General features: G+C 33.2%; 1 protein-coding gene across 2 annotated transcripts; it reads right to left on the reverse strand.

The window, feature by feature from the left end:
* Positions 1-986: 986 nt before the first annotated feature.
* LOC134246435 (cAMP-dependent protein kinase type II regulatory subunit-like) lies at positions 987-33755 on the reverse strand. Of its 2 annotated transcripts, XM_062728803.1 has the most exons (14): positions 33173-33755; positions 29023-29067; positions 26723-26769; positions 23521-23604; positions 16950-16991; positions 13508-13572; positions 9808-9949; positions 8727-8828; positions 7044-7118; positions 6803-6868; positions 5202-5219; positions 4088-4148; positions 3224-3292; positions 987-2986 (listed from the first exon to the last, which is right to left on the reverse strand). In XM_062728803.1, the coding sequence occupies exons 1-14, from the start codon at positions 33405-33407 to the stop codon at positions 2856-2858; spliced, it is 1182 nt and encodes a 393-aa protein (XP_062584787.1). In that variant the 5' UTR covers positions 33408-33755; the 3' UTR covers positions 987-2855. The 2 variants fall into 2 exon arrangements, with proteins under 2 accessions (XP_062584787.1, XP_062584788.1); XM_062728804.1 differs by lacking the exon at positions 5202-5219 and having other exon boundaries at positions 33173-33753.
* Positions 33756-55486: the final 21731 nt, after the last annotated feature.

The raw sequence follows: 55486 nt of genomic DNA on the forward strand, positions 1-55486 counted from the left end.
TATGAAGTTTGGGAATCCAATATATATAGGGTAGTTCAAATTCATTTTAATCACTATGTTCTCTACTTAACTGACGAACAAAGCTCTATGGTACACTTCAAATCATTAAAATGAATATAAGTAATCAAAATTAGAATTTTTGAAGGTATTATTCTTCTAATATAAGGGTATATCTTTCAAAATTTGATTTTTTGAAGGTGACTATTATTCTTCTATATTTCACACAGTCTGCTCAAAGGCCGAGGTGTAATTGCAGCCCTTATATTAACAATAGGTATACAATCAATCAATCAATCTTAAGCTATAACCAATCCTGAAACACTCACTGCTCTTTTCTGGCACACAGTACTCATTTTACTTGTACAAGATAATCAAGATATCTCAAAATTACATTTTCAAGTCATAGTTAAACAAGGAGCAACATTTAATTTCAAGCGTTTTAGACATTGTTGCATTGCAATTATGCTATAATTAAAAGCCAAAGACCATGTTTACCAGGCAAAAAAGCAGTGAGATACTAGAACCTTCCCTTCTCTATCCCCATATAAGCTAAGCAGATTCACATTTAGCCAGCATCTTGTGGCATTTTTGTGCACATTACTGAAAATGAAACAAATGTAGCTACAAAAAAAACACTATAATTACAATTTAAGTTTACCAGAGGAATAAAGAAATGTTACACATTATTCTGAATGTTATGTGTTAATTCTAGATTGGGTGGTCAAACTAAAAGGTGAGTTGAGCTCCTGAGATATGTGTGCTGTGAGATTAGAATCACTGAAACTTAGGCCACCTTGTCTCGAGATGTTAGGTCTCAAACAAAGTGAAGCAGTGATAGGAAGAAAAACAAGACTTTTACCCAGAAAAAGAGAAATCCAAATTCCTATAAATGTTGCTTTGATATCTACAAGAGAACAAGTGTTTGTGTTATAAATCCAATTCAGATAGAGACAACTATAAAGGAACTAGATGAACTAAAATATGAGTACTAAATAATAAAGTCACTTTTTATTTCAGCAGTTTCACAATGATGAAAACTGAGTTCAAGATATACTATAAGAATACAGTGACAGATATTTTTTTTATTCATAAACTAATAAACAATCAATCAAATGTTAAAACACAAACAAACAAAAAATAAAATTTTTAACAAGACTGAAATTCAATCATAGATATCTGCCTTGTCTGAAATATCAATTAAATTAAACAGACATATATACAGACAGTTCTCATAAGCTTTTCACAATGAAATAAATTACAAGGAAATACCGTTCAAACTTGTTGATAAATAAAGAAACCATCAGTCAATAGTAAAGCACTTGAATGTGTTAATGTGAAGTTGATCTTTTCAAGAGTTAACTTATGAATGTGACTATTGTTATGACTTGCTTTGTACCAGTATTGTTTTTCTAAATGTCTTCTACTAATTTATGTTTTTATTTTAAGACTACAGGGAGGTTTCAGCTTCTGTATTCTAAGTTTTACAAAAAATATTTGGTCAGTCTGATGCTTTTCAAGATTTGTGAATATAAAGCAAATGAAACTTGGATATTCCAATTGTTTTATCTTTCAATGCAAGAGATATACATGTATTTACAAGGAAAATATCATAAAAATATTTGCTACATGTTTTGGTAGTTACTTATTTTGAAAAAAAAAAATATATTACAGTGTTAAAGCTATGGGGAAAAAAATTGAGAGCTTAATAGTTCTATCAAGGATAAGTATTCGTCTCCATTAAAATTTTGTAAATCTTCATATAAACATTTACCTGAATCAACAAACTCTTTGAGTATTCCATTTTGGCAAGATAACCCTACTTCTAAGACAAATATATTTAAATTTTTTCAATCTCAAGATAATTTAATGTCTTTATTTTAATACTTGCTTTAAAAACAAAAATGATAATACTTGAATTTCATTTTTTTATCAGTCAAATAAAATTGTGCTTATTAGCATGATTTAAGAGTTCGCTATTCCAATATAAGTCATATCAATTTTCATTTGTTTGGTGAAGAAATAATTTAATTGGTCAAAAATTCTGATTGTAAGCTGACACTTCTCTAAAACGTTCACGAAAAAATTTTTCAAATTAGAATGCCACTTATAAACAAGAAAAAAATTGAATACAACCATCAACAAACACATGTATACATTTCTGTTTGGTTTGTTCTTGTACAACACATTTATCCAATCATAAAATAACATAAATATAATTACCATAAATTTTTATATATATATATATAAATCATTCAATACTTTAAATACTTCATAGCACAAAAAATGGCAGCCTGATACGGAAAAAAATGAAATGCAATGAATGAATTTATACAGTTATGACTCTCATCAAGTTTAGAGAACTTTTCTGATCTTCACTTTTCAGAAAGTAGAAAATTTTAATATATCTCGCATTAATCAGCAATATAAGTGTATTATTGAGATAAACCAAGAATGTCCTATATTTACATTTCTTCCCTTTAATATCAATATTTTTGTTGTTGTCAAGAATTGAAGATTTAAGATAAGAATTAAATGACTAGACTTATACTTGCACTTCAGAGGTAATTAACGAATTCACAAAAACAAGTGAAAAGTATCCTCCAGAAAAATTCACAGAAGTACAAATGTACTACTTAAATATCTAAGAAAAATAGGTATTCTACATTACATAAATATAAAGTAGAGAGGTTGAAAATAATATATATATATATATATTTTGATGATGAGTAAAAAGATGACTATTGGAAACGTGTGGAGAACAGTGGACCACACACACAGTTAGTTTACTAGAGAGACTTGACAGACTGGTTTGTCTGTCTGTCTGTTAGTGGTCTGTAATGATGAAAGGGGCACACTCAGCGGAGATCTGAAATGCTGGCCTTGTCGCCAAATACCTGAATTAGCTGTTCCTCGTATTCGTCTATGTTTCTTTTCATTATATCCATGCATGGACCTAGTAAACGCTCAAATGCCTGTACATCTAGCACTGCAATAAGAGATAAAACCTCTCCAAAAAACAAAAACAAACTGAAACACACTTCATATGAATCAATTAACTACAGACTTTGTGTTTCTTTCTTTAGAGAAATATTTTTTTTATCAAAATAGCAATGTAAAAGATTTGCTGATAATCAAAAGTCAGCAATTTAAATTGATGACGGGTGTTTTTTTTTTTACATTCTACCCAAATAGCTGATCAAATTATTAGAGAGAGTCATCTCACCTGCACACTTAGTTTTACCCACGGCATACGCGGTGGCAGCTCTTGGTTTATGTGTAACAAGGGCCAGCTCTGAAAAACGACAGAAACATTGTATTTTATCATTTGTTCAATTAAAATTATTAAAGTCTGATTAGTGTCCATGAATTTAACAATGTTTGTTACCCTCAGCATTAACAACACATCTGACAATGGGTAAATCAATGATAAATTGATAATGTACTGTGGGTAAATTATGCATGTATGGTTTGCTGTGGAATTCTCAAACCACCAGTTGTGCACTTGATAGAGGCCAAATAAATTTGACATCAAAGTTTAAAATAACAAATTTTTCTATGAAAAGGGATTCTCTGAGTATCAAACAAACAATAAAAAGTTCAGTGTTTTTCTTAAAAGCCTTCTTATTGAAATTCCCTGTGCATGGGTTGACAATGGTTTTCCTTGGAGAGTTAAGGATAAATAACACAAACAAACTTTTTTCACAAATCAGCATTATTTCTCATCGATTTACATTTAAATTGACAACCTGAATAATGTTTACCAAGTACAGTGGGAGAATTTTATAAGATTTTGTCATAAAGTTAAAAAATTGTGCAAAATTTTGTATGGAATTATATAGAAGGCAAAATAAAATCTCAAATTTAAGCACCAAGGAAAACCTACGATTTCTTTATAGTTCAGGGATTTATTATTTATGTCATTGCAAATCAAAATCAGTCAAAAAATATATATCAACCCGCGCATCCATTTTTTGTTTGTGGTAAGTACCCTTAATTTCAATTGTTACCCTCTAACACAGGCACTATTGTTGTTAGTTCTTTAGGTAAATGCAAAACAGTTCTGAGTTTGTATAACTAATCTGAGTACCTCCAAAGTAGCCTCCCTTTGTGTATCGTTTGACTTCCACTTCTTTACTCTCTGGGTCTCTCTGTTAAAAAAAAAATTAAATTACATTTAAGCTAATGTATTTACCTGCCAAAAACTTAACATTATTTATTCAATGTCCTCTTACTGGACTTAACAAATATAGAAAAATTTCAACCAAAAAACAAAAATTTACTTCTAACCACAACCACAATGCTGGAAAGAGCTGGAAAGATGTGTTTAAGCAATAATATTGCTGCACTTGTTCCACAAGTTAAAAGAATTCATACATATGCTCCAGTCCCTGCCATTTTCATAGCAAGCTTTTTAAAAGTCAAGCTTGAGCAGGACTTAGGAAGCTTGAGTGCTGAACTAATCTAAACAAATGCAGTCAAGATACCTTGTAAAGCAGTTATTTTATCAAAAATAGGATACAACCTTTCAAAGGTATCAGACAAGGTGAAGTGCACTACAACATTGCTACCAACAAACAGTTTTAAAAACATCCATATTTTGACAAAAATGTTTGAAAGCATGTTCTCATGAATACTTATAATTCACCATTTTTTTCTTAATTTGAACAATAAAAATGATATGTAAAAATCATCACCTCATTGTTTATCACATATCTGCATAATAAATACTTAATGACCACAAATTATTAATGATGGTGCAATATAAACTCCTACAGTTAAAATCAACCTGTGTTCGACCAAACCAGCTTTGCATAATATAAGCTTCAATCTGTATTAATTTACAACCCTTGTCCTATGAAAGTGTGATATAAAGGCATTTTGTAAATCAATGATCCACATCATTGCATTTCTTATGTAAAGTCTGATACTTGCATTCAATATTACCACCCCGAAAATGACATACAAATAGGAAAAGTTTTATAATAACTATTTTCTTGATACATGCCTTAAATAAGGCAAATTTATTACTAGAAACAAATAAAACTATTTTTCTAAGTTTTGGTTGTGTGTATTATATGAAATGAAGCAGACAGTCACAATGAAAGGTTAGTTCACAACAGTGGAACATCGTGACTGCCACAACAGCAAGTATCGAGATTATAGGCAAACAACAGAATCTGTGTCCATTGCAATATTCTCACCCCTTCTTCATTTTCATCCTGAAACAACCAGTCATTGTCACATATCAACATTTTGTACATACATTAATCTGGCATCTTTATCAAAGAAACAGTTATTTATACTGCTAACCCCAACATACTTGACCAAATCCTGAATCTTGCTCATTTAGAATATAATCAGTTGATATTCTGGGTTAAAATTGTTATTCAAAGAATAGAAACATTTCCCAACTACCTCAGTTTACATTGACATTCCATTTTCAAAACAAGTTTAATGATGTTATGTTCAACAATAGTCAATACACGGCAAACAGTGTCCTTTCCAAGGCCATAAACACATTTATCTGACATGATTATTAGAATTATATGCAACATTATACCCCCTCTTCTGACACCCATGACAAAATAGGACCAATAAATATGTAAAACACACTAATTTACCTTAGTTTTTTCTCTGAACTTTGAATAAAAAAAATAATAAAACGCGCTTTAAAAATATTGTTGGACTTTGAATTTTTAAAAAGTAGTATAAGAACCATATACCTGTGTATCATGATACAGTTTCAGTGTAAACATATCACAAAATGCTCTACTCATATCATCCCTAGTATCAGGAGTCACATAATAATCAAAGAACCCCTGTTTCATTTATATTCTATATTATAGTGAAACTGTAATATAATTTTATCGTGCAAATTAACACACATTATGCTCAGCAATGTGTCAGTTTGGTATTATTTAGTTCTTTCACTCATCATTTCAAATTTTCTTGCAATTCTCCTTTAATATCTGGTAATCATGAAAAATACAATTTCACTGAAGAAATACACATTTATAGTTTAAAGTTTCAACTGTCTAATGACATCAATTGCACTCCTTGGCAACTGAGTAAACAATACTGTGATTTATTTCCTCCAACTGATATGTATACCAATAAAAATCACTTTAGAAATGGGTAAGTGGTAAACAAAGCAGTTCACAATGTATTTGTAGATGGTGTTGTCTATTCACAGCTTTTCCAAATGGAAGCTTGACACACCACAATGCTGTCTCCTTGGAGACATATAAATCTCCCCCATTTTCCTCACTTCAGAGGCCTGTTCAACACTGCGAGGGCTCGCTAACATTTCTATTAGAGGTAACAGGAATTTTGGCGAGCGCTCACTCTGTTGAACAGGCCTCTGGTTAACATTTAAGGTATTTTTTTTAATCTTAGAATGTTCAATTCTTTGGTTTCTTAATTTCATCCTTTACCATTTTGAAAAAGTTACTGGATATACTTTTTTATTGTGCTATTGTTTTTTAAAAATCAATGTAATATCTGGTGATCTTATACTTAATGCCTTTGTCTCTATATTGCTTAAGTGATGCTTAGAATTGTTTGCAATTAAAAAAAAAACATTTTAAAAAAGTGAATTCGAGCAAATATTCACTACATTTAAAAGACTGCATCAAGAAAAAAAATTGTTCATGCCACAATTCAAAATTTCTGTGAAAGGAAAAAGTAATATGTAGATGGCAAGAATGTGTGTGACATTGAAGGAAGTGAGTACAAGCAATAAGAGACATATACACAGGGGATAACAGGTAGATATAAGTATAGAAATGTTGTAGGTACATACCTGGTTTTTCACGGTCACTCGCACTTCTCCGTCCTCAATAAAGTACATACAGTCAGCTTCATCACCCTGTCAAAGGAAAGGAAGATCAGTTACAGGTCTACCAATCATTGTAAAATCATAGGGAAGAGAGACACACACAATATACAGTTATCACAAGATAAAACGGCTATTAATCTTCTTATAATTACCTCAATATTGACCTGTTTTTTATTACCTTATATACCACATACTTTATGTTTACCTGTTTTATAATTACTTCACCGTCCTCAAATGTCTTGGTGACCAAGGCATCAGCCACATTCATCTTTTCATAAGGCTGAAATCAGAAAAGTTAATGATTAATCATTTTTAATATAAACACCTTCTTTATGACATATAAATAAATGATTTTGCTCTCTTTTTTTGGCATAATTTAAAACAAAATCTGTTGACATTAAAAGTGTCCTTTTTATTTTCATTAAAGATTAACTGGAAGTGATCTTTGATTAATTTATTAAAGAAAACCTTAAAGGTCAAGGTAAATGGGAGTTATTAAAGTTCAGCATAAATAACAGGTTTTTTTCTGTTTTCAAAAAATTAGATTAAAAAGAGGATTTCTCACAAAAACCTGAGAAGGGTGATGGGTGAGGTTGAGAGGCCTAGCTGTTAATAATGCCTTTTGTTCAAAGATTTGAGTTATGCAACTTCTCAAAGAAACTGATCATAATCAAAACACGGTCACAATTTTTATGCTTGGAATCAACTCTGTCTTTTTTTTTTTTAATCCTAACCCATTTATTTCCAAATTTACACTTGTCCTATTTTCAATCATTAGCTAGTTGTTGTTCATTACCACTTCAGGGGTTCAAAATTTTTTTTTGTCATGGTCAAGTCCAGGACTTGAGGAGTAAATTTTAGGCAAGTCCGAGGAAGAAATTTCAGAGTCCATATTTACCTATACATCATTAAATTTATGTAACTTATAATTTATTTTCATTTGTTGCATTGACTGAATAAAGACTATAGGTATTAATATATGTTTTATTTGTCCTCCATAAACTGTCATATACATGAGTATTTCAACACAATACCAGACTGATAGATTACTTGTACATTACAATAACTTTTACAAATACTCACTACTGAATAAACCATCTGTTACAATAAATAGAAATTAGAATGTGCTGTAAGTCACAGCTAAAACCGAAATTTAACAAACTCATTGCCGTTTGTCAAATAGGAGGAAACATGAGGAATTGCGTAAAAGCAAGAGTCTAACCGCAATGGAAAATAAAAAGACGGATTGTATTTTCGAAACGTTCGTAATGTTTTATGGGTATTTTTAATTTAACGCCCACCAACCCACATTTTTACTTAATACATTTGAGAATTTGCTTTATTTTTAGCTTTACGATCATTTTTTTAACTTATAAAAAAAGATAAACAAGAAACATAGCCAAGTCCCAGGACTTTGTCTTTTTTTTTTTAAATGCCTAGTCCATTTATCCAGAATTTGTTAGTCCGGGACGTCGGACTTGAGGATTTTTGAACCCCTGCCACTTTTTCATCTATTGTTTTTAACATAGAAACATTATACATTTATTGACTTGGTTCAAAGGCAGCATGGCTTTTGTCGGACCAAACTTTAACATGCATTTATCTTGTATTGTCTTCCGTGATGTAACCTGAGGTAAACTCGCTCAATTCTCTCTTTGTTGAACACCAACAAATGCAAATGAGATTCAGCCCCACCCATTGTGTGACATAAGCGGTCCAACATCGCGTTGACAGGTCCAACATCTTACTATGAGGTCAAATATCTGGGTATTTTTTTATGACCTCTCATTAAATCATTAAAATTGTTAAACTTGTTTTTGTAAAGATTAGTATATAGACACAAATTGTTAAAGGTATAAGAATGTCTATAAATTAAGTTCTCACTTACATCTAGTGTTTTTAACATGGGAACATTGTCTATTAAGTTCTCGTACATCTTCCTCTTGTTGTAGGCATTCTTTAGAACAATTCTTCTAAAGGTTTCTCTGTCCTAAAGAGTAAACAAAGAATTCATAGTACACAAATAATTCAAGAATTTCAAAGCTTATTTTGAGAATTCAAATGTATTATTTCACAGGACAATGCATTACTCTAGCAATAAATCACAATTTTAACAGAAATGTCCATTTCCTGAGCATAAAACGTGGCACATTAATCATTTTCAAAGTTACAATATATCTGAATTACTTACAATATTTGTAAGAAATTTTATTATTAAGAAAAAGAATCATACATGTATACCTCAAAAGTTGGTAAATGAACTGATAGAGGAATAATAAAGGCTATGCAATGAAGTTTAAATCTAGAAGTTTTTATTCTCTGTATAATTTTAGAGTTCAAATAATTGAAGGACCTTTGTGTGATTTTATAATATCTTGTATGTTATTTAGCTCCTCTGGATTATATCTTTAGAAAATATCTGATTCAAATTAAACTATATTTTTGTTCATTTTTCTTTAACAAAAAAAAAAATGGTTTTTAACACTTAATATCTGTACAAAATTTGTAGTAATTTATGCTAATTTTTTTGTCTCAGCATATCTGAGATTATGAATTAAGAATATGAATATCTTGAAATTTTATCAGTGGTAAAAATACATTGTAGAGTACAGTACATGTATGTTGCGTATGTCCTTTTATAAGCAAACATTTTAGAGTGATAAAAATTACTCATGGTTAAAAATTTCAAGACATGAATTTTGTAGTAATAATGACTTGATAGCTCAAACTACTTCTTTTAACTATATCAACAGGGAATTTTAAGTGGTTTTTAGATTGATGCATAACAAGTGTATATTTTCCCCACATGTAACACAGCACTTTTATTGTAGTGTAAAGATATACATGAATGAGAACAATGAACAATGAGAAATACCTGCTACATCATGCACACTAATTTATAATGATTTATAAACAGTCCTCATGTATCTGACCTAACCATAAGAGGGGCCAGTGGGGTAAAATCTTACCATGGCCCATAGTCTGCCCTCTGTTGTTGCTACAATAGTTGCTGCCCTTGGTTGATTATACATCAGTGCCAGCTCCCCAAAGCTTCCTTTATTTTCATACTTTCCAACAGTTTTTCCATTTACAATGATATCAAAGAGTCCACTGTAAAAAAAAAAAATCAAAATCAAAATTTGTTCTCTTTTTTGGACAATGAATTCTTTACAAATTAAGTAATGTAAATGATTATTCAGAGTATGAATTATTCACTGTGTCTTGTAGATTTTCACATTTTTAAAGTTTCTACGTTTCAAAGTTCTATGTAAATGTATTCTATATCAATATTCCCCTATTCAAATTAATACATGGATGATATAGCGTATTGACCTCTATCAAGTGCATATATATCAACTTACTTAGAAATTTCATAAACTTGTTAAAGAAATGCATTCAATCATTTAATTCACAATTGAAAATACATGTTAATTGATAACATATATTCTATGTAAAATAAACATCATGAAAACTTCATGCCTTCAATTTAGGTATGCCAATGATGAAAATTTTAGGATCAATATATAATAATAAAAAAATAGAGACTTGTATAATTACAATATCACATTTCATAATAGATCAATTATCTATTGATTTTGTACTTTCCTTTGCATGTCAGGAAATCTTGATATATAGTCTTAATATCTTTCATGATGAGACAATTATGTCTAAATAAAGCTGTAAATTTCAGCAATCAAGACGTAACAAACCCCATGGAATAAAATAAATCCACGGAACATGTATTGATATTGCGCTACAGATATACCTTTGCAAGGGTGAAGAGATCTGTATTATAAATCATTGGAGCTAGGGCACACATGTTCAAACAAGATACAATCAGACAATCTGTGAAATTCTATGCAAAACAATTCTAGTTGGCCACTTATTATTTGGTAGTCTCAACAGCTCAAGCAAATGCAGCATATGTCTTTTTAATAAATATAAATTTTCTTTCCAAGATAGTGTCAATATCCCAGTGACCAGCTCTTACTCACTTGAGAGAGAGAGAAAGAGAAATAGAGAGTTGATTCTACATTGAACAGTAATTTGACCATTTTTGAGTTCCTGTATATTTTGACATAAAGGTTATTAAATATTACAATATTTAAAACAGAACTCCTTTTGTAACCTGACCAACCCCTTCCCTCAGAGCCAGAAATCAATCTTCAGTCTATAGTACATGCTGATATATATTGTAAAATTAGCTTCACATGTACAGATGCAGTTCTTAGGGTATTGTACTTGGAGAAGATGTAGAAATATGACAAAATTATGCCGAATGATTAACAAAAACTCTACAAAGAAACTATTCAATCTAAATGTCTATCTAGCTGTCTAATAGCCACCTTGATTTCTGTTAAGAGAGAAATAACCTTTACAAATTAATTCTAGTGTCAGTCAAGTTTACCATCTCAAAGGTTAGCTAATTTATATGGTTGATCTCTACCTTTTCCCAAACAAATATTATGCAAATAAGAATCATTCTAAATGCCTGACTTATCTAAATCCTCTTTATGTTTAAAGACCTTATTTTGAAAATGTATATATTTTTTCCCCCGTTACAATGTAAAGTACTTATGTGAATAACCTCAATGAAAATTCACCTGGAATAAGCTTCTTACTTTGGAGGGGACAGGATACAGAAATCTCGTACTGTTACCAACCAAGTTTTATAGCTTGATCTAAAGTTTTAATCAGCATTTTATGGGCCATTCAGAAACATAATTTGCATGAATATCTGCGTAACTTAAGAGCTTTACCCTGTTTATATTTCCCATCAACACATTCATCATAATTTGATGCAAAATGAAATATTCCATGTAATACTATTATCCATCTCATTAATTTTTTTCAGAGAATTTCTGAATTATACATTGATATCTAAATGCTTATCATAAATTTCTTTTTTTTCCTATTCAAACAGTGAAAGAAACCATAAAAGTTTAAGTCTTATGTAAACATCATCGGTTTGCACTGTAAAAATTTAGTTCTGAATCAACCTCAGCCCTAAGCACTATATGGATGAGTCTCCACGTTCTTTATGTTTGTTGGGACTGACCTCTCTATGACATGAAGCAGTCTCCATGTCCATTACTTTACTTAGACTGACCTCTGTATGACATGAAGCAGTCTCCATGTCCATTACTTTACTTGGGACTGACCTCTGTATGACATGAAGCAGTCTCCATGTCCATTACTTTACTTGGGACTGACCTCTCTATGACATGAAGCAGTCTCCATGTCCATTACTTTACTTGGGACTGACCTCTGTATGACATGAAGCAGTCTCCATGTCCATTACTTTACTTGGGACTGACCTCTCTATGACATGAAGTAGTCTCCACGTCCATTACTTTACTTGGGACTGATCTCTCTATGACATGAAGCAGTCTCCATGTCCATTACTTTACTTTGAACTGACCTCTCTATGACATGAAGCAGTCTCTACATCCATTACTTTACTTGGGACTGACCTCTCTATGACATGAAGCAGTCTCCATGTCCATTACTTTACTTGGGACTGATCTCTCTATGACATGAAGCAGTCTCTACGTCCATTACTTTACTTGGGACTGACCTCTCTATGACATGAAGCAGTCTCCATGTCCATTACTTTACTTGGGACTGATCTCTATATGACATGAAGCAGTCTCTACGTCCATTACTTTACTTGGAACTGACCTCTCTATGACATGAAGCAGTCTCTACATCTATTACTTTACTTGGGACTGACCTCTCTATGACATGAAGCAGTCTCCATGTCCATTACTTTACTTGGGACTGACCTCTCTATGACATGAAGCAGTCTCTACATCCATTACTTTACTTGGACTGACCTCTCTATGACATGAAGCAGTCTCCATGTCCATTACTTTACTTGGGACTGACCTCTCTATGACATGAAGCAGTCTCTACATCCATTACTTTACTTGGGACTGACCTCTCTATGACATGAAGCAGTCTCCATGTCCATTACTTTACTTGGACTGACCTCTCTATGACATGAAGTAGTCTCCACGTCCATTACTTTACTTGGGACTGACCTCTCTATGACATGAAGCAGTCTCCATGTCCATTACTTTACTTGGGACTGACCTCTCTATGACATGAAGCAGTCTCTACATCCATTACTTTACTTGGACTGACCTCTCTATGACATGAAGCAGTCTCCATGTCCATTACTTTACTTGGGACTGACCTCTCTATGACATGAAGCAGTCTCTACATCCATTACTTTACTTGGGACTGACCTCTCTATGACATGAAGCAGTCTCCATGTCCATTACTTTACTTGGGACTGACCTCTCTATGACATGAAGCAGTCTCTACATCCATTACTTTACTTGGACTGACCTCTCTATGACATGAAGCAGTCTCCATGTCCATTACTTTACTTGGACTGACCTCTCTCTGACATGAAGTAGTCTCCACGTCCATTACTTTACTTGGGACTGACCTCTCTATGACATGAAGCAGTCTCCATGTCCATTACTTTACTTGGGACTGACCTCTCTATGACATGAAGCAGTCTCTACGTCCATTACTTTACTTGGGACTGACCTCTCTATGACATGAAGCAGTCTCCACGTCCTTTACTTTACTAGAGACTGACCTCTCTATGACATGAAGTGGTCTCCACATCTCTCTGTGATGTTTGTTTGCACTCACCTCTCTATGACGTAGAAATTGTCTCCATCATCGCCCTGATCAATGACATGGTCTCCATCCACAACCTAACAATCAAAGAAAAAAAATTGATGTCAATATTTCAAGAATTAAATCAAGGTGAAAACAGTCCAATCCAACACCTGTGCTATTCTGATGATAAATTTCTTTCCCATTCTAATGCAATTGTTTTGTAAAACACGTTTTGATTGGCTAATGCACTGATGTTTGAAGCAGTAAAACAAGCATTAACGAGTGTGAAAGCTTTTTCATTGTGACGTCATAATAGAGCGACGCAAAAACACAATGCTCCATGACGTATTTCATGTAACAAAATTCAACAAAATAAGATGTAAACAACAAACAAAATGCATGGATTGCATTAGAATGGGAATAACTAATCTTCTAATTTGGTATTTGCGACCGTTAATGCTGATTCAACGGTCGCAAACATCCGTTTTACCGGCTCCGCTTATGCGTTGCCGGTAAAACTCAGTTTGCGACCGTTAAATCAGCATTAACGGTCACAAATACCAAATTAGAAGATAGTTATTCCCTAATTTTACTACTGTAAATCACTTTTTATTCGCGTGAACTTTATTTTCGCGTAATTACGCGAGACAATGTGCTCGCGAAAATTTAATTCTCGCGTATAATAGTATTCCTTAAGATCAAATAGAGCAGTAACCACAATTCGTGAAAATTTTGTGTCGCTAATCAATTATCAATGACTATCTCGCGAAAATAAGGTGTCGCGAAAATTAAGTGATCTACAGTATTTTCCATGTTTTACACACTGTGCAATCTGACACCCTGCCTATTCCAACATGAAATTCATCTCCTAATGCATGTCAGAATAAACAGGTTTCACAGTATTTCTAACCTTACTCCTTACCCCCAATTGTAAATTTTATAATTGCATAATGAAACCAATGTGCTGACTAAATGATTGTAAGAAATTTTCAATTTTGTTTATTACACATCTGAAACCTAAAGCAGAGGTTCAAAAAAAAACCTAGATTAATTAGACAGGTTACTAAATGAAAGGTTCACAACATCAATAAATTAACACTTATCTATTGATAATCAAATTAACATTTCCATAAAGAACAATTTAGGAGTAAAAACCAAAGATCATGTTACAACAAGTAAAAATCTTGTTCTGTAATAAATAAAATTTTCTTTTTCCACCCACTGCATTTCACACAAAGATCATAAATCTTGGGTGCTCAGGGATTTAGGTTTGGATTATTGAACATAACTGGTATGTTTTCTCACTTTGGAGGATATTCATCAAGGTTTGAACTAAGCAAGTAATCTCCTAAAAATCTTTGATAAAAAAATTTATATCTCTTCTCTGAGCAATCCATGTTAGAAATCACATGCTCCAGTCTGACAGATCAGCAATAATTTCCTAAACCGAGTCTACACAATTCTTGTCCTTACATTTTAAAATTTGCTAAAATGTATATTTTTAAAAAAAAAAATTGCTCTTAAAAAAATTCCTATAGCTGTGATATTTTCATCATGTTGATTTATCCTACTTGGAGACAATCCCTTAAATTCAGGCCTACAGAGGATGGTTGTTCTGTTTGTATAGTTGGACAGGTGTAAATGGTATGACCCTCATTCAACCAGGTGAATTTGACCATTTATCTTCATTACATTCACATCACAACAAAGGACTCAAAAATCCATCCATCTGGTCTACAGGCCAACCAGGAAAATCATAAATAATAAAGACTTGACTCACACACTTTTACAATGTAGCAACCAATTCTGAACTCTATTTACAAGAAATGACTATCTAGTATGAAACACAATTAACCTTAAATTTCTGTAATATATTTAAAATATGTTTAAACTGCTACTAAAATTAGAAATATGCTGCCGAAGGTACAATACAAATGCAACATAAAAATTTGTGTTAGTGTATGATTAGTTTCATATTCAGAATATCTTGAATACCTTAGTAACAATCAATATGTTTCAGAGCATGGAGTTTGATAAAAAATATCATGTCTAAATGTCTATAGCTTTTTAAGACTGAGCTTTGATCTGAGCTAAATGCAAAGTGATGATGGTAGGATAGGATGCAAGGACAGAACAGGGTCATGACAAACTCTATATGCCCCGGCCATATTCATGGTGGGGCATAAAAACAACAGGATTAATCCTAAAATGACTAAAGGTCATGGAGCAAAGTCAAACAGAGCAGAGGTATGCACAGAAGACTTTAATGCTTTTAGCATTTGCTTTCCTTTTTCTTTGTCACCTTCTATGGAGTTTTCCTTTCTCATTTTTCTTTTGATATAGCCTCTACATCGTGTATCTGCTAATTAATCAGAGAGTGTACTGGCTAAAGTTTGAAATAAATGCATAAAATAAGGGTTTCTTCACCCCTCAATTTCATGGCCAGTGGGGGAGTGGGTTAGTTGGGAACTAGAGATCTATAAAATTACAAGAAGGCAGAAGTTTTATAAATTCTAACAACTGATACAAATATTTTTTCTTTTTACAATCAATTCCTAATATATGAAATTTTCACCTTAAGCCCAGTACAAGGGGTCAAAATCTATATTAAGGCCATTAAAAGCTGTGGAAGTGAAAAAGACATTTAAAATATTTTCTCATCATTACTGTCCTACATGAGTTGATATTAATACTGTTTTGATCCCGAGAAATATAGAAAATTTACAGACATTAATAACTACATGTAGATAAACACCCGAGAATAATGAACCATTAAACAAAGGGCTTATCATCAAGAATCATCTAGTATTATGATAACACTAGCATAGTGATTGAACGAAATCTTTTTCTTCCATGGCACTCCAACTTAATGAGCTTCAAAAGACCTATGCCTATTGATTTTGGTTCTGTCCACAGCTTTCAGATAACAGAGGAAAAAGTGGCAAAAACTATGCCTAATCATCGGTGTAATGCCTCTAAATGATGGATAATCACAGACTGATTCAAGCAGGGGGTGGTGGTAGCCATGTTTTAAGTAGGCACTAAAGCTAGCTCCCATATCCTCCAGCCATAGTTTTTAAAAAACACACACTGAACTGCTTGATAGCATCAGATAACTCTGTCATCACATCATTAAAAGATTTTCCACCATCAATTTCTGACATTTCACAAAACATTGATCTAGTACAACATTAATCAATCAAGTTATTTACACTTAAAATAATTGTTTTCCTCTCAGCCATTCCATTCAAAAAATATGAAGCCCATGGGCCACAATGCTGACCTGTGTAACTAAGGCCCTTCTTGCACATCATCAGTAGATTCTTCTTCCGATATATTCCCATGTTTTAAAATTGATCATATGTTGTAGCTCCACCCAACCCCTTGGTCATGATTTAACAAACCTAATATTTTTAAAGCCAGAAAGGCACTTAACCCTCTTCAACAGTTGCTGTTACACATATTTACTTACCTTTTTCTCAAACATGGCATCCAGGACCTCTTGCATTTGTTCCTGAAATATTAAAAAAAGAAAGATGAAAATGATCCTATGACAGAAAATACTTATAAAGTAATCAAATCAAATAATATTTGAACTGAGGTTGTAAATAAAAATGAAAAAGGTGAATATAATGAACAGTGATTGATCTAAGAAAAATCTACAAGCAATTCAATTTTGTGAAGAAGACATACAACATGGACTCTCAGAAATTCTAGAGGTGGGATCATGTGCCTCGGAGGAGTAAGTAACCCCTGTTGACTAAGCTCTATGTATTGATCAAGAAGATGGAACACTCCATAGTCAAGTGTAGTTAAAAAAACAATGAAAAAGTTGGATTGAAAAATGTGAGCCAAAATAAAACCCAGTGATATATGTTAACAAGGTCATCACAGGGACAAAAGAATAAATGAAATGCTGACTATAAATAAGGTTGTAAATCGATGTTGATATCAATTAAATGTGAAGGTTGTATACCAACAAGCTAAGTTGACCTAAATTGTAATAATGTCGCTGTCATTTACAATATATCAATATCTGTACGTAAAAGTCAACTTTCAAATTGAATGTTCTAGTGAAAGTATCTCATACTTCGAGCGACTTAAAATCTTATTATCATTTAGGCATTAAGTTTGTATCTTTGAGATGCCATGGAAGCCATCAGCAACACTGGCCCTTATAAATAGGTTACTAAGAGTAACTTTGCTTTTCTATCAAGTATATTCTTTATACTTTTGAGCCCCCTCTCTAGATAACAAAATGAATTTTTGAGGTTGCTAAGTTCAGAAACAAGAAAGCAAGACATTTTTATGTAGCCCAAGTAGCTTTATCAGCACCATGAAGAAAAAAAACTTAAATGTTGAAAAATAAACTCAAACAAAAAAGGGAATGATAAAAGAAAGTAGATGGAAAAGTACCTAGCGAACTGTAGTTGCAAGAAAGAGGATGTCAGCTGACAAAAAATCCACTAAACCCTGAACACTATAACATGCTTACAACAAAGTGCAAAAGATGAAGAAATTCAATCACTTTAACTATAATCTGTTTTACCCAACAAGCTTATAAAACATGTCAATTTGTAAGAACTGGAAGTAAAAATTCATTCTATATAAGAGTGCATTTATTTTAAGCACGTATTATGAAGCAGTGGTACAACTAAATCCATTCCTATTATGTAACTTAATTTTTACATTGTTACATTAACTAAAGTACAGTAAAACTTGATTATAACGAAGTCACTGGGACCTGGAAAATTACTTTGCTATATCCATAATTCGCTGTATCCGTAAAAGGAATTCATTAAATTTTGTGTAGCTGATGGGGGTCCAAGATAACTTCGCTATATCCATGAATTCGCTATATCCGTGTTTATACTAAAGAGTTTTACTGTACAGGGTAACCTAGGTCCAGATGACAATTATAAAGAGTGAGTAGATGAAATATATATCCCGGCCACTAGTGTTGTAAAATCGGACATATTTTACTATCGATTATCAAATTGAATCGGAAGAACACAATCGATTATATAATCGATAATTTGAACTATTATAAAGGTTAAATTTATTAATTCAGCACGAGTAGAATTCCATGACATTTGACCGCGAACTTCAACTTATCTTTATTGGCATACGACATTTTACACAATTTACAAATAACCGTGTCCATCTGTATATTATTTTTGCATGGAGGTCCATCGCCCTTTTACAGAAAGCCAAAATATTTTAAACTTTAGATCGTGTTGCACCAGGATACTGATATAATAAGGCGTCAACCTCTTCACCATGCACGTTCGCCATTTTGTTTACCGCCGATTAGAGTGACGTCCCTTTGGTGAATATAAAAGTTAAACCTGATCGGCTTAAAAAATACGGCATGAAAAATATAGCGATCTATCGATGATAATATTTACAATCGATTGTAGCCGATCTGGGCCTTTAAACGACGATTTTTCGATAGTCGGCGACTATCGTAACAACACTACCGGCCACCATAACTCTCTATTCAATACAAGTAATCTGGTTCTGGTTAAGTTTTTAAATATTATCTTGGCATTATATCCAGTTTAACTCTGTTATTTATAGTAACATCTAATACAATGATATTAAACACTACAACAATTTAAAACAATGATATGTGCTCCTTTTTGCGTGTGTTAGTGTATTACTAGGAATCCCTGTATCATTACTAGGAATGGTATGGCCTTTAATTGATCAACAATACCCAAGGATCATTAAACATCAGATTAAGACAGATCTGCTGACACAATAAAAGAGGATCCAACCTGGCCCTCTCTTAATTACAAAATAGGAACAGCTCTGATGAGGGATGACTCTCAGGAGGGGGCATCAGGCCTGAAAACCTGACATTTCTCAGAACTGACTCACATGTTCTAATTGCACTTCAAAGTCAGAGCAAACCTTGCCAAGTTATAGACTGATTAGACTCTAGTCAATTATTCTACCTAACCATCTTATTAAAAAAACATTAAGAGCTGTCGGGCTGGCCATTTTCACAGTTTGAATATGCATTTGGCTGAATGGTGGACAACTCGCCCCCAAGACAGGTCGCCCCCAAGACAACTCACCCCCTACTCAGGACAACTCGCCCCCAATTTAGGACAACTCGCCCCCATTCAAGACAACTCGCCCCCAGTTTAAGAAACAAGCAAAAAAAAAACCTATATTATTTAGATATTTTAATTCAAATTGTTTCTAGAAAGTTAAAACAAACTTCTGAAAATAAATTTTCTCATTGTGTTGAAAAAAAGAACAGAAATATTTAATATTTAAACACTATCGTTATTGTCGCCACTGGCACTTTTTATTTATATCTTCGCTAAATTTACATATTTATTTTAAACTTTCATTACAAAACCTAAATAAATGTAATTCTCAGAGCTTGCATGCTAAAATTCTCCATCATGTTGAAACTGCTTCGGAGCTTGGAAACGACATGCCAATTTTAAAAAACCAAATACATCGTTATTTCGGAGCTTGCATGTACTAATTTAAATTAGTTATCACTTTGAAGTATCAAAATTAGTTGTAAGCTTGGGTATGTCATTAAATTTTCTGTCTGATGTTTTCATTTAAAATTAAGTAATTATTATTATCATCAGTTTCCTAACGCCGTCGGTTTACGTTATTTCGTCATTCAATAAAATTTAAGAAGGCATAGGTTTTATGATAAATCTTTGATGCATACACAGTGTTTTAACAAAGATTAGACGTCAATGCATTATGAAAAAATAAATAACCTAGCTATTACAACGGTAAGTATTGATTATAATTTAATTTTGCATATAAAATAAACATTTTTGAATATCATTTGGGTTTTTTTCCTTGCATTTAATAAGAAAATAAATAGTGGGGGTGACTTGTCTTGAGTGGGGGCGAGTTGTCCTAATTGGGGGCGAGTTGTCTTGATTCCATTTGGCTAGCCAAGTGTAAAATGGAATGTAAATATACGTACATGTCTGGTGTGAAATGTTTTGCTAATTATCTATCACATGAACCAGAAGTGTACTAAGTAGAATTAAAGATCAAAGTCACACATCTGCATATACAATATATTGTCACTTTTACTAAAATGTCAAATTATTTATTCTGTTGGCTGAAGTCAAATGAAATGTTTCCAGAGAAATGGAAAGACACATATTAAAATATGAATTTGTTGTCTTTATCAAAATCTGATTTAGGCTACCAGTATTTGAAGTCCTTTAAATATTTTTATCAAATTAATCTATGGTTTCACCTTTCAATGCATTTACATCAGCATCTTTTTCCTTCAACTGATGGCCTTTGTAATAATTTGTCTACAAAATTTGCCTTCAGTTGAAAGCAGGAATAAGATATATTTTGTTATTTTCTATTAACATGATAAAATACACTACCATACTTTTTTTTTTATAAAGAGACGAATAAGTAACACCAGATGCCTGTGAGAGCAATATAAAGTAAGGATATCATAGTGACAGCCACCAGTAGTTGTTCATTCTACTGAAACATAACAACACCCCCAGGAAAATTATAAGATGCCTAAATCTCCCACAGATTTTAAATTTATGCATATTTGGATAACCAGAAGTCTCTGTCGAGACTGAAGCTCTACTGGTTTGTACTTATAGCAAAGGAAGAGGAAAGTACTTAAGCAGTTGGGAATTGAAAATTTACACAGGCAAAAAAGAGAATAATGATCCTTGAATAAGTCTCTTTATGAAGAGAGTGTAGTCTACTTGCAAGCCACATTATATTATAATCAGACTAAAACTGTATTTGAAGTAGCAAATTTGAGTGTAACAGAAATTGCTATCTTTATTAACCAAGGTAATAATGTTTATTGAAGTCAAAAACGGATATAAAGAATTATGTACCTTAGTGTAGTCTACTTGAGTGCCAAGTTATATTGAAATCATACCAAAACTGTAGGAGGAATAGCATTTTGAAAGAATTTCACAGAAATTTTTATTTTTGGTAACAACGCCAACACCGTTCGTCGAAATCAATTTAAACCGATATACAGAATTATGTATCTTAGTGTAATCTACTTGTGTGCCAAGTTATATTGAAATCAGACTAAATTTGTAGGAGGAGTAGCATTTTGAAAGAATTTCACAGAAATTTCTATTTTTAGTAACAATGCCAACACCGTTCGTTGAAATCAAAAACCGATACACAGAATATTATGTATCTTAGTGTAGTCTACTTGTGTGCCAAGTTATATTGAAGTCAGACCAAAACTGTAGGAGGAGTAGCATTTTGAAAGAATTTCACAGAAATTTCTATTTTTAGTAACAACGCCAACATCGTTCGTCGAAATCAAAAACCAATATACAGAATTATGTATCTTAGTGTAGTCTACTTGTTTGCAAAGTTATATTGAAGTCAGATCAAAAATGTAGGAGGAGTAGCATTTTGAAAGAATTTCACAGAAATTTCTATTTTTAGTAACAACGCCAACACCGTTCGTTGAAATCAAAAACCAATACACAGAATTATGTATCTTAGTGTAGTCTACTTGTGTGCCAAGTTATATTGAAGTCAGATCAAAAATGTAGGAAGAGTAGCATTTTGAAAGAATTTCACAGAAATTTCTATTTTTGGTAACAACGCCAACACCGTTCGTCGAAATCAAAAACCGATACACAGAATTATGTATCTTAGTGTAGTCTACTTGTGTGCCAAGTTATATTGAAATCAGACTAAATTTGTAGGAGGAGTAGCATTTTGAAAGAATTTCACAGAAATTTCTATTTTTAGTAACAATGCCAACACCGTTCGTTGAAATCAAAAACCAATACACAGAATTATGTATCTTAGTGTAGTCTACTTGTGTGCCAAGTTATATTGAAGTCAGACCAAAACTGTAGGAGGAGTAGCATTTTGAAAGAATTTCACAGAAATTTCTATTTTTAGTAACAACGCCAACACCGTTCGTCGAAATCAAAAACCGATACACAGAATAATGTATCTTAGTGTAGTCTACTTATATGCCAAGTTATATTGAAATCAGATCAAAACTGTAGGAGGAGTAGCATTTTGAAAAATTGTTTACAGACAGACAAACAGACAGACGGACAGACGGACCTGCCTAACGCATTATTCGCATAAGCTCTTCTGGTCTCTGACCAGTAGAGCTAAAAAAAAATTAAAATCTATTCAAACTGTAATTGGGTAAATCTGTGATGTCATATAAAACACCATAACTCAATCTGTCTCTAAATTATAGGTCTCTAAGGTGGATAAAATATGTCTCCTCCAATCCATTTTACATCACTCTGTACTGGATTAGGCCTCAATTTAGAGACCAGTTTGGTCTCACTGTACCCTAGAACTTTGGAACCTAGTACATAGTCCTGCTGAGTGAAATCTGATGTTCAAATGTCAAACAAATGCAGCTGAATTTGAAATTATAATACACTTTATGTCATGCTTCAAGTTAAAACTAGAGGTAAAGGTTTTACATATAGAGCCATATTAGACCTAAACAAACAAAGACCCAGCTCTGCACATCCAGATCTGATAATATTAATGAAGAGAGACACTGTGTTGTGGGATAAAATCTCACAGGATCTTTAGTAAGAGGATGACAAATTGACTGCCTTCTATAAGACTAAATAGATTGGGATCTCATCAAGTTAAAAATGTTGTGTATCCTAGCTACTTCCTTCTGTACAGTGAGTGTAAGCAGAACACTAGTAGAAACTCCAGCCTGTAGGAAATACTGCTTCAGATGAACCCACAACTGCAGATTTTTAAGATTGGGTTATTATTGCAGAAAGTTCTGACAATGGTCTTTATGGAGAGTCATTGTACAGGATCAAACCACAGCCATTAATTTAAAATCACACACTTTAGCTTCCGTCTGTTTTATGCATGCACTAATTACAAAATGTAGTCACATGTAAATCAGGTTGAAAAAACATGAAGGAAGAGATCAGAATGATTAATATTCACTCAGTGTCACCATAGGATTTTCACAAGAAAAAACAAAACATTGCAATACCAAGAACTAAGAGTAATAATTTCCCACTGGTTGGGCTTACCGGTTCTAATGAACGGAACAGGAGGATATGATTAACTGCTTCAGCCAATCTCTGTCTTTGTTCATCTGACTTTGGGTGGACGATCTACAACCATACAAAGAAACATATAAGGCAATGCAACAGTTAATTTAGTTTTGTGTAAGTGTACAGAATTAGTGACTTTAGATTGCTGTGAAGAAATTAGAACACGTGTGAAATGCCATGCTCTAGCAGTGGCTAGTTTGTATGTGACAATGCAGTAGACTTAATCTTAAGACAAAACACTGACCCTGCCTAAAACCAAATTCCATTTGGTTCTGGCCAAGTTAACTAATAAGGGTTCAAGTAATGGACAGACCAGAAATCAATGTTCATGTCTCGACCCTTTAACTTTAACCTCAAGACAAGGAGTTCCAATTTCTTTAAAATTTATTTCTTGCTGTCTGAAAACTTATGCAAGATAAATATATGTTTGAGAATGTGATAAAGTCAAAGCTCAGCAAAGTCTGCTATCTAACTTTCGGCAGATCACAGATGTCAATTCACTGATCTTAACTAAGGAAGTCGTGCAGAGTGTGTGGTTTCCTGTTACTGAGGATCACACAACCCAACTGTCAGTCAAACAGACAAAGTCATTTTTACAGTACACGATATATTCTATGTAAAACTTGTTTCATGCCTGTACGGGGGTCAAGTTCAAACTTAATGAACACAAATCAATACTGGCCCAGCGGTTCTGGAGAAGAAGATTTTTTAAAAATCTCATACCCATTTTTTTTTAACAAATTCAAAATATATTTCCTTAGAAATCCCCTTGGAAAAGTCAAAAAAAAACTTTGGCATTCATCTGGACAGTGTATGTCACATCTAGCATCAGAAGCAAATCTTGTAGTGAACAACCTTAGATGCATCATCTTTGTGTCCAGTTATGGTTTATTGTTACTTAGGAATTGAACTTAGACCTGTCCAGTCATCTGAGAAGAAGAAAAATGTGAAAAGTTAAGACGACAACGACGCACAGGGCTAATAATCATTAATATGGAAAATGTAGGTGAGATCCAGCATCCAAAGCCAAATATTTCCATTTCTAAAATTTTTTTCTGCTGTGATAACTCTTTAAATAGTTTTGAGAATGTGATAAAGTCAAAGCTCAGCAAAGTTTGTCCCATTTACTGCTATCTAACTTTCGGCAGATCACAGATGTCAATTCACTGATCTTAAATGAAGGAAGTCGTGCAGAGTGTGTGGTTTCCTGTTACTGAGGATCACACAACCCAACTGTCAGTCAAACAGACAAAGTCATTGTACTACAGTACACATTACATTCTTGTACTGTTTCATGCCTGTACTGTATCAAGTTCACTTAATGAACACAAATCAATACTTGGTCAGGATTTCAAAATCTCATACCCATTTTTTTTAAAGTCTAAAGTTTCTACAATATTTATTTCACAATGAAATGGAAAATAAAAAAAAACTTTAATCTGATCACTCAGAGATAGTGTATGTCACATCTAGCATCAGAAGCAAATCTTGTAGTGAACAACCTTAGATGCATCATCTCTACATGTTTGGTCCAGTTATGGTTTATTGTTACTTAGGAATTGAACTTAGACCTGTCCACTCATCTGAAAAATGTAGTTAAGATCCCGCACAGGGCTAATAATCATTAATATGGAAAATGTAGGTGAGATCCAGCATCCAAAGCCAAATCATGTATGTTCCTAGATGCATCATGCAAATGCAGGTTAATTTAGGTAAGACAGTTACATGACAACAAACCTACTTCAAAACTTTAACCAGTTCACTAATCTCTGGAGAAAATAGTGAACGTCATGTAAAGCATCTGAAGAAAAACCTGGTAGTGTATATTTCAAAACGATTATTTATTTAATTATATCTGAAGCTGATGTGTACTGTATTTTTATTAATAATTAGATATGTAATAAACATAATAAAACATCTCCTTTTTCACATCACATCCTGTATCAGCCCTCGTGCCTTCGTCCTTTGGGCTGATATTTTCTGTCTTGGGCTGATACAGGATGTGATATGGAAAAAGGTTGTTTGTATTATTCTCTTAATAGATGCATCATACATCTTATGAAGGGAGGTTAATAACAAAACATCCCTATTGTCATCCTTGCAAGTTTGGTCTACATTCTGAAATGATGTCACATGAACAATGGCTTTCCCATCTAGGTTGAATTTTCCAGTTCTTGGGAATATTCACCCAGGATTGTCCCAAAGACCTGGGGACCAGGAAGGCCACAGGAATTTTCCCCTTATATAAAACATCATGGCTGATTTTAATCCTTATAATGACATTTACTTGACCCCCCTCCTCTCCCCCGTGCTGAACAGACCATAAAGTTTGTTAATTTAACATAATCTGGCATGTCTGATGCCCTTTTGACGTTTGTTTTTGAATTCTGTATCACCAAGACGTTTGCACTTAATTTCTGTTTGTTTAAACGTCTTGATGATACCGACTAAAGGACTAAAAATTTCGAATGTTAAAGCCCCGACATTTTTGGAAATTTAAAAAAAAAAGTGCAATCAGGTATCGTGATACTAAATTAGATGAATCGATCTGTACATCGTCAAAGTTAACACTGTTATGCATCATAGCACCGGTGGATCGTCCCACTACTACCTTATAAAGTATACCTGCACCAGTAAGGTCATTTGTATGTTACATCTAAGGTTGACCTTAAGACCTGGGGCCAGGGAACTTCCCCACAAACATGTATTATTCATACACATTATCCTCCGTTATTCTGGTTTTCCCCCTTGGATGGAACTTCAGACCGGACCCTTTTACTTTTTAATGCCCCCTTCTATTTGGATTCTTATGAACATGCAGTCCTTCATGGTATTATAGCAAATTATTCAAACAGGTATATATATTTTTTTTAACTTGCGTAGTTTGTAATCATTCTCTTTAGTGCTGTCTTGAATATTGTTGTCATGTATATAACTGATAAATGAACAATTTAATCCCCATTAAATCCCACAACATTAAACACTTTAGGTATTTCATTGTGGACATTTAAAGCTAGTTTTATACAGATTAGCTAGAGACATAAAAATTCAATATCTTGGGGAGTTTAAAGTATTATCAAGGCCATAATACATTCAAACTCTGCATTGTAAATTAAACAAAACTATGACAAGAGCACTTAACCTTCTATGATGGGTTTTACCCCTTTAGTTCACTAACCTTTTCATACTCGTCATCGCTCTCAGGGTTATATGGGGCAGCAAATACTGAAATTAAAGAAAAGACAAGACATTACAAACCTATTAACAAGAATGTATCATTTTTTTTCTATTATTATTTTTTTTTTTGAAATTAGGTCAAAGTGTAAGGTAATGGGGTCAAAAATCAAAGTACAGAACATGCACATATTATTTGGAAAGATATTGTCAATTTTAATGTACAATTTGAAATATGAAAGCCCTTAATATATACAGACCTGCCTACCCTTTTCCTTTCAATGGTGTAATTTCAGTACATTTTTGTTGTAATTTCAGAGGTAAAAACGTAATCAATCATGTTTTCCTATTTTTTTTTGTGTTACGACAATAATTTATTTTCTTTCAAAACAACCAAAAATTGTACATTAATTACTAAACAAAGCTGGCATAAAATTGTTCTTAATTTTTCGAATCATCTATTGGCAAAGAAAGTGTTGTAAAATACCAGTATCCTATATCAAATTTAATTCAACCGTACACCATTAATGAAGCATTTGGTCAATTTGTATCAAATCCCTTAATTGAAGGCTGGCGTTTGAATGTTAAAATAAATCGTACATTATAACATTGTTTTGGTTTCTTTTTAATCTTTTTAACACCCACATTTCTCTATCTTGTTCTAAGCAATGTTAAAATAAACTTAATTGAGCATAGAAATGGCTGTATACGTTTCGCAATATCGTTTAATAGTTAACGTAAGTAGTGCCTTCTCGTCTTCTTCCGAATCTTCGCCATTCCAGTTTACATGTAACTACTAGATAGAATACTTACATTATCGAACTGGTCTTTGAATTACTTTTATAAGAACTTTTCATTTCATTTCAGCATGTCATACTTTAACTCTAAATTTAGACGTTCGTAATGGAATTTTATCCAAAATATAAAAAGCGTAAAATTAATATAAGTGGCGTATTAGCGTAATTTTGTGGTAAAAAGCGGAAGAATTACGCCAAAAGCAGAAGGGTAGGCAGGTCTGTATATATTTTAGAAGAACAGAAGAGAGTTATAAAAAAAACATTTTAAATAGATCTATGTTCTCTTTGTTGACAAAAATTCTGCTGTGTAAAACTTTGGACTCCTCATCATTTTATTTGACATTCCTCAACTCCAGAGAAAGGCTAATGTTCGATATAGAATCTCAAAGGACTTCTGCTCTCTGTAATTTGGTTTGGAGAACCTCATTGATTTTTTGCACCATTGACCAGAATATTCATCAAATTCTGTATGACAGTCCACGCTGGAAGATCTACCTGCATCACCAGCTCTCTAGCCAGTGGCATGGAAAGCCAAACTGTGTGGAGAACAACAAAGTCCTCTGTAAGGCTTCTCAGAAAATTACAAGAATAAAAAGGTTTCCTACATGATTATGTTTTAGTTTGGATTTCCCTCTACTCCTGGGGACACTAATAAAGCTGATCGATATATGTCATATACAGTGGTCAGTGTTTGCCAGGTCATATACAAGACTTATCACCCTCCTATTCATGCTGATGTTATGTAAAAGACATCCACTGTGATACAGTCACTGTAACATATTGTATGTTAAATCATGAATGCTTCTTAATATGTTTTTAATCACTTTTATGCGAGTTAAATTATAGGGCACTCCAGGTTGTAAAAAGTTCTGCTATGTTCATTTATCTAAAAAATTACTGCATGTATTATGGTTTCCCTGAGCCTTTTGCCAATTATTGAAGAAGACCTTGTTTTCTTTGTTGAAAGCTGTTGGAAACCTCAAGAGTTCATTGTTTCCTTATCGCCCACATTTTACATAAGTATGACAAAAGCAAGGCATTATCATTTATTATGTTTGTCCTCATTTGCATGCCTTGACAGTTTGAATTGGTGAATATTCCTTGCATTTTAACGAGACACCAATTTCAGTAATCAGCTGATAATATTGTCTGTATAAGCTTGACCTTCACCGGTACATTGTACAAAATGTTTATGTTTCATCAAGCTCTGTCAATGATGAATAAAGGTTCTGGTTAAAAAGAAGCAATGAACATAACATCAATATCAACTGTATACATATGTACACTGGATTCACATGAACAACTGATAAACAGATTTGAAGACCTTGTAAAATTTATATATCTCCTCAGTCTTCCATCTTTATTACAATGATAAAACTTGGGATAATGTCAAAATGGTTAGTCTTTGTTCAAAGTTCAACAGAGGGTTGGTAAGAATCAATTGACGCTGATAGATTACTTTTCCCTTGGTCCGTTCAGTAAAACATATGCACTAGATTGTACTTACCAGAACCTCTTCTAGTCCCACGTGCGTTTAGGTTAGGAGGGGGCTCTACAAAACACAAAATTAACATCTTAAACGTACTTGTTAGGTAAAATCTTGATGGCCTCATAAAACATTGAAGAATTATGTATGAGAAATGATCTTTAAAATTAAGCTTTGTTGAAACTTACAACATACAATTGGGGAAAAACCACATATGAAAGAAAAAAGGAATTCTCCTTTTTCATATATATGCATTTCAATGATTTTTATAAATAAATTGCAAATGCTTGAAAACTTTAACCTAACCAATTGGGCTATAGGACATCTTGATGTACACTGCACAAACCCAGTTCAATTTTTACTCTAGTAAATCAGTAATCAGGTTAGTCATTATACTGTGATTTCATTAATATTCATTGAGCATCAATTTTCGAAGATTTCACTGTTGAGCACTCAGCAGATCCAAAAAATTTAATGTTCACTGAACTTAAGAAATATGTTATTATTTTTTAGACACACAATCACTTTTATATCAAGTACACATTACGATCCTCACAAAGAGATGAAAACCCAGAGATAGTCCTCAGTGAGAATCTTGTGAATTTGTGACACAGAGAAAACTAAAGACAACCATTGCTACAGGACACTGTGTACCTTCCATTAGAGTTTTGTTGACGGTAGAGTTCGTAAGTCGCTGCTCTCTGTATTTAGGCTCCATTTTACTCCACAGATTCCCCTGTAACTGTTCCCAGCCCTTTGTGACTGTTCATTATGAAATGAAACAGACACAAAAACTATCACTTCCAGCAAAAGTCTCTTGAACAAAAGCTAGGTACCAACAATATCTTCTATCGGAACATGCTAAAATATTGGATAATGATGAGATTGAACAGCGATTATACTGTGGGGCAAAACATCAGTACAAAACATTTCCCACATCAAGGATAAACTCTCCTTGATCACAGACCCACATCTAACATGTACCACGTTTGTTTAGGCCCATTTACATCTTGTATCAGACTTAGCCTTCAGAAACCTGAAGAAGTTTGACTCCCAGTAAAGTCACAGTCACCCACACAGCATCCGCACAATTAAACTGCGTCCAAGTAGCCAAGTTCCCCAAAATATAAAATCCATACAATTAAACTGTGTCCAAGAAGTTCCAAAAAAAGTCAAAATCCACACAATGAAACCGCATCCAAGTAGCCAAGTTCCCAAAATAAATCAAACCAAAATGCCTCACAATTCTGCCATATCTAATGAATTCGATATTATGACATAGACCCAAAGACATGAAAGAAGGCCTAGTTTGGCATCTTTGATACAAGTTACCATCCTTCTATGAATATGTCATTATGTTGGTTGAGCTCTGGTGATTTGTTTGGAATAGCTGACTATAGGATGGTCTCCTTGTCTGCTTAAGCCAGGCTAATCATGAATGACATAATCTCTAGACAACTTCAAACTTGATTTCCTCATTGTAATTAATGGGAAATCAATGTAACAAACCTGGTTCTTAGTACTGAAATTTGAACTGAAACATGACATACATATATATACAGATGCACAAATATTGTTCATAAACATGGATAAAGGCTATATATGTGTAACCTTTTAAAATAAGTGGAATCCTATATAAAAACAATGTAAAACATTGATTGTGGTGTATGCAACAAAATGTTAAAACATGGGATAAAAAGAATCTCACATGATTTGTAATTGGATATGATTTTTATCCAACTCGTGTGTTTTTATCCTCTCGCCAAGGCTCGGGGATATAAAACACACAACTCATTGGATAAAAATCATATCCAACTACGAATCATGTGAGATCCTATATTTATTGTGGATTTTTGTACGACTTAATCAGTAGTACTAGACATGTTTGTTTGCTCAGGTTAATTCTGAAAAGTGTCCCAGTATTGCCCGTACTGTTCTATAGTACTGTTCTATATTGTACTATTAAGAGCGAAAATAAGGACAATCATAACAATTATATAGAATTTTGCCAGTCTTGCCTTACAATGTTTCTTTTATTTTTTATTTTCATTACACAAGTCAATAAAAAATAAATTGTGAGGCATCACAATGACAACTTCTCAGACGAGTAAATTATAAGAAGAAATTTACATAAATCGAATAGTAGCAAGACTATTAATTTTAGTTTGTTTAAAACATGCATGATCATTTTCTGCCTCAGAAATGCGTTATTCTCATTCTGAATCAATAGCACCGTGCACGCACATCTTTATAACTGAGTTGTGACACTCACACAGCTTAAAGGGGAGGTAAAGAGGAGGGGGGGGGGGGCTCTTTAATATTCAAGTTTTAATTCTTTGTACATGATAATCATATTTTTGGGTGAGTCTGACTTTAAAATTTTCTTGGATGTAAAGTGAATATAGTTGTTCAAATTACTGCATGCAAATGTTAATTGACACCACTGAGGGCTAGCTCATAATGAAATTTTGATCCATCTATAAATATCTTGATAGACTGAAGTACAGACAAATCTTATAATCTTGAATCCATGTAACCATGAAAAGAAATGGAGAGAATTCAGAGTTGATAATTAATTATAATTAATAATAATATTGAGGTTGTAATGTTTATCAAAAAACATGACTGGGACTTCATACTTGCTTTGAGATATCACCATGGTATTTGAGAAAGTATAGAAATACATTGATATCACCCCCCCCCCCTCCAAAGCATCAAAAGCTAAATTACATGATTCTGGAGTACAGGTATACTGCATGTATATTACAATGAGAGTGACTTCACTAAATTGCCCTTTAGTTTTAACACATTTATATGCATGCATCTATTAAACTTTCTAAGCATCTTTAATTTTTTTTTACTCCACCATTTGTTTATAATCCATAATCTTCATATTAAATTTTAAATTTTATGCATTTGTAACATTATTTACAATGAATCATTTCAGACACAGTTGATAATCAACATTTAAAAAACTTATATTTTATGAGTACAGCTGTAAATATTTCGGTTTGAAAAATATGCTAGTTCAGATATATTTTTTAATCGAATAGATCTTTGCTCTACACACTCTTGTTCTATGAGTTCAATGCTTCAAAACAAATGCTTATAAAAACTTTTAAAAATACATTAAATACCCATAAGAATTCTCAGATTAACTCTAATCAAACTAACAATAAGTATAAGTAGCTGAAACTAAATAAACTTTATAGCTAGCTACTTATTGTTCATACAAATTTAATAGCTAGTTCACTGGGAACATAATGAAGATGTATGATTTTTGTCAATTCAGTATATTGTATATTCAGTTTACATAATAACATTTCACTGCATGTTGACATTGACCCATGCAATTGCCAGTGTATATCATGAACAAAATTAATGTTTACTTCTGTAATATAAACTAGAATAGTAAGGACACAATTTCAGATTAATAAATACACATGTAATATTTACTCGAGTTTCTTTTTAGATACCGTATAGCGGGTTATTTTAGCGGGGTGCTAATTTTGGCTTATTTTGGCGTCTTGATGGTAACACACTAAAATTTTAATCGCTAAAATATTCAGTACTCTTCTTTATAGTGTTCGTACATGCAAAGACCTAAAACCCCGTGTCTGCTAAAATAAATTAAATGCTAAAGATTATTAATATACCTTTGAGCAGACAAAACCCCAAATTTTACACCCGCCAAGAAAACCCGCTGTATACCGTAATAATGGTATAAATTTTGTAATAAATAATATTAATCATGCTAATAGAACTGTATTAATATCTCCATTATTTTCAAGCTAGAAATTTTAGTTTGGTGAATTGTCTATTGATTAATGAACTTTTTTCTTATCTACCAGGTAAATTTCATTAGAACCAATTTACATGTATTCCTTGAAATCCTGCATAAATCCTTTAAGCTATCAGAAGTTGATTTAAAATCAAATACAAGTGTTAAACGCAAGAGTAAGAGAGTTGGATAAAACAGTGTGCTCTTTATCTATATACTTCGCAGTCGTTAATGACAAATTTATTACAATGCTTTATGACTTTAATATATCACAAAATGCTATCCACTCTGGATTCTCCATATTAGCCTAGTTTTAAATAAAGATAATGTTGAAGAAGCATAGCAACTATCACTTAAATTATTAGGGGCTTTCTCAAAATCCGTTCATACCTGGCTCTTCATCGTCGCTGTCGGTCTGCATTGGTTCCTCGGGAGGTGGACTTGCTGCGAATCGTACGCCCCCCGCACGCACATTTTTAACTGAACTATCATTGTTTTTATTTTCATTTAACTTCACAAAGTAATCAGCTGCAAACTGAGTTAAATCACTTGGTCTTTCTTTAAGCACCGCAACTGTAAAATCCTGCAGAAGGTCTGTTAAACCGGTAGGAATCTCAAAACTCATGATTAAATAACAAAGTTTGATACGATAGAAGTACAACAGTACGTTTAAATTAGTCACATTAATCCAAAGAGTGAAAGTATGCAGAAATGATAGCTAAATTATCTACAAAAAGTTTTCCTCTTTGCCGTTTACCTATCCATAGCGAAAGTCTCCGAACAGCATAGGTTACTACACTATTGACGTCATTACCGGTTTTTCTCGCATTCTAAAGGGGTCGCGACTAAAGATAATTAAAAACATTTATTTCAAATTCATGCACTGAAGATCATGAAAATACAATACCAAATCAGGCACATCTACACTATTTCACGATAGACGACACAATCACCAAAACAAACTATAGGACTACTTTTTATGTTTAGAGCGCATGAATATTTATATTTGAAAGAGGCAAGGCTGTCGTACGTATGTAAATTCGATGCGCCTGTCCTGTTCAATAGAGATCTTTCTTTTTTAAAAGTACAAACGAATTTGATATGCGCAAATTCAAGTCTTAAAGAATTACTTTTTATTTGTTATACATGTAGTTATTTTTGTTTATAAGAGAAAAAACACAATTTGACCTCATCTCGAAATTACAATAAAGCACACTTTGCTTTGAGTTCATATAAAGTTCTGCCTCACATAGTTATAAATGTCAAGGTTTCTCGAACTCAAGAACTGCAAGGCAGGTGTAGCTAGGGTTTACGGACATGTCTTCTAACCTTCTACTCGTTAACATTTCCATGGTGAATTAATTCATCATACATGGAATACTTAATCAAATGTTAAATACACACCGTGACAAATTGTCGTTTTGATGTTCTGCCTTGAATTCTGAAAAGGAATTTTCTACGAACAAAAACTTTATTTAAAAAATATTCGCCACTCAGAAAGAACGATAATTAATGCAATAGTTTTCCTTATTTTTGTTTTTTAATTTCAGACTGGAAATATATGTAATGTTGACTGGAGAAAGTAATAATTAATTAAAATGACAATTCTAAGATGTGGGAAAAATGTAATTGTATCTCTAATAAGGAAGCTGGACACAAAATGCACCATCATCCTTTTTGGGGAGGGGGGAGAGGAATTATTAATTATATTGGACTTTATGCATCTCAGGTCACGTGAACGATTCAGGTGTTCTAGGCAGTAGTCATGGTAGTATATTACTAGCTGTTATCTCCCTTGTGAGTCATATATTCTTCAGCCATTTGCCAAACATTTTCAGCTTTTTTTCTGGAAACACGTAACCAAACTTTATCAGTTTTGGGATAGAACATCTTAGGATGAAAGGGAACAATGCAATCTTTAAAAATCTTTTCCTTTATTCCTGGACACCAAGCAATAAAATTGTTGGTTTCATTGAAAGCATCGAAACCTCTATATACCAAAGCAAAAGCCATGTCCTCAGGTAAAAAAGTTCTGCAGTTAGGATGTAACTGTATTGAACCTAAACTGAAATTACACATACTAATTTTTCTCCTTTTCTATACATCCCTCTATGTTAAGCAGACAAACTAAGTAAATGGATATGATGAGCAAGTGTGCCTCATCCAATAATGTGAAATTAATATGCATGGGACTTGGTATTGGAATCTGAACGCGTGGCTCTTTTAAAGTGAAGTTTATGAATTCTTTGAAATTCCTCTCTGCTCCTAGGTGTTATATTATTAAGCAGATTAACTAAATGCAAGGGTACTTCTTTTCAGAATTGTGAAATTTTTGGTCCCAGGGGTCAAACTTCCCACTTTCTCTTATGATACTAAAGAAGATGGGGGATAAGGCGGGCAAAGTGTCTATAATGCTACAGATAAGAAGTGAAAAATTAAATCTCAATTATATCCAAATCTTATTTGATATTTTATCTAATAATAAAGTATATTTAATGTAAATTCTCTACAATTTACAAAAATCTCATAAAGACTGAAAATATTTGCCTACGAAAGAGCATACACACACTAAAAAGAACAAAAAACGATCATTTTCTCATACTTAAACAAATTTTTTCAATATAAGTGGGTCTTCGCTCCATTTTTTGAAAGATAATCCTAAAAGTTTGCAATAGAATATACAATTTTTGGCTTACAAAAACATGGAGCAAAGACCCACTATACCTTAAAAGTACACTTTTATGACAAAATATTCGCATCTTTCCGAGAAATACTTTAAGTCCATTAAGTCAAGGGTTATATCACAAACATGATTTAAATGCCCCAGATCATCATGAGCCATGTAGCATAGTGGTTAGCGCGGTAGGCTCAATCTCAAAGCAGTATAATTCCTCGGATTTTTTTTGCTAGGGGTTTGAATCTCACGAACATCATCTAATATTTTTATAAAAGAATTTTTTTTTATGAGATTATTTTTTCTCCCATGAAAGGGTATTTTTCTAATAATTTCATAAATTTAAATAATGAGAAGTTAATCTACATACTCAATTCACATATCAAATATTATTTCTTAATAACTGACGCTGTAGGCATTCTGCCCGTCTTGTTCCCCCATCTTCTTTGACAACATATATACCCGGTAGTTTTCCTCTCTTGTATAGTAATATGCAATAAACTCAGGCGGCCGTTACTTAAGGCCATTTGGGCAATAGCGAAATCCCTAACACCAACTGTTCAAAAGTTATGGCCAAGGATAAATTTTTGAAAGACAGGTCAAACTCAAAGGTAGTTGTTGGTTTCTTAAGAAAGGTCTTGTCACAAGTAATACATATGTGTAGGATTAAAACCCTAACTCTTACCGATCAAAAGTTATAGCCAAGGTTAAAGTTTTTTGAAAGTAGGTCAACCTCTAAGGTCAAGGTCATTCTTGATATCAAATCAAAGGTCCTGTTACAAGGATTAAATATGTGAAATATGAAATCCTTATCCGTGACCCTTCAAAAGTTATGGGCAAGGTTTGTTTTTTAAAGTAGGTTAAACTCCAAGGTCAAAGGGTAAAAGTTCTTGATATGCAATGAAAGGTCTTCTCACAAGGATTACATATCTGAAGAATGAAAGCCCTAGCCCTCACCGTTCTAAAGTTATGATCAAGGTAAACGTTTTTTATAAGTAAAAATCTCCAAGGTCAAAATGTGAAAGTTGTTGGTATCAAATGAAAGATCTTGCTACAAAAAATACGTATATGAAATACGAAAGTGCTAGTATTTATCGTTCAAAAGTTGTGGTCATGGTTAAATTTTTTAAAAAGTAGGTCAAACTGCAAGGTCAAGATCGAAGGGTCAAAGTTCTTGGTATCCAATGAAAGGTCCTGCCACAAGGAATAAATATGTGAAGTATGAAAGCCTTAGCTTTAACCCTTCAACAGTTATGTCAAGGTTTGTTTTAAAGTAGGTCAAACTCCAAGGTCAAGGTCAAAGGGTAAAAGTTTTTGGTACCTAATGAAAGGTCTTCTCACAAGGATTACATATGTGAAGTATGAAAGCCCTAGCCCTTATCGTTCAAAAGTTATGGCCAAGATTAAAAAATTTTCATAAGTACGAAATCTCTAAGGTCGAAGTCAAAAGAACATATATGTGAAATATGAAAGTCCTAGTCTATACCATTCAAAAGTTATGGCCAAAGTAAAAGTTTGGAATTTTTGTGTAAAAGTGTCAAACCCCAAGGTCAAAAGGTCAAATTTGGTGATTTTCCAAAAAAAGGTCTTGTCGCAAGGAATATACCTGTGATATAAGAAAGTCAAAGCTCCAGTTAATCAAAAGTTATGGACAAGATTAAAGTTTTTGTGACGGACGGACAGACTGACAGACTGACGGACAGACGAATGAGATTTAATGTCCCCTCGCTTTCGAGAAAGTAGGGGAAAGTGAATCCAAATGAATATGTTTATATTAAATATAGATATAGATTTTCGGCTGAGGTAAACAAGTAAGATGATATGGATTGCTTCTTTAATAATAAGTTTATGTCATTCAAACATGGAATAGTAAAATATTATTTATTTTATTTTTGGTTAATAGGAAAAAATTGCCACCTCTGAAGTATAATATTCACCTCGTCCTTCGGGCTCGGTGAATTTCATACTCCTCAATCAGATATCTAAATCTGATATATAATGCATGGATTTTTTTTTTCCAAATTGTTAACATACTACTGATGTACATTTGTGATTGGGTGATTTTTAACCTCTTCACTGTGTTTTCTATCTCCGAGATTATGAATTTTCATCACTGATTTTTTTGTACAATGTACGCCGTGAATCATCCAGAATATTTACAAACAATAAAAAAAATTCGTATTTTGACCTATTGATGACAGCTTTATCTCTGCTTTACTGTAATAATCGTGTTACCTCACTGTTTAACGCATGGAATACAGATCTAGAATGTTTTTATAAAAATACATATGAAAATTACGTTAGTGAAGCAAAACTGCATGACACCAAACTTTTTCCTGAATTAATGTTGGAGTAAAACCTTTTGTATGACCTTGAAATAGATAAACGGTTTCAAAGAATGTTTGTTGGGACTATTAGGTTATTACTTTATATTAGTCAAATTTTAAATTTTTCTGCAAATTGCCCATCAAGCTAATTCTTTCGGAAAATCATAAGCATCGACAAAGCGACATTTTGTACAATTAAGCAGAAAAATATTTGGTTTGCTATTTTTGTTTTTATTTATTTATTACTTAATCAATGACAGGTCAATGGAACCTAGTTGTATTATGTTCACTCACTTCGAGATCGAAATGTCCTGGCTTTGATTCTCGTTCCAGGCGCCGGATCAAACCTTAGCTGTATATATATAATTTTTAACCAAGCGCTCAGCATTAGAAGTGAAAGTCACGGTTTTTCGTCGGAGATCTCAAAAATACAAAAAGATGAAGATATCTGACAGAATTTTTTTTACCGATCCCAGAAATATACAGGCAATACAAATCAGCAGACAGGGCATTAAACACGGACCATCGTAAACTCCACAGGTGGGATCAGGTGCCTCAGGGGAGTGAGCATCCCCTTGTCTAATCCGTTCGTGTTATGGTAACCGATGACACAAAAAAGATCTTACACTGCTATGACCGAACGAATAATGCTTCAAAATTGAAGCCGTTCACCGTTATAAGGTTACGTCGCAATAAGAGTTAAAAATTCTAGATTCAGATTATCAGCCATCATATAATTAATCAATTTATCTCATATAGAAGTTCTACTTAAAATAATGTATATTCTGGTACAGATTGATGATATATGTACCTCTATAACTATTTGATATCTGAATTAACATATGATGTTGCAAATGTACTATTATGTTTAATTTGACTGAATTAATTCAACTTGTCAGCAACGTTTTTTTTTTTTTTTTGATAAATTTATAACTAGAAACTGAGAACACTTCTGTCATGTTATAAAAGTCGTGTGTAGAACATTTACATATACTTATATTTACATATGTTTTGTCTGTGAATATATTTGTCTTATTAAATCGTAAATGATTCCTTCATTACCCAATATTGTTAAAGAAAATTTTAATTCGAGGAATTTTTTTTTAACAAACGTATCACGCTGTAAATGTAAAATCCAGCATCGGTTACTTTTCAAGGCCTGGTTTCAAATTATATTTTATAGTTATTGTTTTTTAATCCTAATTTAATTGCGTGAAATAATGATACTTTTAACAATCACAGAGAGATTGTCTAGTTCAATTCATATTTCCTTTGTGGCTTTTAACAGTCAAGATTTGATAAAATAATTATACCACTATGTCGAACTCTTGATATTTTGATACGTTGTATTTTGGTTTTCTGCTAAGAGTACTGCACTTTTAAATTAAAAATTTCTGCATAAAATACACATTAAAATCCATATTAACCTTTTCAAACAATTTGAAGTAATATATAAAAATCTTATTGACATTTTACATTCTTTTGTTAAAGTGGAACGAAACTTTTAGCAATGCCAACAATCTGAGAAAAATACATTATTTAAATTGTCATTTGATGCAGCCTAATGTCACCTTCGCCATTACACTTTGTAAAAACTTATGCATTACGACGATATATATATACTGAATTGTAATATAAATTAAAATAAGTGTCTAATGAATATTACTGAGTGTTATTTATGTATGCTAATGCTTGGACAAAGAAGTAGTACATGATATAAATTGTAAAATATTATAGAGTCTAAAAGGCTTATAACCCCCCCCCCCCCCTCCCCCAAAAAAAAGAAAAGAAAGAAAAAAAAACATTCAATGCTGAAATAAGATAACGAAATACACCTTCATAAAAGGTTTGATAAACGAAATATGGAGATTAATACAGTAACAACAAGATGTGTTTGTGAAACACTGATGCCCCCGTATGGCAACATAGCAAAGATTAAGCTTTTCTTAAATGCAAAAATTAAATAGTACCAAAAGTAGGGTATTCTCACTGGAAAACAATTGTGAAATTTAAAAGTAACCAAATGTTAAAGTTTTTTTAATAAGTACAAAAATCTCCAAGGTCAAGGTCAAAAGGTCAATGTAATTAAAATGAAATGAAAGGTCTTGCCACATAAAATACTTATGTTGAGCATGAAAGCCCTAGCTCTAACCATTCAGAAGTTATGACCAACGTTCATTTTTTTTAAAAGGTCAAACTCCAAGGTCAAGGTCAAAGGGACAAAGTTCTTGTTATCAAATGAAAGATCTTGTCATAAGAATCAAATATGTAAAGTATGAAAGCACTAGCCCTAACTCTTTAAAAGTCATGGTCAAGGTTTGCTTTTTTAAAGTAGATGAATCTCAAAGGTCAAGGTCAGAGGGTCAAAGTTCTTTGTAACCAATGAAGGGTTTTCTCACAAGGATTATATATACGAAGTATGAAAGCCCTATTACTTACCATTCAAAAGTTATGGCCAAGGTTAAAGATTTTTCACAAGTACGGAAATCTACAAGGTCAAGGTCAAAGGGTCAAGGTTGTTGGTATCCAATGAAAGGTCTGTCAACAAACATTACATATGTGAAGTATAAATGTCCTGGTATCTACTGTTCAAAAGATATGGCCAAAGTAAAAGTTTAAAATTTTTATGTAAAAGTGGGTCAAACTCCAAGGTCAAGGTCAAAAGGTCAAATTTGGTGGTACCCAAAGATAGGCCTTGTCACAAGAAATATACATATGAAATATGAAAGTCATAGCTCCACTAAATCAAAAGTTATGGGCAAGGTTAAAGTTTTTGCGGACAAACAGACAAACAGAGAGACAGACAGACAGACAGACAGACACGACAAAAACTATATACCCCCGAAACTTCGTTTACGGGGGCATAAAAAGCCCATTGAAACAATACAAAATGGGAGCAAAGCAAAACGGACCCCTGAACATCAATCTAATTAAAACTAGTGCTAATTGTAACGGTGACCGTTACAGATGTTCCCCAAACGCTCCCCAACACCCTTTTGGTGCCATATTCCCTGCAACAGCTTCATTAAGTAGGACAAAATCTATGCATTTGAGACTTAAACAACGCCAATTCATTCAAATTTTAGCATTGCAAGCGTGCGCATGTGAATGCATGTGCGTAATGCCCATATCATCTTGTCTACACAATCTATATATTTTTTATATACTAAATATTAAAGTATTTAATCCAAAAGTATTAAAAAATACGCTCATTCAAGTGTATTTTTGATTTATCTCACGCACGTGCATACATGAGCATGGTGACCATATCTTCTTGTAGAAGTCCTTTACATCTATCTATGTTCTCAATCCCACCCCGTTTGGTTGAAAACCAAGGGAAATATAGCTGTTTAAAGTTTCAGCCAATCCGATTACAGCGAACGTACACGCATGTGTATGCATGTGCATTATACTTGTAGAAGTTCATTATTTCTATCTATGTTCCAAAGTCCATCCTGTTTGCTTGAAAACCAAAGGAGTTATAGCTATATAAAATTTAAGCCAATCAGATTGCAGCACACGTGCATGCACGTGTTTTCATGATAATTGCTATAAATCATATTGTAGGATATCTTAATGCATGGCTATGTTCAAAATTTCATAGGATTTCGTCAAAAAACAAGAAAGATATAGAGACTTTAGTTTCAGCCAATCAGAGCGTAGCGCACGTGCATGCGCGTGAGATCTTGCTTTTTTGATCACGTTATCTTATTAACGCTACTAATATATCCTTACATTATAAATTTCAAAAGATTTCATCAAAAAATAGAAAAGTTACGGCTATATCCATTATATTGGTCATTTCACGTGTTGCACGTGCGCGCTCTTGCAAGCACGTGCGTGCAAAATGGCATGTTGACAATGTCATCTTATCTACATTTAAATTATGTCTATATATTCTAAATATCAAAGCATTACATCAAAAAATGTAAAAGTTACGGCAATTTCAAGTATATTGGTCATTTCACGTGTTGCACGTGCGCGCTCTTGCAAGCACGTGCGCACAAAATGACCCTCGTTCCGCAAATCTACATAACATGCCTAATTATCCTAAAAAGGTTTCCCCTTAATCGGATGTGTACTTTACAAGATCATTCGCGGACAAAATTTTCCCAAGAAGAAAAATAATAATAACTAGTGCTAATTGTAACGGGGACCGTTACAGATGTTCCCCAAACGCCCCGCAACTCCCTTTTCGTGCCATATTCCCTGTAAGTTTCATTAAAGAAGGCAAAATCTATGCATTTAAGACGTAAACAACGTTTTCCCAAAAGTATACCAAGTATTTCAAATTTAAGCAATGCAGGCGTGCGCATTTGATTGCATGAGCGTAATGACGATATCATCTTGTCTACACTATTTTACCCATTTGCACGTGCACGCACGTGCATGATGACCATACCTTCTTGTAGGAGTCCATTATATCTGTCTATGTTCTCAATCCCATCCTGTTTTGTTGAAAAACAAGGGAGTTATAGCCATTTAAAGTTTCAGCCAATCAGATTGCAGCGCACGTGCATGCGCGCGTTTTCATGACAATTATTATATATCATATTGAAGGACATCTTAAAGTATGCCTATGATTTAAATTTCAAAGCATTTTGTTAAAAAAACAGAAAAGATATTGAGATTTTTGTTTCAGCCAATCAGAGCAAAGTGCACGTGCACGCATGTGCATGCATGTAAATGGTGACCATACCATCTTGTAGAAATCCTTTATGTCTATCTATGTTCTAAATCCCATGCTGTTTGGTTGAAAACCAAGGGTGTAATAGTCATTTAAAGTTTTAGCCAATCAGATTACAGCGCACGTGCATGCGCGTGATTTCATGAAAAATTTTATATATCGTATTGTAGTACATCCTAATACATGTCTATGTTATAAATTTCAAAGCATTTCATCATTAAACAAAAAAGATATTAAGATTTCTGTTTCAGCCAATCAGAGCAAAGCGCACGTGCATGCGCGTGAGTTCATGCAAATTTGACCATGTCATCTTATCTACACAACTTATATATCTTTATATAATGAGTTTCAAAACATTTTATCAAAAAATATAAAAGTTACAACCATATTAAATATATCAGTCAGTTTACTCATTGCACGCGCCCGCACGTGAATGCGAATGCGCGCAAAATGACCTTCGTTCGGCACATCTACACAACATGCCTACTAACCCTAAAAAGGTTTTAACTTAGTTTGGTGAACAGTTTCTGAGAACACTTCCGGACAAAAAAGTACCGGAGAAGAAATAAGAAGAAAAAAGAATAATAATAATAATAATAATAATAATAATAACTAGATACGATCTCGTTGCGAGCAACGAGAGGTCTTCCGTCCGTTTTAGAAAAAGAAACCCACATAAAATCGAGCTGAAAAGAGATTCAAAATTTTGGTCACAAGGAGGATTGAAACCATGTCGCCATCGTGAATGCGCTTTTTTTTTTTTTACTTTTATATCCCCAACGCGCTAACCATTAAGCTATTGGGAGTACTGCTCTAAATATACTTGTGTATACCACGGTACTTTTGCAACAGTTCACCTGTCTAAGAATTATAAAAAGCATTCATAATTTCGCGCCAAACGCCACGAGTAAATATTCGCGCCTTTTCTTTGGACTGATCTATTAGATAGGTATGATAGCATCAATTAAATTTTAAAAATAAAACATTCTTAGCGCCTTTATTTCATTTTGACGTTAAGAAAGTATATGTAACACATTATACACATTACATATCGTATCTAGCCCAGTTACACTAAAGCAGTGAAACGGAAATTAAGTTTTAAGATTGACACTCAATTGCAACGTACTACTGTAACGTGTCGGATCTGAGCGGTCAGTAGGTCCGTGCTCGGATTACCGAGTTTTACTGGGGATATGATTGAATGCAATATATACAGATAATAATATGACACCTGGCTGGTGTCTTTAAATCAAATGACCTAAGTGCTTTGTATAATTATATATCTTCGGTTAATACCGGCACCTGCCTGGTGCCATATGATAATTGCCTCACTATACTCGTAAAACTGACTATATAAGTCAACATCTGTCTGCCTGGTGCCTCTTGATTTAGCCTTTAACATCTGCCTGGTGTATAACTGCTTACCAAGTTACCTATATAACTCTAGCCAAGTGGCTACAATATACTTACACAGTATGGTTTAACTTTGTAAGAGCTTCTCTGTCCTAATGACAAACCTATAGCTAATGTCACACAGCTACATTTTAACTAGTCACTGACTACGGCAACTTTGCACAATCCTATTTGATCGATAAACCAATTGGTTTCTGTACCAAAGTGAAGACACAAGCCAGTTGGCTGTACTGCCCCCGTGTACCTCAACTTAATCAATGATCATAAGTTATCAGATATCATATTGATAAAATAAAACAGACTGTCTTTCTTTTGGCAACACCATTATTATTTTCTAACAGAACATCATTTATCAATAATACTTGTTTAATTCTTTAGTCAATTGACCAATTAATTACAATATTTACATTGATTATCTATTATAATATAAACAAGTAACGGGAGGTAACTCCTCTAACCATTTAATACTACGTGAGAGTCGAAGTAGTTTTTTACATTTCATGTATCCTTATGTCAGAATGGTTTAATCAAACGCTCAGCTGCCTCCATAAACCCCTACTCGCGAAATGGCGGAGTTGACAGAGACAGCCGCCATTTTGGACCCGCTTCAGATTTTTGAATGCAAATATCTAGACTTTAGATTTATCAACATTCAAACAAATTAAATAGTGAGCATTATAAGGAGGGCTTCTATTACCATACCAAATAAAAATGAAAAATACTGAAAAACCAAAAAAGTTTGAAAATACGATTTTTTTAAATTTGCATCTCGTAACGACCGGAAGTACTGACGACGCACGAAAAGGCGATTCTGCAATCCACAAAGTCATGATCTATCATCTCCAATAAGTCTCCAGTTCATATCCTTAGCCATTTTCGATAAAAGTGCGCGACAAAATCGCATTTTAAAATCAGGAAATTGTCCATAACTTGGCACCAGAAGCGAATTTTCCAAAATACTCTTCGGATGTAACAACTTCATATAATGACGCATATTTTGTGAAAGTTTCATGAAATACCACTGAAAAGTTTTCGAGAAATCGCCTGCACAAAATTTTGTCAAAAAAAAGAATAATAAGAATAATAATAATAAGAAACAATAGAATCACTATAAGGTCTTCCGTGAAGACGGAAGACCTTAATAATAAGAAACAGAGTAAAAACAATATGTTCCCCAACTTCGTTTGGGGAACATAATAAGAAACAGAGTAAAAACAATATGTTCCCCAACTTCGTTTTAAAATCAGATGTTAGTTAGATCCGCTCGCATACTCGCTACACAGTGTAACGAGTATGCGAGCGGATCTAACATCTAATTTTAATTAGATTGTCTGCACATCAGACGTTGGATGATGTGTCATGGAGGAGTATGTATTACATAACTTGAATTTCTGAAGGAGATCCAGTAATATAATGCATTTGATTCTACAAATAAAAACTATGAAGTTGATTGTAAAGGACGGTGGAGTTCTTTATTGATACATGTAACATTTATGCAGTTTTTAAGAGACCAGGCCCCAAGACCATAAACTGAGGACAGACTTAAGTCAAAATTTCAAATCAGTGTAACTTTAAAAATACATTTCAAAATGAAACAATAATTTCAAGCTATGGTTGTATTAAGATATTTAACCAACTTGCAAGGTTTTAAGCATGTTCGTTAAATGATAATAAAAATATCAAAAATCTCAATTTTGAATTAAGTCTATTTCCAGTTTATGATCTTGGAACCAGGTCTTATAACAAACTGTTGGAATTGTGATGGACACTAATTGTGCTCCATTTTTCATACATTTCTTTTTTTTCCTATTAAGCAGAATTTATTCAAAAACTTCTATTTGGGAAGAGGAAACCACTTGGTTTGGACTTAAACTTTTTAGATATATACATCGACGATGTATTATTATTTGACAATACATGTAGTTACTTTCATTCATTAAATTTATGGAAATAACGATCAGTATTTAAGCTCAAAATTCCTTTAAACAATACAAAATAAGAGCAGAGCAAACACAGACCCCCGAAATATCAGAGGTGGGATCAGGTGCCATGGAGGAGTGAGATCCCCTGTCGACCGGTCACTCCCGCCGTGTGCTTCTTGTCATGATCGGGAAATAACGGGAAAATCTGTCGACGTTTCAGTCTGTAAATAATTGACTAATGTCAGTCATCATTTGACTCAATGATAAAATGTATTTGTCATTGTATAAGTATAGACCATGGAATTTACGAAATGATGACTTTAAACGAGATTGCTGATATTTCTGTTTCATTGTTTTTTTAATTAATTAAATTCGATTTAGAAATTGTTCATACGCAGAGCATACTCTTGAGTATATAACACAACGATAAATCTGCAAAATACAGAGGACAAAACAAACCCCAAAACAGGTCCCATGTACACAAGTCTTGGTGTGTTAGGTGTGTTTGAGGAGTACCCTTGTCGACTGGTCAGATGTGCTATGAACACATTGTACATGTATATTAATCAGGTAATCTGAAAAATTTGTAGTCATATTTAGAATAAAAAGCAACTACCCTAATACAAATTGTATGTAGTATATGTAACATGTCAGACAAAAAATAATAGGTTGATATGTATTTTCTAGCAAAGTCATAATATTGTCCTAATATAATTTGCGAAAAGCAATCTTTAAAAGAGGGATATCGAAATTATTGTAACATACCGGTATGCAACATTAATAGAACCGAACCACCTGTGAAGTTTTGAAGGTCTAGGTTTGCTCTTCTCCTGTTTTGTATTGTTTTATGGACTTTTGAGCTTGAATACTGAGTACTTGATAATTATGTTGTTTGATAAACTTCGACGATTTATCTTGTTGAATACTTGAAGGCCACAGCTTGTTTTTTTTTCTCTTGTAGAATTTTTTTTAAATAAATAAATTCTGATTTACAGGAAAATATAGTGTTCTCAGAAATTATTGAGATTTGTTTTCTCAAGAAATGTGCTCTCATATTATTTTAAAAATAAAATATGTATAGTTTTAAATCATTTTAAAAAAAAATGTCAATTCTTGCCCTTTTCCTATTTCAAATGCAGTTTTAAGTTTATTTCAGACCATGGCTAATGTTCGAAATGCGTGGTTTTTAAAATCCTGTTGTGCTTATTATTTAAGAAATGCAAACTAGCGATACTTCTGAAACATTGAGCATTCCACTATCAAAATATTGAAAAATGGAAAGGAATTCGGCAGAGGAAAAGAGCCGATGGTGCTGGGATTGTAAGTTTGTAACCCCATTTTGCTTCACTTCGTACTCTTCTTTACGGAGAAAATATCAGACCATCCTTTGATCTGTGAATTAATGTAAAATTACTATAGGCCTAGAAACTCTTTTTCTTAACTGAAATTCCACTTTAAAGATATGTTGTACTAAATAATTATGATTAAATAGTGAAATACTCGATGTTGCAGAATTATCACCATGATGTTTATTCACCTTGAAGTTTTCTATTTTAAGACTTGTCATTACATGTCCTGATTAAAAAATAAAAAACAGTAATAGTTTAAAATTATGCAGCAAAGATGATATTAATGTATGACTGAAAGACGGAAGTTTCCATGTCAATATCTGAAAGGGTAACCACCTCACAGAACATTTTCAAATGAACCAAAAGTATCACGGATTCTACATTTATTTATAAGGATGTTTATCTGACATGACCACTTTATTTAAATACGTATATTTCGAAAATAGAAATGTGATACTTGTAAGTTAAAATATTTGTACCATTATATGTAGCATGCTTGAACTACATGTATATGTACATGTATATGTTTAAAGCTTAACAATGTCTATTGCATTGAGATAATTTTAATTCTACAATATCAGTTAAGTTGAATTGAGATATTTTTCAAAGTCTGTCGGGCCTTTTTGATACTAAGATGCTTACTAAATATACTAGTAGATGTTAAAGACAAACTAACAATGGCATAACGTCAGATTACCAATCGTCAATTTTCTGTAGTCATCAGTAAGTATCAAGTGTATGGTTTTATGTTTCCAAACCCATTCACTAATCTAAAGCATATTCTAAATACTTTTCTCAAGCGATTTAAGTTACAGACAAAAAAGATTTATTAAAATAACCAATTCATTATATCACTTAAAATAAAAATCTGCAAATTCTTTGGACGTTATAATTACAAAAGCATCTCATATTTTGGGTAAAAATTACTGGTATTTCTTATACAATTTAAAGTTATTCAAATTTTTTATAATAATGAAGATTACTATATTTGCAACGTAACAATTTAGATATATATATATATATATATATATATATATATATATATATATATATATATATATATATATATATATATATATATATATATATATATATATATATATATATATATTTATCTCAGTTCATTCGATACACAAGAACATGCTTTACGTATGAATAGTTTCTAAATCGAGGTAATTCATTGACTACAAGTTGATGACACAAAGTCATAATTTCGTTCTATGGTCGATACAATGACCTTGTCAGCAAATATGATCTATCATTTAGTCAAATGCTGAGCGACACATTTTCATACGAATTGTCAGATCATTATTGACACATCTGTATAATACACCTGAGAAGCGCACAAGGCGGATGTGACCGGTCGGCAGGGGATGCTTACTTCTCCATGGCACCAAACGCTCCCTGGGTCCTTAAATTCTTGACAAGCTCACTTTTAATCTCAGTCTCACTTTTATCAGAAGAATCAATTGCAGAAAAGTGAGACTGAATTTAAATGTGAGCTGGTCTAAGTTCGATGGCTCCGGAGCCTGATCCCACCTTTGTTGTTATCGGAGGTCCGTGTTTGCTCTACTCCTAATTTGTGTTGTTTGAATGGAATTTTGAGCTTAATATACTGTTGGTTATTTCACTACACTTCATTACTACTATACTAGAGAATAGATTCCACGTCTGGGTTTTCCAGGAGCCCACATCTTAAAAAGAAGAATTAGGAGATTTTTTCGTCTTTTTTTCCCTTCCTAGTAATTAGTTATAAAAATCCGTTTCCATCTTTAAATTTTATGTCTTTTTAATGATCTATCATTATATCTCCACCACCCAGCCGTAAAACAAATCGATTATTATAATTACTGTTTTGATTCCTTACTTAAGTGTCAACTAACATTCTACTTATGATTTGAAAAAAAAGATGATAATTTTCATTTTCTACTTAAACCACGTTCGGGTATATGTCAAGTAATGAAAATTTGTAACAGCAAACAGTTTCGATTATACATGTATATGCCGAAAACATTACTCATCCCTTTCTAATTTATACATTGTACAGAAGCTAGGTATTTTAAACAAATGTTAATGAATAAGAAGCAGGTAGATCTCAAGAATAATTCAGACACACCTATCTGTCTCTCATGCAGGATAATATTTAGTTTTGTTATCCTTTCAATTAATGAGAGTTACCCTGTCTATACAGCCAAATCTATTCCAGTTTTGATGATAATAAAAACTAAGAATTTATCTCCACGAATTTTCAGGGGAATTAATGTATAAAGAATAAGTTATTTAAAAAAAAAAATACATTTTAAATTTGTTTTTGAATAATGACATGTGCGTTGTAATCGGTGTTGCAAAAGAAATGTTTTTTCTTCACAATTTAAATCAAAATCTAATTAAAAAAGCAACATGTTAAGATTTTTATAATAAATGTATCAATTTTTCATGGTGCATTGATTTACCCAAGACATATATTGTATCAATTTTCAAGTTGCTTGCATCAGATACAGATAGTTCGTATTCTACTGGTGCTAAGACTTATAAATATTTTCAGCTGTGAATCTCAACAGTGAAGTTGGACTTAAGACAAATTCAGCAGTTTTGTATTGATCTTTATGCAGTTGTTTCCCAATAAATACAAAATAGTTGCATGAGAGCTATATTCTACAGAGTTTTGCTATCTTTATTTTACACGGAATCATTTCTTTTATCGTGTTTTATGCAGGATATTTTAAAATAAAATATTGTTTCATAAAAATATAATATTGTTTTATAATATTTCAAAAGAATGTACACAGTTGTTACAGTCATAATATTTCTGACTATTTTGAAGATTTGAGGATTTAGTATTTTTTCTAAGTTCATAGCCATGTATCGTAAGAGGTCAATCATTCAAAACAAATGAATAAATATTTACAGACATCATTTCAACAAAAATTTACCCGTTTTATACAAATTCGTCTCTTTAAAACAATAACTGTCGAAGAATATGAAAAAAAATGCAGGCGATTTATAAAGAAGCTACGCGATTTCGTACCAGAGATAATCTCACTTCGAAAGATATCAAGAAAGCTTAAAATCAAATCAGTTTAATCGTCCGTCCGTCTTTCCGTCCGTTTATTACGCTTTGGGGGTACCCACCTCTTATCCGCAACTTCTCTCATACCACTGAATGAAATTTGATGAAACTTCTACAGAATCTTTATTACATATTGCCATTGTGACGTCCAATTTTACTTTTTTATTCGACACATGTTTTGGGTTTCCCCACAGCAAAACATAGACACTGCTATTATAGTCATATGGGAGGCGGGGGTATCATTTAGAGAGCTCATTGCTCATAGTACCTCTAGTTTAATTCATATTTATTGCATGCATTCTAAAAAAAAAAAAGAAGTTGGAACAAAGACATGTTTATGCAGGTAGCTAAACAGATAATCACAAATTGTAATTGGTTTGGTATTCAAGGTTCTTTGTCATCACATGATTGATTTCACTAAACGTTTCTCACTCAGTTATCCAAAGGTAAACGAGAGAGAAGAACCTGTTTACGGAAAAGGAAAAGCAGATAGTTGGGTTTTTGTGAGCCACAACACGTGCCAGGAATATTTATTTACACAGATGTGACCTGCTGAAAAAATTAACATCAGCTTTGAAGCATCTGATTTTTTTTTAAAGTAAAGTAATCTGAAAACATAGTTGGAGCAATGTAAGAAAATTTCCAATTTGATTGTCTTTATTACTGTTATAAATGTGCCATAAATGTGAGGAATAATTTTAAGTACAGCTTTGCAAACAACAAATAAAAAATTAGAATGTTATATATTCATAAATATATTACATAAACGTCACAACTGAAAATAACATGCAGAAACATCTCTTTCTTTTCACATATTGCAACACTGTGTCTTCGTCAATATACATATATGTAGAAACATCTCATCTGAGGTTCACATGCAATGTTTTTGGTGATTTACAGTTCCCCACAACAGTACTTAAATATATGAAATGCTTTTGAGTAAAGGAAATGTCTTCAAATTAAGGAGTTTTTAGCTCACCTGAGCCGAAGGCTCAAGTGAGCTTTTCTGATCAAAATTTGTCCGTTGTCTGTCGTTGTTGTCGTTGTTGTCGTCGTCGTCGTAGTCGTTGTCGTTGTAAACTTTTCACATTTTCATCTTCTTCTCAAGAACCACTGGGCCAATTTCAACCAAACTTGGCACAAAGTATCCTTGGGTAAAGGGAATTCAAGTTTGTTCAAATCAAGGGCCACGCCCTTTTCCAAGGGGAGATAATCATGAATTTGTTAAAAATTAATGGCATTTTAAAAAAATCTTCTTCTCCAGATCCGCTGGGCCAGGAAAGATGAAACTCATGTGGAAGCATCCTCAGGTAGTGTACATTCAAGTTTGTTCAAATCATGACCCCCGGGGCAGGGGTGGGGCCAAAATGGCCGACCCAAATTTTACATAGGAATATAGAGGAAAAATCTTTAAAAATCTTCTCCAGAACCACTGGGCTAGGAAAGATGAAACTCATGTGGAGTCATCCTCAGGTAGTGTAGATTCAAGTTTGTACAAATCATGACCCCCGGGGCAAGGGTGGAGCCAAAATGGCCGACCCAAGTTTTACATAGGAATATATAGGAAAAATCTTTAAAAATCTTCTCCAGAACCACTTGGCCAGGAAAGATGAAACTCACGTGGAGTCATCCTCAGGTAGTGTAGATTCAAGTTTGTTCAAATCATGACCCCCGGGGGAAGGGTGGGGCCAAAATGGCCGACCCTAGTTTTACATAGGAATATATAAGAAAAATCTTTAAAAATCTTCTTCTCCAGAACCACTAGGACAGGAAAGATGAAACTCATGTGGAATCATACTCAGGTAGTGCAGATTCAAGTTTATTCAAATCATGACCCCTGGGGCAAGGATGGGGCCAAAATGGCCGACCCAAGTTTTTCATAGGAATATATAAGAAAAATCTTTAAAAATCTTCTCCTCCAGAACCACTGGGCCAGGAAAGATGAAACTCACGTGGAATCATCCTCAGGTAGTGTAGATTCAAGTTTGTTCAAATCATGACCCCCAGGGCAAGGGTGGGGCCAAAATGGCCGACCCAAGTTTTACATAGGAATATATAGGAAAAAACTTTAAAAATCTTCTTCTCCAGAACCACTGGGCCAGGAAAGATGAAACTCATGTGGAATCATCCTTAGGTAGTGTAGATTCAAGTTTGTTCAAATCATGATGGCAAGGAGGGCCAAAATGGCCGACCCAAGTTGTACATAGGAATATATAGGAAATATCTTTAAAAATCCTTCTCAATTACCACTGAGCCAGGAAAGATGAAACTCATGTGGAATCATCCTCAGGTAGCGTAGATTCAAGTTTTTTCAAATCATGACCCCCGGCCCTGGGGATAGGGTGGGGCCAAAATGGCCGTCCGAAGTTTTACATAGGGATATATAGGGAAACCTTTTTAAATCTTTTCAAGTACTTCAAAGCTATGATTAGTGATACCCGGGGTATTTAAATGGAATCATCCTCAGGTAGTGTAGATTCTAGTTTGTTCAACTGATGAACGCCTGGAAGAGGGGGGGGGGAGTAAATTCAAGCCCGATGTGCTCAGGTGAGCGCTGTGGCCCCTGGGCCTCTTGTTACATTTGTCTCAATGTTTTATATTACTGCGATTTGAAAAAGACAGCAAAAGAGCAAGGTTCACTTAGGGCCTTTTTTGACCTTGTAAATTTCTCAAAAAAGAAAACTTCTCAGTTTTAGTTGACAATGCATCAAATATTGCTCGGACTTCTCGGTGACTCAATATGTATTGAAAATTAATTAATTGTCTTGATAGCCAATGAATTATGACGCCATGAATTGCATTACGATACATGTACCCATTTTGTGAAAATTCTTTAAAACTGGAATTCAAAATCTCTTTCTTTTTTTCAAAATTTGTATACAGTATATAGACTTTTATCCTAAATGTACAGATAAAGAATTTTAGCACTGTTTCAAGATTATAAAATATGATTTTTATCTATAGATGTGCCTTATTTTAACTGCAAATTTCAGTATAAAAGAAACTTTCAATTCCATAAAGTCCTTTCCAATACAAGAACTCTCTCAAAAGAAACAATTATGAAATAAAAGCTACGAGTCTCACCACTATAGTGTTCTTTTAAATGGGGTATGATTTTTACGGTGTAAGTTATGCAGTGGATATGGACACGTCTATTTTATGCATTAAGTGATCCTAGTTCTTTCTATCCCCAAGTCTCGATTATTCCTCACAGCACGTTTGTGGTTTTGACGACAAATTGTTAATAATTGGATTGTCAATTCTTCTATGGCCCTCCCAACCCACGCATACATAATTCATTGTAATCACAAAGTTCTCCACACTAAATAATATAATGTTAAAAAAAAAGAACGCCTTTCTGAATCACGTTGGAAACGTTAATCATTTTGTCGATAAATCTTGTTCGAAAGGCTTCAGTCAGAAGTTCAAAGAGAAAAGTTCTACTCGTGCATTGCAGTGCCAACAGGAAACGCACGACTTTTGAATCTCATATTCACCCAGTGTAGTTTGACTGAGTATAAAATTGCCATACATTGTGCATAATTGCTTAATTAATGCACCGGGATCGATCTTTTTGATTGCAGGTGTTATAGGGAAGTTTTCAAACGAGAAATCCTGATTGATTTTCCGTAAAGTGATTTAATGATGTCATGCACATTTAAAGTTCGATCCATGTACTTTAGCGCGAGAAAAAAAAAGAAACAAAACACAGACATATAATACTGTTTATTTTCTTCATCCCAAACAACAGTGTCATCAATGGCTGTATATTTCGATACAATCATACAATTTGTAAGATTTGATCAAGATATATGTAATACATATATAAATTTGTACAGGTGATGATAAGGAAAAGCGACCAATCTCATAAACGTACAAACAAAACCATTATGTAAACAGGGCATAAACATGGACCCCGGAATTTCCACAAGGAGGAGCAGGTGCGTGGGGGAATTAACCATCCCCTGTTGGTCTGCTGTGACCCTATGTATTGACTAGGTAGACGTAACTTTCTGTACAAAAATTGATATAAAAACAAGTCAGCAAAAATACGATCCCGCGATAGGTCATATATATTTGCTAAGGTCATAATCACGACCATGGAATTTACGATATGCGGACTTTAAAAGAGGTTTTTAAAATCCCTGTAACACGTAAAGAAAAGATGCTGCTCAGATATTAATTAACAGAAATTAAAAATTCACTGTAAATAATGCAATCTTGATAAAATGTTTCTCAGTTAAATTAATCAATGAAATGATGGATTTCAGTTGTAATTGAGTTAATGTGGAAAGGCAATGTTAAATTTTTGGTTAGATACTATGAAGTGTGTATTTTCCTCCGACAAAAATATTGCCTATACATGTATATATTATTTATATATCATGCTGTCGAAAGTTTGTCAGCGAGTTACAAAAAAAAAATTAATAAAATTTTGCAATGCACTGTAAAAACAATAGCAACAAACTACGTCACATACTAAAGACAGTTTAACATATGAGCATTATTGTACATGTATTATAAACATCTAAAATACCCTGACTCGACACACAGAATTATAACAATCCCTACACCGAGTAACATGTAGTTAAAGATGTCAACAAGTGAATGCTAAAGAACCTTTTCTAATATTTCAATTATTAAAATGACATTGATTCCACTGTCCTTTGTGACATATTTATACCCCCCGCTTGAAAAGCGGGAGGGTATATAGTAATCGGTATTTCCGTCCGTCTGTACGTCTGTCCGTCCGTCCGTCCGTCTGTCCGTCCGTCCTTCCGTCTGTCCGTCCGTCCGTCTGTTACGCTTTGGGGTACCCATCTCTTATCCGCCACTCCTCTCATACCACTGAAGGAAATTTAATGAAACTTTCACAGAATCTTTATTCCATATTGCCATTGTGCACCTCCTATTTTACTTTTTGATCTGACATATATTTTGGATTTTCCAGAGCAAAACATGGATACTGCCAATATATTCATATGGGAGGCGGGGGGTATCATTTAGTGAGCTCATTGCTCACAGTACCTCTAGTTTATTTGATATTCTGCAACTTGACATATCATGTTGCAGATTCTATTTGATAAAATAAAATATGTCAGAAAGGACATAACTATGCGGTGGACAAAGCATCAAGTATGGCATTAAAAAGCAGGTCAATTGAATGTTACAATTAGAAACAAAAAAAAAAAAATCATTGAAAAAATCTTTGTGACTTCAGATTTTACAAACTGCCATCATAATTAAAAAAAAATCAAAAAC

Source organism: Saccostrea cucullata, unplaced genomic scaffold (genome assembly GCF_032062105.1).
Source record: "Saccostrea cucullata isolate Sc308-1 unplaced genomic scaffold, CSIRO_AGI_Scuc_v1 ctg532, whole genome shotgun sequence".
In the NCBI taxonomy this organism is placed as follows: Eukaryota; Metazoa; Mollusca; class Bivalvia; order Ostreida; family Ostreidae; genus Saccostrea; species Saccostrea cuccullata.

What these genes read in the sequence shown, in the direction of transcription:
- LOC134246435 (XM_062728803.1), bottom strand. Translation starts at nt 33,407, where the DNA reads ATGAGTTTTGAGATTCCTACCGGTTTAACAGACCTTCTGCAGGATTTT. An exon ending in CAGCGACGATGAAGAGCCAG is followed by an intron (nt 29,068 to 33,172) that starts GTATGAACGGAT and finishes TGTGTTTTGTAG; the next exon opens with AGCCCCCTCCTAACCTAAAC. An exon ending in GCGATGACGAGTATGAAAAG is followed by an intron (nt 23,605 to 26,722) that starts GTTAGTGAACTA and finishes GTATGGTTGTAG; the next exon opens with ATCGTCCACCCAAAGTCAGA.